The 70,865-nt window shown below is 50.5% G+C and overlaps 1 protein-coding gene across 13 annotated transcripts; it reads right to left on the reverse strand.

The window, feature by feature from the left end:
• Positions 1 to 4,614: 4,614 nt before the first annotated feature.
• Positions 4,615 to 47,372, reverse strand: LOC133227011 (uncharacterized). 13 transcript variants are annotated; one of them, XM_061381241.1, is made up of 7 exons: positions 26,203 to 26,476; positions 23,244 to 23,343; positions 22,626 to 22,737; positions 21,553 to 21,567; positions 13,934 to 14,095; positions 7,910 to 8,030; positions 4,615 to 6,139 (listed from the first exon to the last, which is right to left on the reverse strand). In XM_061381241.1, exons 1-6 carry the CDS (start codon positions 26,267 to 26,269, stop codon positions 7,977 to 7,979), a joined length of 510 nt encoding a protein of 169 aa, XP_061237225.1. In that variant the 5' UTR covers positions 26,270 to 26,476; the 3' UTR covers positions 4,615 to 6,139; positions 7,910 to 7,976. The 13 variants fall into 13 exon arrangements, 9 of the variants coding, with proteins under 9 accessions (XP_061237225.1, XP_061237224.1, XP_061237226.1 ...); XM_061381240.1 differs by lacking the exon at positions 7,910 to 8,030 and adding an exon at positions 14,824 to 14,974; XM_061381239.1 differs by lacking the exons at positions 4,615 to 6,139; positions 7,910 to 8,030 and adding exons at positions 13,366 to 13,513; positions 14,824 to 14,974.
• Positions 47,373 to 70,865: the final 23,493 nt, after the last annotated feature.

The following is a 70,865-nucleotide window of genomic DNA, read 5'->3' on the forward strand; positions in this document are numbered from 1 at the left end:
CAACTCAAGAGACGTGGGTTGGATCCCTGGGTCGGGAAGCTCCCTTGGAGGAGGAAAACAGCAACCCACTCCAGTATTCTCGCCTGAAAACTTTCACGGACAGAGGAGCCTGACAGGCTACAGTCCATGGAGTCGCAAAGAGTTGGACATGACTGAGCGCACACACATCTTCGCCTGGGTTCCCCTAAAGCAGAGCCCCAAACAAAAGCATGTGCAGGTAGTTCATTTGGGAAGCGGTCCCAGGTCCAATACTTTGGGCACCTGACGTGAGGAGCCGACCCATCGGAAAGGACCCTGATGCTGGGAAAGACTGAAGGCAAAGGAGAAGGGCTTACAGAGGGTGAGATGGTTGCATGGCACCATTGACTCAATGGACATGAATCTGAGCAAACTCCAGGAGAGAGAAAAAGACAGGGAAGCCTGGTGTGCTGCAGTCCGTGGGGTCACAAAGAAACTGAACAACCCAGGGGTCCAAAAATAGAACAGGAAGAATGAAATGGGAGTGAGAGAAAGTCAGTACAAGGATGCATCATGGAGATGACCCTCTGAGGGGCCTTATGAAATACATCTCAGAATTGTGCGAGGAGGCATCATCCATCAGTCTCCGACTCCCATCGATCCAGGGTGGCTCCACAGGCACGAGCTCCCCCACACTTGAAGCTGATCATTAATCAGAGGAATCCCGGAGGCCTCTCCAAAAGGAACAATGGAGAGGTCTCAGGACAGGAAGCAAGAGCCATGTGCCAAGGCTGGAGGGCGGTACTTTCTGATTATGCCTGCACAAAGCTAGACAAAGTCTGCATGAGACTGGTCACTGCACCCATGGCTAGAGTAAGAGGTGAGGTTAAGAGACTTTTATAGTCATATCCAGTTGGAGATCAATACTGGGCAGGGGCTGGAGGGGGGATGTATCTTAGTAGGGGAACACAGTGAAAAAAAAATCTTTGAGCCTTGGTAGTTACACTCTCAAAATGAGTCAGCAGTCTCATGCATTTGCCAACCAAGCCAATGGAAACTCAGCACAAGCCACAAAAATAAATACAGGCATGGGGACTTCCCTGGCAGTCCAACGGTTAAGCCATGGTTCCAATGTAGGACACGTGGGTTTGATCCCTGGCTGGGGAACTAAGAGCCCACATCCCATATGGTACAAACAAAATACCATAAATAATAGAACAGCCAGAGGAGAGAGACGTGGCGAGAAAGACATGGAGAAAATCGGTTCATCATGTCCTTGGCATGAGCATGGAACCCTGTTCCCTTATAGCTCAGTTGGTTAAGAATCTGCCTGCAGTGCAGGAGACCCAGGTTCGATTCCTGGGTTGGGAAGATCCCCCGGAGAAGGATATAGCAACCCACTCCAATATTCTTGCCTGGAGAATCCCATGGATGGAGGAGCCTGGCAGACTACAGTCCATGGGGTCGCAAGAGTTGGACACATCTTAGTGACTAATCCACCACCACCACCCTGCTCATAGTAGATTCTCAGTGAATAGTGACTGAATGGCAGAAGGAATGCATGGGTCAAAGGTAGATGGAGAATCCCAACAGATACAAGAGTGTCACCTGCTTAGGAGTCAGATAGGCCTGACTATCCTCTGGCTCTGCGACTTATTACTTGAAGTTTATTAGCAAGTGACCCCTCGGTTGCCATTTCCCGAACTCACGCTGACTGTGAGTGAGTGACTATGGACTCACTTCATGACTGTGTTCTCACCTGTCCTTCACAAAATGAAAAACAGACCTCCAACTTGTCAAGCTGGGCTTATCTCCACTTGGAGGAAGGGTATGCTTCTGTAACATGCAGGGTCATTGAATGGACGCCCATCATCAGTTCAAAAGGAGAAACAGGGTATATTATGGGCTAAGATCATTGGCTTTGGAACAGACAGATATGGATTCAGATCCTGACCCTACTAATCACTGGTTGTGTAACCTTCAACAAATTATTCATACTTCAATTCTCCGAGTTGTAGTTTGCTTATTTGTAACATGTGGCTCACAAGGGTGATGTCAGAGGTTGGTTGTGAGCAGGAAGTATGCTTTATGGGAAGCACCCTTAGCCTCTCATAGTTGGCGCTCAGCAGATGATGACTACTGCTCTCGATACTGCTGCTGTTCACCCTGAGCCCCATCACTCCATGTCAGCCCCGTCCATGGCAGTCTCTGTCCTTAATAACACAGCTCCCTGCTTCTCTGCCCCACCTTTCACTGATTCATGATTCTTCTCCCCATCCTTGGCCCAGGCTTGGTCGGGAGTTCCTGCCATGACAGACAGGCCTGATAGTAAATGCTCAGTAAATACTAGCTGTCTGAGTGGACGTGGATGGATGAAGGAAGGAAGCATCCATAAATGGATTGGCTGTGTCCAGGATCTTAGGGTCTCCTCACTCTCTGGCTCCAGCCCCAAAGACCTCAACCCCAGAAGCAGGTAACAGAAGTCACTACGTGATTATTGGGCAATTCAGACAGTGGCATGTGTTGGAAAAAGCAAGGACTTTTCCATCAGAGACCTGTGTTCAAATTCTATCTCAGTTGGGAGATGTCAGATGGACCAATTCCCTCTCCAGTTTCAGTCTCCCCATCTGGAAAATGACAATCATGACCGTACCAGTGATGGCTCCGCCTTCTTCTTCCTGGAAGTGTTGTGCAAATTGAGATATTTCATGTAACTGACTTGAAGCACAGGAGATGCCCTACAGGATTAGTTCTTTTCTGTATCTGCCCATGTCCTTCTCACTTAGGAACCCAGACTAATGGGGCAGCCATCATCTCCCATATTGCTGGTTGCAATGGCAGAGGGAAAAAATGTTCTGGAAGGCCTTAGATCTGCAACTAAATGCCCTAGCCTGGAGGTGACCCACATCACTTCAGCTCCCAATCCATTGGTCAGAATGGTCACATGACTTCAGCCAACAACAAGGGGTCCAGGAAGTACAACCCTACCATGTCCCCAGAAAACAGAGAGCTAGAAATATCTAGAAAATAGCACTAATGACCACATTTGTTCAACTCCCTCTTGATTTCTTCAACACCATGGTGGAATTCACTGCTTCAACTCTGTGAAAGTGAAAATGTTAGTCATTCAGTCATGTCTGACTCTGTGACCCTATGGACTGTAGCCCACCAGCTTACTCTGTCTATGGGATTCTCCAGGCAAGAATCCTGAAGTGGGTTGCCACTTCCTTCTCCAGGGGATCTTCCTGGAATTTGGGGTGATCACCAAGGCCTTGCAGGCTTCTAGAAGTTTGAACTCTCCTAGGGTCTCTGCGCACAAATCTGCTTTTCTAAAGCTTGCTGGGTCCTCAGAGCTGGGGCTTGGGGAGAGGACTGTGGGGTCCGTGCTGGGGGCCAGGAGACCTTGTTCTCCAGCCCTGAGCCCCAGGGGGCTGGCCCTGAACCTTCAAGCCATCCTCCTGTTGAGACGCAGCAGATATTAAAAATGAAGAAGATAGCCAAGCAGAGTTACAGAACTCATGGCCTATTGTAAATGCTTGCTTTTCACTAAGCTTTTGCCACCCAGCCACAGCCCAGTGACTGATGCATAAGCTCACTGGGAGATAACTCTAAAAGTCTAGACGTGATGTCTTCCATGTGCATGAGAACTGCTCTGCCAAGGGGGAGTAAAGAGGTGGGAAAGGGACCTCGGTGTTGAGACTACTTGGAGAGTTTTCTCTGTGGGCTCCAGTCTCGTCTTGCAGGAAGCTGGCAAGTTTTCAGTCTCATGGTTATGGGGTCAGTTCAGCCCTCGAGGCAACACTATTTCACATTTAAAGTCTGGGACTGTTCAATCTGGGCAGGGCACGCAGCTGGGACTGAATTCAGCCCTAAAGTCCCCCACAAGTCTCTCATCAGGCCTGTCCTTTCCCCCACTAGCAAGTCAGCCACTCATTTGGGACAACCCTCCCGGCTACTGGAGTACGGATGTGATGGAGAGGGGGAGACTGAGGCCTGCAGTGGCCCTGGAAGTCCTTGACACTTCAGGTAGAATTAGCTCTGCATAACAGCTTCTGACCACCCTGGAGGATCCAAAGCCAGGTGTGGAAGCGGCCTCACCCGGCCCCATCCTCAGTCTCCAGGGGTTCATCCTATCCTTTTATCTTCTGCTTCTCCCCTTTTCTGCTGACCCAACCTGTCCCCTCTCCTCAGGCTCTCACTGGTTCTCCTGACCTCACTCCATTCCAGCCACACATGGAAATGTCCCTCTTTCATTCATTCATTTGCTAATTCATTCAAAACTTACGGAACATCTATTGAGTGCTGACTACCCCGGGCACTGTGCTGTGCCTTGAAGCCCCAGCTGTAATCTTGATCAGAGCAGACATGGCCCCCACCCTCAGAGACCTTTCACTCTCATAGTAGAGAAAGATCTTAACATCATAACTACAGCAACCCAACTTAAAAAATAATAATAGTGGGTAAAACCCTTGAACAGACATCTCACCAAAGATATACGGATGTATACAGGCAAATGAAAAGATGCTCAACATCAGTAAATCATTAGGAAAATGAAAACTAAAATCACAGTGAGATACCACCACACCTTTATTTAAATGGCTACAACCAAAGGGACTGCCCATCCCAACTGAGGAAGCAGCTGGATTAAGACTCTCATTCGCTGCTGGCAGGAGTGTAAAATGGTACAGCCACTTCGGCAAAGAGTTTGGCAGCTGGGTAAAAAGTTACTGCTAAGTCACTTCAGTCGTGTCCGACTCTGTGCGACCCCATAGACAGCAGCCCACTAGGCTCCCCCGTCCTTGGGATTCTCCAGGCAAGAACACTGGAGTGGGTTGCCATTTCCTTCTCCAGTGCATGAAAGTGAAAAGTGAAAGTGAAGTCGCTCAGTCGTGTCCGACTCTTAGCGACCCCATGGACTGCAGCCCACCAGGCTCCTCCGTCCATGGGATTTTCCAGGCAAGAGTACTGGAGTGGGGTGCCATTGCCTTCTCCAAGGTAAAAACTTAAGCATATACCAATTATATGATCCAGCCATTGTACTCCTAGATACTTACTCAAGAGAAATTAAAGCTTATGTTCATATGAAGACCTATACACAAACTTAATTGAAGCTTTATTTGTAATAGGCCAAACTTGGAATTAACCCTGGCAACCATCAACAGATAAATGGATATACAAATGATGATACTTCCAGATAATGAAATACTTGTTGTTCAGTTGCTAAAAACCAGAATCACTGATACACTCAACAGTGTGGATGAATCTCAGAATCATTATGCTGAGTGAAAGTGTGTATACGACAGGATAAAACATGTCTATACTCTAGGATCATCCAGTTATTTTAGAAAATTCTAGAAAATACAAACCAGAAAGAAGATCCATTGTTGACCAGATGGGGGAAGGGTTGGGAGGGAGGAATCACAGAGGGTCATGAGGTAGCCTTTTAGGGACAACAGGTATGCTCATTATGTTGATTATAGCGTTGGTTTAATGAGCGAAAATGTATGTCAAAATGTATCAGGTTTTACACTTTAAACATAGGCAGACCAATAAAGCAATTTTAAAAATTTCAACTACATGATGAATCACTTAATTACAGGTGAAATAAAGAGCTATAAGGCAGGCATCTTGGAGACTTAGAATGTACAAACATTAGTCTGGGGGCTGAAAAGCACTAGGGGAGAGCAAGGTTTAGGTTGAGGTGGGAAAGGTGTGCTGGAAATGGTCGGGGTGGGGGCAGAGGGCTGAGGGTTAGGGGCCCAAGACCAATCCTGGCTGGGGAACCAAGCATGTCGGGGCCCCGGAGGCTTGGGAGGCAGCATGGTGAGAGGAGCTTGGGGCCTCAAGCCTGTGTGATCTCCAGATACCCAGCTGTCTTGGGCAACAGAGACCTCCCGTGAAGACCTTTACCCTCTTATTGTCGTGGCTGGTCCCAGAATCATAACATGGTGGGGTCCCCCATTCTAGCCTGCGAAAAGAGGTCTACACAGGCCTCACGCTGAGCCCTGAGCCCATCCGAGCCCTGGTGAGAGCCTCCAAGACACAGCTACCCTCACTCCAGGGCAGAGTCAGCAGCCCGACCGTCCATTCCTTCTCTGCTTGGAGCAGCCAGACACTCTTTGTTCTGGAATCTCAGTTAGAATCATCAGCTCTGCAACCTTCCGGGCCTCAGTTACCTCCTCTGTAAAACGAGGATGATAATAGCAGGGCTTCACTGGGTTGTTTTGGGGATTAAATGAGCTGACACTTATAAAGCATTTGGAAGAGTGCCTTATTCCTTCGGCAATATATGTAAAATGAAATGCTGTTCCACCCAATAAACACCAGGAACAACTCCCAAGAGGGGGGTGACGTGTCAGGGAGGAAGGGGCCTGTCAGGTGGCAGCAGCAGACTGGCCTTTCTGAGCTCGAGGGCATGGGCATCTCTTCCGTCAGACATACCAGGACACTTCAGTCCTGTGCCTTCAGGCAGTTTTGGCATCAAAAGTCTTCAGGGCTCCTCCTATCTGGCCATGAGGTCCCCACTGAGATTTCTATGGCTGGAGTGAACTTCTTGATCTCCCAGAATTTCCCCAGCCTTTGTAGTGTGTGTGTGTGTGTGTGTGTGTGTGTGTGTGTACACATGCACGCATCTCTGCTTGGGAATGCTGGGCCCACAAACAGATGGTTTCTTTCCCTGTCTTGCTTTCTGTTTTATTCTTTGTTCTTCACCAGCTCAAAAGAGAAGGCTTAAAATGTCTCTGCTTAGGGCTAGCTCTTCCATTCACGCCAAGCAAGTTAGCGTCCCCTGCTTTATAAATGGAAAACAGCCCATTCTTCTATCGGTGGGCTAACACTGTATAAAGTCCCCTTTGATCCTCAACACCCTGTGCACCTGCCAGAGCTGCAGATGAGGAAACTGAGGCTCAGAGAGCTAAAGGCACTCGCGCCTGGTGAGAGTACCTGCCGTGAGGAGTCACCACCAACCCCACGACATACTCCGCATGCACGGGCTGTGTATGTTACAGAAGACCTCCCCACGTGTGACCCCATGTAGGAGCCCCACCAAACCCTCACAGGAGGAAGAGGGCAGCTGTTATTGCTCCCAATTTGCAGATGGGAAAACAAAGGTTTGGGGGATTAGTGGTATTTCCCACATTCCATGGCAAGTCGACTCAGTTAAATTCAACAGACATTTCCTGATCTCCTCACATGTGTCAGGGCTTCCCTGGTGGCTCAGTTGGTAAAGAATCCACCTGCAGTGCAGGATCCTTGGGTTGGGAAGGTCCCCTGGAGGAGGGCATGGCTCCAGTGTTCTTGCCTGGAGAACCCCAAGGACAGAGGAGCCTGAAGCGCTACAGTCTGTGGAGTCGCAAAGAGTCAGACAGGGCTGACAGACTAAGCTCACAAGACGTGTCAGCCCCTGTTCTAGGTCTTGGGGAATAAAAAGGAACCAGACAAGGCTCCCCACCCTTGAGGAACCAATTTTGGGATAAGGTGGTAGGGGCTGTGAGGTGGGTGCTCAGAGGAAGAGGGGGTTCTGGAAGACGTGACATGTGAGTGTTAAAGAATGGAACAGCTCAGTAAAGGTGAGAAGAACATTTGAACATCAGGAACTGAAACAAGCTTGAGGGAAGCACGGGTGTGTGGTGTGTGATGTATGTGTGGTCTACATGGTGTGTGTGCATGTGGCAGGTCAAATGTTTAGCAGATCTCAGTGGTCAGAGTGTGGTCTCTGAAGTCAGAAAACGTAGGTTCAAATCCTGCCTCCGTTGCTTTCGGTTATTGGATCTTGGGGACATTACAGCACATCCCTGTGCTTCAGTTTTCCCATCTCTAAGTAGGGATAATGGTAAGGTCTATTTTGAGGCATTACTGTGAGGATTTTATTACAATACTTAAGAAGCTCCTCCTAATAGCATACGGCACAGAGTGAGCAAACAATGTGTAGTTGTTGTTATTGTGTACTCACTAAATCGTGTCTGACTCTTTTGTGACCCCATGGACTGCAGCCCACCAGGCTCCCCACTATTTTTTCGCTAACGCTGACAGAACTTTCCAGACCTTCCTCGAAGGACATCTGAGAACTTGAGCTGGAAAAGAACCACAAAGCCATTGGGTTCAGGTGTTGCCCATCATATTTGCCCTAGAAATAAACCAAGAGCAAGCTATGACTTCACACTGGAAAGTGACCTTGGAAGGAGGAAGGTACAGAGAGAGAGAGGGAGCAAAGCTTAGGTGGAAGGAAGGTGTATGCAGGGTGTTAAGGAAACAGAAAGTCTAGAGGTCTTTGTTTAAGGGAAAGACTCTTAGATAAAAGGAGACAAACTTACTCCATTTGACTCTGGCTCCAGAGGCCAGACAAGGGCAAAATAGACTAATGGAGAAAAGTTTCAACATTAGTCAGAGCGATGGAATGGGTTGCCTTAAAGGTAGTGAGCTTTCTGCCACTTGTCCTTTCTGTTTAGGGGCATTTCAAGCAGAAGCTGGGGACCATCTGCTCTATCCTGCATTGGGTAGCCAGGATCATCTCTGAAGTCCTAGTGAGCCACTGAGCTAGCTCATTTGGTAAGACCAGAAATGTACAAGATGGGGAGAGGAGAGGAGCCTGGAAAGGAGCACTGAACTGCCTCCCTTTGGCCATTAAGGCTCGTCCCTTTGAATTAGGGATTGGCTATTACAGAAATGAAAGAATGAGAGATTGTTCTATCAGTCATCTTCACTTTAGTATAAATTAGACACAATGATCATTTTCTGCATGACAGCTGACTGATGATAGAAGAGGATAGAAGATACCAAAAGAAGAGAGAAAAGAACATGAGAATAAAATGGGCTGGGCTCTGAAACAAACTGCATTAATCTCAATTTTGTCAAAAAACAGCCCTGACAGCAACCAAAAAGGAAAGAAAAATAAACATTCAGTGGTGAACTCCTACCATCATGTATTCATTTCAGCAACGAACTCTGGAGTACCGAGTACATACCTCACTGTGTGCAGGGCAGTGGGGACACTGAATGAACCAAACACAGCTCCAGCCCCCAGGCTACTGGGAGACCCACATGGAGCTCCCAGTCACAAGCCAGCATGGCCAGTGCGGGGATGGAAGGATGTGCTGAGCAGGGCATGATCTTTCCCGTCAACCGTGCCCCAGGCCTTTCTCTCAGAACCACCCCTTCCTCCTGGGAGGAACGGATACCCATTTCACAGACAGCTAAACAGAGGGCCAAAGAGCAACCTCTTTGGGAAGCAGCAGAGTCAGGACTAGAACAGCACTGACTCAAAAGCTAGGCCCCTTTTCCCAAACACACATTCCTTGGGGTCAGTTCCTGGAACATCCCCCAGCCCACGGGCCTTCCCACTCCATGGGTGGGCTTGCTCACCCCCTCCTTCCTTCCCGTGCTCCCTCTCCAGGGTAAGGAAGACAGACCACGGCTGGTGAATGCCTGTCTGGAGCTGAGCGGGTGGATAATTTGAATCTGAGTGAAGCCATCTGCTTCAGGCCCCTGGGGGTCTGCGGCGGCCAGGCCAGTGCAGCTGCTCCCGACCCGACCCTGCAGGCAGCTCTCTCTGTGGAGCCCCTACGTGCAAAGAGTTTAAACATCTCCAACCATAAGAAGGCCTGGCCGCCTTCCCAATCACAGGGACTTGAGTCAGGGCTGGGGGCGTGGTCAGGTTTTTATTTCCTGGGTGCTCTATTTTCTCAGGGGTCCTGAGCCAGAGCTGCAGGGATGGGGGCAGGAGGGTGGGGAGGGTAGGCAAAAGTTACCAAGGGCCGTCAGGAAATTGTAGAGATGGGCAGCATCTCAGCCATAAGACATGGGCCCTTCCTCCCTCCAGAAGGGCAAACTGAGACCCAGGGAAAAAGCAAGAGTGGGTAAGATCCCACTGTGAGACCCCATCTTCAAGGGTCACCTCACACGTTGCTGGGGGCAGGAGGGGCAGTTGAGGGTGGTAGAGACGGGGGGAGGTGATGATCAAGCCGGACAGCCAGGCTCACAAGGAAATCCTACCCCACTACACAAAGAACATTACCCACAGGACCTTGCCTTATCTTGCCAACCTCTAAAGTTGGTATAGTGGCTTCCCTGGTGGCTCAGACAGTAAAGCGTCTGCCTGCAGTGCGGGACACCCGGGTTCGATCCCTGGGTCGGGAAGATCCCCTGGAGAAGGAAATAGCAACTCACTCCCATGGATGGAGGAGCCTGGCAGGCTACAGTCCATGGGGTTGCAAAGAGTTGGACACGATGAGCAAAGGTTGGCATGTGGATGAGGATCCCAGGACACAGAGAGGTCATGTAACTTGCCCAAGATCACACAGCTGTGAATGCCTTTACCCACCTGAAGCAGTGCAGAGCAGAAGGAGCCCTGAGTTCAGGGCCGGACTGCTGCCTGGGTTCAAACCCAGCTCTGTCACTTACAGGCTGTGTGAACTTGGGGAACTTGCTTTTCTGAACCTCACTTAACCCCCTCTTTAAAATGGGGCTAACAGTACCCGCCTCGTGCTGCTGTGACGATTATATGAGCCGAAATGGGTAAAAGACTCAGTTGTGCCCTGATAACAAAGCAAGTTCTTGATGCATGTTAACTGCTGTTACTACCACGGTCTGTTCTCAGCACGATGGGCAGGGGAATCCTTTGAAAAGGTAAGTCTGATCATCTCACTTCACTGACTTTCCCTCCACCCAGAACAAAAGCTCAAGTCTTAACCATGACCTCTGACTGGCCTGCATCACCACCCTGGCCCCTCTTCCACTACTCCCCCCACCCCTGACACGGCAGTCTCCTGCCTCAGGGCCTTTGCACTGGTTTTTCCTTCTACCTGGAACGCTCGGCCCCCAGGGATTAGCACAGCTCCTCCTTCAAGCATCTGTTCCAATGCCATCTTCTCTGTGAGGTCTGTCTTGACACCTGCTTCAAAACTGTCACCACCACCCACTTCCCTGCTTGATTTTCTCTGTGGCATCCGTTGCCAGCAGACACTCCAAAAGACGGCTTGCTTAGTTAGTTATTATTGCGACTGTGTCATCTTTCTCCCCCACTGGAAAACAGTTCATGATGGCGGGATATCTGTGCTCTGTACTGTCTCCAGCCTAGAACATGCCTGGCACAAAAGCGGGGCCCTGGGAAATATTATTTGAATGAATGAATGAGTAACTGCATCCATCTGTCACTACACTTGAAAGTCAGGAGTTTAACACCAAAGAGATCAAGTTCCAAGGGTCAGAGGCAAGCCTGGAGGGGAGCAGAGCCAGGAGGTCGGGGCGAGGCAAGGACAGAGCTGAGGAAGGAAGAGTCTGAACCCCAGACTGAAATTCTTGTTGGGAGACTGGCAGGCAGGAGGGAGGAAGAGGTATTTACAAAACACCTACTAGGCACTAAAAAAAACCAACTAAGATATTCATTCATTCACAGACAAGTCATTAGACAGCCCTGTGCCAGACTGTTCTAGGGCCCCAGGAGCCTACATCCTGAAGAGAAACAGGGAGGTATGACGTTCATGATCCTTGCCCTCTCTGACATCACCGTCTTGTGAGAAGAAAGACACTAACCAGCTCTAAACATTGCATATTAACATCAGACCCATTTCACAGATGAGGGAGCAGAGGCTTGGGGCATTTAGGCATCCTGGCTGCTGGGTGGCAGAGCCAGGTCAAGAATCAGCTGGATCTGCCTGGTTCCCAACCCCCTTCTTCCTTCCAATTGAGTGTGGCTGCTGGCTGGTACTCAGGGGTGGGTGGGTGTGGTCATGGGGACCGGGGCAGTGGGAAGGCAGGAAGAATGGCCTGGGCAAAGGGGCAGAGAGGGAACATGGGGAGCCAGGTGCCAGCCAGGGAGAAGGCACGAAGAATGGCCTGGGCAAAGGGGCAGAGAGGGAACATGGGGAGCCAGGTGCCAGCCAGGGAGAAAGTCATTTGAAGGTGCAGCAGGAGAAAGTGAAATCAGAGACTGGGAGGAAACCAGCTACAGAGCCTGCAGACGGATGGCTTCGGTTTTCTGCTTCAGGAGCTAGGGAGGCAGGGAAGGTCTGTGAGCTCAGGGCTCTTGAAGAGCAGCCTGGCAGCTTGCATCAGACTAATGAGAATCCAGTGGCAAGAGGGAGGCCTGGTGGTCCAGTGGTGAGGAATCTGCCTGCCAGTTCAGGGGACACGGGTTCGATCCCTGGTCTGGGAACTAAGATCTCACGTGCCACTTGCGGTGGAGCAACTAAATCTGGGCTTCACAACGAGAAGCCTTTGCACCACAACTGGAGAAAGCCCTGTGCAGCAATGAAGACCCAGAGCAGCCACTAAATAAATAAAACTGTAATTTAAAATAAAGGGTGAGGGGGAAGGAGGCCTGGCCAGAAGCTGTCACCATGGGCAAGGAACGAGGTGATAAGTGTCATGGGTGGAGGAAGCCACTGGAAGGGGCAGGAGCAAGGCCATCTACGAGGAAGGACTGAAGGGTCTTGGAGGCCAACAGAGCCTGGGGGGTGAGGCCGAGCGACCTTAAGGTAATGCCTTAGATGGAAACCAGAAATCACCAAGTGTTTTCCCCCGGTCACTGAAACTGTCCTGAGTCAAAGACAGCTTTAAAGAAGGAAAAATGCAGAACTGACCATCACAAAGCCCCTGGGATGGGCCGAGAACTGGGCTGGACACGCTACCTCATGTGAGTTTCACCCCCACTGGGTGTAGAAGGTGATTTGCACAACTTTATGGAGGGATGTTTTACACATCCTATAATCTACCTATGCCAAGTTTACAATGAAATGATTTTTAGTAACCTTAGCTAAGTTTTAGAGCGTTTTCATCACCCATCGTACCCATTTATGTTAACCCTCGTTCTTCCCTCTCCCTGCGCCAGGCCTCCTTTCTGCCTCTATAGGTTGGTTGCTTTCCAGACAGTCTTTATAAGTAGAATCACACAATAGGTCTCTCGTTTGGTTTCTCCCAAATAACGTAATGGTGTTGAGGTTCATCTCTCCTCTCATACATATCAGTAGACTGCTTCAAGGCTGACCAGTATTCTGTTGTATGCATAGGCCACATTTTGCTTATCCGTCCATGAGCTGATGGACATGCATGTTTTCAGTTTTGGCTGCGATGAATAATGAATAATGCTGCCATGAACATTCATGCACAAATCTTTGTGTGACCTATGTTTTCAGTTCTTTTGGATGGAATGGAATTGCTGGGTCATATGGAAACTTTCACTGTTTAAGAAATGTGTACCAAAATAAATAAATAAATAAATGTGAACAGTCTTGGCCCACCATTAAGAGATGCTAGCAGCTAGAAATGCCTGGGGACCCTCACCTGGGCCCAGACTACTTGTGAGGAGCCCCAAAGGCATTTCCACAACTGGAACCAGTGTTGCAACTGGACGGGCCCTTGTGGTTCTTATTGTAATTGTGAGGTGCAGCTCAGAAACCACCATCAGGGAACTTTGGAAAAACCAAGGTTTACTACTTGCAACATGTTGAGGGCACATGTCACGCTCAGGGCCACAGGATAAGGTCACAGGAAGAGAGAGAGAGAGAGAGAGGACCTGGGGTTGAGGATGGATTTTGCAGGTTCGCTCTTTATTGGTGACCTGAAAACATAAGAATAGGAATTAACACATGGGAATGGAAAACCAGGGTCACCCCCGCAATCAATCTTCTGGGTCACCCAGGGCTTTTCCAAAGGGGAGCTTCATGCATGGCTCTGTATATCTAGCTGTTTAGCTGGCAATGTGTTTATCGAGATGGGTATCTTTGAAATGGATGCCTCTGCCATCGAAAGCTTAAGGTCAAGCACTTACAATGAAAAAAAAAAAAAACTCATTATCAGGCACTTATACTACAGTATTGTTATCATCGTTTTTCCTAGGAGGATACTGAAGTCCAGAGAGGTCAAGTGAACTGCCCTGTGACACCCGGTCATAGCCCAGTAAGGGAAGTAGATTGATTAAAATCATGGACTGAAGATGTCACTTAGCACTACTCGCTTTTGAAAAGGATCTCGCCCACACCTGTCCACTGTCCAATGCCAGAAGTCCACCATTACCACTCTTCCATTGTGTTAAGCACAGCATCTCTTCATTCTCAATTGCAAGCTGAATTCCCTGGCCATAAGAACATGTTAATTCCCAAAGATCTTTCTGTAAATGATCTCCAGCCAGCAAGCTTGAAGCCTACAAAAGGAGGAGAAAAAGGAGACTAGTAAAGTATAAAGAGGGCCTGGGCAAGAGGCAAAGATGTTTGCCTGGACTGGTCCTGACCCAGGGAGCGTTCAGTTCCCTTCAGTCCGTGTCCACTGCGTGTCTACCCTGGGCTAGGCCCTGCGCTGGGCACTTCAAGTGAGACAGAGCAAATCAGACCTGACTCTGCGCTTAGGAAGCTCACAGCCCATTGGGGCAAGTGGATTCACCATCACACACCAAAGACGTGTGATCTTGGGGTGGACACCAGGACTCTGAGAGCCAGAGCAGAGAGACCAACTCCTGTTGGGGGAGACAGGAAATTTTTCCTGGATGACGTAGCATTTGAATGGAGGCCGAGGAAGCGCTTTCCAGGCAGAGGACTCAGCACAAGCGGCAGGGAGATTCCAAGTGGACCCATGGGCATCTCCCATCACCTGGAGATTGAGGACTGAGGTTAGAAGACTGACCACTCAAATGCCTCAGGGGCTGAATAACCATCCAGACCAGTAAATCTGGCCTGACAAAGAGATGTCATGAGTTGGGGCAATAGTATCCTGTCTCCGAGCGTGGCTGCTCTTCAGTTTGAGTCAATTGTCTCCATGTGGGAATACCATCAGAACTGACATCTTCAATGTTTAAAAAAAAAAAAATCCAAATATTTTTGTGAAATATCCAGATTTGGCAGTGCCAGAAATACATTTTAAATTCTTTAAACTCACCTGTGGGGCAGACTTTGTCCAAGTGCCTCTGGTCTGCAACCGCTGGCCAGTTTGCTGGGTCCAGGTACTTATCCCTGGACTCCCTACCCTCTCTTGGTCTTTGAGAGCTGGTCTTCAGGCCTGAGGGTTCCTCCAGCTCAAAAGGGATTGGCTGGGGAGGGAGGTAGGAGGCGGGATCAGGGTGCGGGACACTTGTACACTCATGGCTGATTCATGTCAATGTATAGCAAAAACCACTACAATACTGTAATTCAGTTCAGTTCAGTTCAGTTCAGTTGCTCAGTCGTCTCCGACTCTTTGCGACCCCACGAACTGCAGCAGCCCAGGCCTCCCTGTCCATCACCAACTCCCGGAGTTCACTCAAACTCACTTCCATCGAGTTAGTGGTGCCATCCAGCCATCTTATCGTCTGTCGTCCCCTTCTCCTGCCCCCCACCCCTCCCAGCATCAGAGTCTTCTCCAATGAGTCAACTCTTTGCATGAGGTGGCCAAAGTACTGGAGTTTCAATATTGTAATTAGCCTCCAATTAAAATAAATTAATTTGAAAAAGAAAAAAAAAAGGGATTGGCTGTCACAGGAGCCAATCAGAACTCAGAAGAGAGAACGGGGGATGGGCACTCCAGACAAAAGAGAAAGGAGATGAGCAGTCGTCAAACCCCACCAGGAGCGAATGTAGGGGATTGACGGATTCTAATTACATCTCATTCTAATCCTTAACATTTATCTAAAAAGTGACGAGAGGCGGGCATGAGGGCAGTCACAAGCCTGCTCAGCCCTAGGGTTGCCATGTGTCTAATTAGAAGTTTTCTCCCTCTTGATCACCTAAAGTCAAATTCATTTACTCTGCTCGAATTGAGGGTTTAATTGGTTCTTGTTTATCCTCCTCCTGTCTTCTCCCCCATCACTTTTGCCTTCTTCCAGAGGGCCTCTCTGCGTGCCGGAAGCAGGCCACAGCCTCTCATCATGCAAGGGAATCTCTGTAAGGAGATCCGTTTGCGACTGTTCGTGCCAGCCTGCGGCCGCAATGACATTAACCCAGGGGCACAAGTATTATTGAGGCCACGGTGGAGAAGGGCCTTGTGATGACGTCTGATGGGAACTCAGGGTGCCCAGGACAAAGGGGGCACTTCTTGGTCTAGGCCCCCATCCCTCCCTGCTGGGTCAAAAGACGCCCTGTCCTCTCAACCTGTTGCATAACTGAGTGGGCTTCATATCCCAGTTCTGGAAGAAAAGTGGTGGGAAACACCAGTTAGGGACCAAGCCCCCTACATCCGAGGATGCGGTGAAGGCACTAAAACCACTGAATTCTTTTGCCAGCTAATGAAGTTTCTTCCCCTTTTTTTGTAGCCTCTTTCCTCCCTTGTCAATTAATAAACGTGGCAGCTTCTCTTTGTGGGTAGAGAAGGTGGGAGGCAGCTACTGACCCACAAGAAATCTCTCTTCCAAATCAGACCCTCTGGATGCCGGGGAGAGGAGGAAGAGGAGGTCCAAACACAGGCATGGAGTTCTGGGCTCGTCCTAGCTGTGCGGCGGCTGGAGGCAGCATGAGACAGCCTGGAGCCAGATTGGGACCCATCCCAGGCACGTACCAGCCCTGTGACCCCAGGAGTATCCCTCTTTGTGACAGAGCGTTCACATGAACTTGCTGTGAAGACTCAATGTACCTGCCACGTGGCAAGAACTCATCACACACCAGATGGCAGAGCAGTGTGTTATGTTGTTCTGAGCACTTAGCAAGGCATCTGGCACACAGTTAGTGCTCAATAAATAATTATCACTACTACTAACAGGTTAGCTAACCTGTCTGGGCCTCGGGCTTCCCCATCTGTGAACTGGGGGTAATCACTGCCCCCTCCCTGGCTCTTGGAGTTGTCATGAGAAGGAAATGTGTTCATTGATATTGAGGGAACAGCGTCTGGCACAGAGTTAGGGCTCTCTGTTATGTTAGCGATGATTATTCCAGTAGCTCTCTGAGGGTGGGCAAGTCACTTTACTCTGGACCTTAGTCTGCTCATGTGCAAAAAAAATAAATGAAAGATAAAAAATATAGCACCATCTGTCCCGGCTACCTCACAGGGTTGTTGTGATAATGAAATGAGATAGTGTTGATAAAAACATTCGGTGATCTGTAAGTGTTCTACAAGTGTTAGCTGTCAGCATCACTCCGTTAAAAGGTGATTAGTTGGTAAATAAAGGGAACGAATGAAGCATTTATCCTGCCTTTTCCATGCATATTGTGCCACTGGGTACCCAAATCGTAGATAAGGGACATTTCTCTTTTTAGAAGTATTCCTGCCTGCAGATGAAGAAAGGATGGTAGAAAGAGAATCTCACCATTCGCAACCCCTAATGGATAAATGGATCTAGATCTTGAACATCCACAGCTGCTAACATCCCCAGACTGGAGACGGCAGGCGCTGTGTGTCTCCCGACGGAAAAGCCGAATTTGTACCTGCTCAAGCCTCAAAAACGAATTGTCAATTTACCGGGACTACAGAAGACAGAGGGATGAGTTAGAGGACACCATGGGGATGAAACCAGTAAAGTCCACACAGGGAAAACACAGGACAAGCATCATTTTCTTTAAAAAATAAATAAATAAAAGGAGAGCGGTACATTTTGCCAGGAAGTTTGGCGGTTTCTTACACAACTAAACATACTCTTACCACTCAGTCCAGTAACTGTGCTCTTCGCATTTGCCCAAAGGGAGCTGAAAACCTATGTCCACGCCAAAACCTACACGCGGATACTTATAGCAGCTTTATTCGTAATTGCCAAAACTTGGAAGCAACCGAGATGTCCTCCAGGAGGTAGGTGGATAAACTCCATACCTTCAGACAGTGGCACATTCGGTACTAAAAACGAAACGAGTTATCAAGCCGTGCAAAGACCGGGGGCAAACTTAAATGCGTATCAGTAAGTGAGAGAAGCCGATCTGAAAAGGATACATATCACTTGAATCCCATCATATGACATGTTGGAAAACGCAAAACTATGGACACAGTAAAAAGATCAGTGGCTGCCAGGGCTTATGGGAGGCATGACTAGGCAGAAGACACAGACTTTCTAGGGCAGTGAAAATACTCTGTGTGATACTATAATGATGGATACGTGTCATTTTACATTTGTCCAAGCCCACAGCATGTACAACACCAAGAATAAACCCTCGTGCACACTGTGGACTCGGGGTGATTACGAAGTGTCAGTGTAGGATCGCTGACTGTAACAAATGCACCTCCCTGGTGGGGACGTTGAAAACGGGCTGACTGTGCCAGGCTGGAAACACGGGATGTACAGGAACTCTCTGCACCTTCCTCTCAATTTTGAACCTAAAACGGTTCCAAAAGACAAACTCTATTTTTAAAAATGAAAGAGAGGAATTGAGAAGGATTATAGATTAAAAGAGACAGATATATCAACCAACCTCCTTAGGCTCCTGATTCAAACCAACTATAAAATAAGCTTAAGAGGTGTGTAAGGCAACTGGAAATTTAAACATCACTGGATATTTGATGATATTAAGAATTTATTCTTAATTCTTTAGTGGAATAACTGTATTGTGGTTATGTAAAAAATTGTAGAAAAATGTAGCAAGCTGGATATGGGTAGAATATACAGTGCCTGGGGTATATTCACTTCAGAATGACACAGGGGAGTGAGTAGATGTAGACGTGAAACATGACTGGTCATTGTTGAAGCTCGATGACAGATGGAGGAGCTCTCAATGTAATAGTCTCTCTACATTTATATACATTTGAATTTTTTCACAATAAAACATCAAAGGGAAAAGTTAAATTAGCCAAAGACCAGCCTGGATTGGGAATTCTGAGATTACATTCACTGCAAATGCTTTAGGGCTCCTTTTGAGAAAGTCAGAAGGCCCGTGGCCAATCTTCCTAAGGCCATTGGACCACCCTATGAGTCCCTGATAAACTTGTTCCTTTGGGTGCCCATAATTATTCTCTGAGGTTATATAGGGGGTGGTTTTTATAGTCATTTTAAATGAACACTTAGGGGTTCTCACCTTCTGAGGCGAGTCTGGGAGAATCAGGGAAGGCTACCTGAAGGAGGTGACCTAAAAGAAGGAAAGTGGGATATTCTAGCAAAGCAAAGGCTCAAAGCAAAGGTCCACAGCTATCCTGGGACTGTAAGGGGAAAGGTTTGGTCAAAGCAAGGAAGGGGAACTGCAGGTGCTAAATTGAAAGCCAGACTGGAACTTTGAACGCCAGGTGAAGAAGTCTGATTTCCTTGTGTTTGCATAACTCAGTAGCTCCATAACGCCCACAGCAGAGTCAAGTGTTTTTCTATGATTTAAGGGGGCAGTAGTCTTATGCAAGCTGGATTAGCAGAGGAAAAAAATAGAGGCAAAGATGAAGGAGGCAGGAAGGGAGGGAAGCAGGAAGCCTCATATCTCAGATGGCTGTTGACATAGACCAGCATTTCTCAAAGGAACCTTGAGGAACCTTGGTCCTTCAAGATCCTCCACAAAAGAGGGGTACCGTGGACAGGAGTTTGAGAAATACTGCATTGGTTCCTCTTAGCATCACACGTCTTATTAACATATAAAGGTCCTGAGAAGTCCAATAACAAGTAAGTCATTTTAAGTTTGTTTAAGCATTTTGTCACAAAATACCCCCCCCTCTCCATTTTTAGGAAACTGTGGCCTAGACCACCAGGCAGTTGTGACAGAGTTTCCAGCCCTTCCTGTTCCAGGCCCACCTGCCAATCTCTTGTCCCAACCCCGACCCCCCTCCTTGCCTTTCGGCCCTGAAGCCGGGCTGACCCATTTTCCCAGCGTCTCTGCAGTGCGCTGAGGGGGCTTGGGGAAGCATTAGCGTCCCAGTGGGCCCGTCAGTCCAAGCCTCCCTGTCACAGGTTTTCAGTAAGGATAAAGCAATTACATCAGATGGGGAGAAATACAGGAGAGCAGCTGCCAAGCAGACCCTCCCCTCACTTCTGGAGCAGTGTGAGAGCTGTCGGCCTTGAAGACCCCAGACCTGTGACACTGGCTTGGACTTTGTGCAGAATTAAAAGCCTTTGCCCTTGATCCTGGGGGGCAGCAGGGAATGGGGTGGAGGGCAGAGACGAGACTTCTGTCCCTACTGCCCCAGCACTGCAGGAGGACTCCTGGTGGGCTCCAGGATGAGCTTGTGCCCAGTATAACCCAGGTTGCACCATCCCACCCACCTGCCAACACCCAGCCTGGGTGACCAGGTAGGGAGTGAAGAAGACCGCCCCCCTTGTCCCTTTGCTGGACTGGAGCTGCCGGTCTAAGGGTAGGAGGGTTCTGGGCCGGGTCGGGAGGGACTGCTCTCCTCCTCACCCCTCCCATCCCACTCATTCATGCTCTGAACTCATAAACCAGACTCACAAAGAGCCTGGCCCTTAAGGGGTGTCTTTTCCTGCAGGAGACTGGGGAGGGGGCATGCAGAAAGTTAACTTGAAACTTAATAAGGAAATAAGTCATATAGAATATTAGAAGGACACAGTGCTGAGGAAGACAAGGAAAGCTGGCAGGTAAAGAGGATGGAGTGTTGGGGTGGAGCACCTCCAATCCCACCTCCCTGCCTTACATTTCTTCATAGCACTTACCGAACTCTGATGAACTGTATCACTCACTCCCTTACCTGTTTGGTGTCTCTCTCCCTCCACAAAAGTGGATGCTCCATGGGGTCAGGAGCTTTGTCTGTGTGGTTCAGAGCTGTTCCCACATCGTAAATGCTCAGTAAATATTTGTCCAATGAATGAAGCAGTGTGTGTGCGCCTAGGCATCCATACCCGGCATCCCCTGCCCTCCCTCTGGAGAGGGAGTTTCCTTTGGCAGCTGACGCAGCCTGGCCCTGGCCATGCCAGGTGCCAGCCAGGAGCAAGACTGGCTCCCCATCAGCACCACCCCGCAGAAAGGCTGAGCGCAGGCCCATCCCTGTTAGGGATGGAGAACTAGGAGACGGCTCCAGGGGTGGGACCTAGAAGGCAGGCCAGTGTGGAGGGGGGTCCCGAGTGCTCAAATCTCATTCAGAATATATCCAGAATCTGACCTCTTCCTACCCCCACCCCCACCTGGGGGCCCAGCCGCCACCGTGTTTCCCCTGCATTCCTGAAGCAGCCATTACCGCATCACTCCCCTGCTCTGCCCAGCCAGGAGCATCCTGGTAAACATCAGTCAGGTCTTGTCATCCCTCCGCTTAAAGTCCTCTGAAGTCTCCCTTCTCACTCAGAACAAAAGCCAGTGCCTTAGCCCACAAAGCTGATGGCATCTTGCCCCTCACATCCCCTACCATCTCTTCCTAACCTAATTCCTCCTCCTTCCTCATCCTGAGGTACCATTGACATTCCTGCCCCAGGGCCTTTGCACGTTCTGTTCCCTCTGCTGGCGCTCTCTGCTTCTGAGATCCTGGGCCTGGGGCCTGTACCTTCTCAGTATTCAGCTGGGTGCTCAATACTATCTCCTCCTCTTCCACCACTTTCTCTGAGCATCCCACTCCAAAGATCACCCCCCAATCTCTATTTTTTCTGTATTTACTATTTCCTTAGGGCTTTTTTCACCACTTGACACTACACTATACATCATTCAACTGCCTGTTGTTTATGCCAAGAAACATAAGCTCCATGAGGACAACAGGGCTGCTATTTTGCTAACCACTGTGTTCCCAGCACCTAGAATGGTACCCGGCACATAGTAGGTGCTCAGTAAATTTTTGTTGAATGAATGAAAAAACCAGACTTACCAGTTTCGATGGGCACTGCAAGAAGACAAGTTCCTCAGGGAACACGGACAGTGGTTCTCTTCTTCCCAAGGAGGAAACACATTCAGAGAGAGCATGGACATTGTGTCAGGTCACGGCCCCAGCTTGGGGCGTGGCCAAGCTTATCCCCGCCTGCTACCTCCCCCACGCCCCCCCACACCCCCATCCCCAACTCTGACTCAAAGATTCTCTGTGTCCGGAAGGCCAGCCCCTCTGGGTAGCCTAGCCCACAGTAGCTCTGGGAACAGTGGAAACCCTATAGCTGAGAGTTGAGCCAGTGGTTCCTCTACCCACTCCTCATACTTGACTCACCTTTCAGGGCATGGGCAGGGGCAGGTAAGAGGAGGGGGCAGCAGCCCAGGGCATGTCTGGCTGTCAGAAAACCATGTCAGGTGCTGCGGGGCTCAAGGGGTGGGGCATCCCCTATGGCTCAGCGGTAAAAATTCTGCCTTCTATGCAGGAGCCTCAGGAGACTTGGGTTAGATCCCTGGGTTGGGAAGATCCCCTGGAGGAGGGCTTGGATCTCAGGAGCAGAGAGTGCCAGGCAGAGGGACTAGAAAGTGCAAAGGCCCTGGGGCAGGAGTGTCAGTGGTACCTCAGGATGAGGAAGGAGGAGGAGTTAGGTTAGGAAGAGATGGTAGGGGGTGTGAAGGGCCAGATCCCATCAGCTTTGTGGGTTAAGGCACCGGCTTTTGTTCTGAGTGAGAAGGCAGCCTTCAGAGGACTTTAAGCGGAGGGATGACAAGACCTGACTGATGTTTAACAGGATGCTCCTGGCTGGGCAGAGCAGGGAAGTGGCCGCTGCAGTAACGCAGTATTCTCTTTGTGACTCAGCTGGTAAAAGAATCTGACTGCAATGCGAGAGACCTGAATTCAATTCCTGGGTCGGGAAGATCTGCTGGAGAAGGGATAGGCTACCAACTCCAGTATTCTTGGGCTTCCCTTGTGGCTCAACTGGTAAAGAATCTGCCTGCAAAGCAGGAGACCTGGGTTGAATCCCTGGATAGGGAAGATCCCCTGGAGAAGGAAATGGCAGCCCACTTCAGTACTCTTGCCTGGAAAATCCCATGGATGGAGGAGCCTGGCAGACTACAGTCCATGGGGTCGCAAAGAGTCGGACCGAGCAGCAGCAGCAGCCAAGCCCAAAGAGCTTCAGTGACTAATATGCTTGTGTAAAAAAAACAAACTCAGATCAACATTTTCCTCCCCAAAACAAAAGGTGCATAGCCCAGCTGGTAGTCCAGGAGGGGTCCAGCAGCGGGGGAATTGGGTGGATTGGTTACTCTTGCCTCCAGGGTGAGGCCTAGCTGGTGGGCGGAGGAGTTGGCCCAGCCCCAGAAGACTCGAGGCTGCCCTAGGACTGTGCTCTGAGTCTCCAGGCAGTCAATGCTACACTTGCTCTGGGAATAGACTGGAGTCTTTTCCAACTCCTCAGCCTCTAGCCTGGGGACGGGGAGGTCCTCTCTGTTCCCAGATCCTCCAAACCTATTTCAGTAGAAAACAGGGAGGGGTCAGGGCAAGCACATGGCCCATCTCCAACACGCACCCCCACGTTCCTCCCATCACTCCACCTTCCCTCAGCCGAGGAAGCATCGTCTGGTCTGGGGACTTGGAGCATCCTGCATCTTCCAAATATTTGGTTCTTTCACCACCACCCCCGCTCCCACACATACACAGGCATCAGTGTTTGACACTCAGAAGACAAGAACCAACTTCTAACTTCTGGTGGGTCGTCTGTCCCCTGAGGCAGTGAATGTTCTGAGTCCAAATGCCCTATAAAAGGAGAGGAAATGCCAGGGAAGGAAGGAAGATTAATATTTCAAAAAGAAAACCATCTGGCCATATAATTTTACATTTATTCTTCTGATCAGTTAATCTCTGTCTCCCTTAGACCGTGAATTCTGTGAGGGCAGGACCCGCATCTGATGTGGCTCGCCGTCCTAGCTCCAGTGTCTGGGAGGGGGCCTGATACATGAGGGAGAATGAAGATTCAGTGAATGGATGGATGACCAGCCACCTCCCTGGGACTGCCTGGGTGAGCTCAGAAAGGATCCCTGGAACCAAAGAAGTGAGGGGGCTGTACCAGACCTGTGGTTGCCAAGCTGAGGTCTATGGAGGCACTGGTGTGAATCTTGTTTTCAAAGGTCTGATCAAAGGTTAGTCCTCCTCCCCTCCTTGTGGATGGCTTGCACTAGCTCACCAAGGTGGCAGCCTCTTGGATTTTTCCCAGAGCTGTAACAATCGCCCAGGAACACGGGCTGGCTCATAGTGACATCACAGAGGCCAACTCCAACTCCAGATCACATGCCCAGTACTGCCAGTTACCACGTTATACTCAGTGGACCTGTGAAGGTCATGCTGCTGCTGCTAAGTCGCTTCAGTCATGTCCAACTCTGTGCAACCCCATAGATGGCAGCCCACCAGGCTCCCCTGCCCCTGGGATTCTCCAGGCAAGAACACTGGAGTGGGTTGCCATTTCCTTCTCCAATGCATGAAAGCGAAAAGTGAAAGTCAAGCCGCTCAGTCGTCTGACTCTTTTCGACACCATGGACTGCAGCCTACCAGGCTCCTCTGTCCATGGGATTTTCCAGGCAAGAGTACTGGAGTGGGGTGCCATTGCCTTCTCTGGAAGGTCATGTAGTACCCTGCAAATGTGGGCTGTGGCAGACACAGTATTGCAGAGAGCATGACACATAGGGTTTCCTAACGATCCCCATGAGCTTCGACGGGGAGATTTAGGATTCTAGCTTAACAGCTGCTTAAAGTGAAAGTGTTAGTTGCTCAGTCATGTCTGACTCTTTGCAACCCCGGGGACTGTAGCCAGCCAGGCTCCTCTGTCCATGGAATTCTCCAGGCAAGAATACTGGAATGGGTTGCCATTTCCTTCTCCAGGGGATCTTCTTGACCCAGGCATCAAGCCCTGACAGGCCCTGACAAGCTGACAACTTTCTTCCTGATCCAGAAGTGCCTGAGCCCAGGAGGAGGGAGAGAAGCGGAGAAGCAAAGCCATTCTTTGGATCCTGGGGCAGACCTCAGGGCCAAATCCCCAGCGGGAGCTGCAGTGGGCACCCTTTTCCCTGCAGCCAGAGTATTAAGTGAAGAGAACCCCCCTCGCCATAGTACTGACTTTCCCTGGCACTGCCCATTTCCTCTGAGAGGAAAAGCAGGCCCACAGCTGTCCTTCAGGAATCTGTGCCATGGTCACTATCCCAGAGCCCACCACAGGATTTTGGCTGTCTCTCTCAAGGCTCCTGCTGATAACAAGGCTAACAGTTCACCTTGTGGATTGCTCATTCTCTCTCGGTACTGAAAAGATGTGTACATTTTGCATACATTTGCTCATTTCATTTTAGGCCTCCCAATGATCTCTTGAGGAAGATACAAGATTATATTCATTTCACAGAGGAAACTGAGGCCCAAGGATGCAGTGATAGATTGCTTCAGTGATGGCCCCCGATCTGCTCGTGGGATGCAGTTCGGTGTGCCCTCCCATCCTGGCTCAGGGCTGTGCCACTTGACTTGCTTTGGCCAATGAAGCAGAAGTTAGCCTGTTGCCAGCAGAGACCTGAAGCATGCTTGCACATTGAGGCTTGCTCTCTGGACACTTTTGAAGCTTTTTAATTCAAGAATTTGGGCTATAAATAAGCCCAAACTAGCATGATGGCATCTGAGAAACCACATGCAGTGAGGCCCAGAAGTTCTGTTCATCCCAAATGAGGCAAATTGATCAGCCAGTCCCAGGGGACCCACCAACTGAAGCAGACACACGAGCGAGCCCAGCCAAGATCAACCGAGCCCTCCCCAGACCTGGAGGACTGCTGAGCTGGCCCCAACCAAAACTGCTCACCCTCAAAACCATGAGCTAAATTAGTGGCTGTGGATTGAGCCACTGATTTGTGGGGTGTTCATTGCACAGTGAAAGCACCTGACACAGAGAAGTCATTTGGCTGAGTTCACATAGCAGAAAGTGAAAGTGAAAGTCGCTCAGTCATGTCTGACTCTTTGCGACCCCATGGACTGTAGAGTCCATGGAACTCTCCAGGCCAGAATACTGCAGTGGGTAACCTTTCCCTTCTCCAGGGGATCTTCCCAACCCAGGGATCGAACCCAGGTCTCCCGCATTGCAGGTGGATTCTTTACCAGCTGAGCCACCAGGGAAACCCAAGAATACTGGAGTGGGTGGCCTATCCCTTCTCCAGTGCATCCAAGGTCTCCTGCATCGCAGGCGGATTCTTTACCAGCTGAGCGATCAGGGAAGCCCAGGATTCAAACCCAACCTTTCTGACCCCAGAGCACATGCTCTTTGGCACTGAAGTTTCAGTGCTTACAACATATATTAAGTTTCACTGAGGCCCCTAATGAGTCCAGGGGCTTCCCTGCTGGCTCAGTCGTAAAGAATCCACCTTCAATGCAGGAGACCTGGGTTCGATCCCTGGGTTGGGAAGATCCCCTGGAGAAAGAAATGACAACCCACTCCAGTATGCTTATCTGTAAAAATCCCACGGACAGAAGAGCCTGATGGGCTACAGCCCATGGGGTTGCAAGAGTCAGACATGACTTAGTGACTAAAGCACTCCCAGTGAGTCCATGAACAGAGTCATAACAGAAGCTCGGAGATGTCAAGAAACCTACCTGAGTTCACACAGCTGGTCAGGCTGGAGGAAGGCATGCAACCCAGTTCTTCTGATTTTACACTCATACAGTTCCCAACTCTCAATAAAGGCTGGCTCAGCCAGAGCTTGGGGCACTGGTGTTTAAAGAAGCTTCTTTTTCAGTGCCTTTAAAGCCCCCTGCCACCACCACCATACCTCCTTGAATTTCACGAACAGCCCAGTCTGCTCCCTCCCACCATGAGATCCTCAGACAGAGCAGGTGGCTGCCTCAGCCGGGAAGCTCTGACTGTTGAACTGACCCTGTCTGCCGCACCTTTCTCTTCTCACTGCCTCATAGACAACTGCTGTCGGTTGTCTTGGATACAGCAGGAGATAAGAAAGGATGGCAGCTGAGGTCGCAACAGGAACTGGACAGGCTATGGACAGAGAGAAATGGCTTCCCAGACAGACTCATGCCCTTTCACCCAGCCTGGAGTGAGAGAGGAGTCCGTGTGGGAGAACTGAGGTCTCCATAAGATCACCTGGAGGAAGAGGGATGGGCTTGGAGTAGGGGGGAGGCAAGTCAACTGCCCAAGGCCTCCGTGTCTAATTATAAGGCTGAGAGGAGGAGGGCGTGTCACAGAGTCACCTGGAGTGTCAGGGGGGTGGGAATGGCCAGTGGAGAGGCCCCCTGAGGCCTGACCATGAGCATCTACAGGGCAAGGATCTAGAGCTAGGCTGGCTTCCCAGAGCTGGGACAGATGTGGCCCGTCTCTACTCCACCATAAAATTAAATTAACCAGGGCCTCCTGGTGGCTCAGGGGTAAAGAATCCACCTGTCAACGCGGGAGACACGGGTTCGATCCCTGATCCAAGACGATCCCATGCCGTAGAATAACTAAGCCACGACTGTTGAGCCTATGCTCCAGAATCAGAGCCCGGAAGTCACAGCCACTGAGCACACACATCACAGCTGTTGAAGTCCTAGAGCCCTAGAGCCCTAGAGCCCTAGAGCCCGCGTTCCGGAACGAATCCACTGCAAGGGGAAGCCTACGCACTGCAACCAGAGAGTAGCCCCCGCTCCCCACAACTAGAGAAAAGCCTGAGCGGCAATGAAGACCCAGCATGGCCAAAAATAAATGAATAGTAAAATTATTTTTAAAAAATCAGCAGGCAAGGAGGAGGCAGCTGTGGCATGAGAGAAGAAGATGCCTTGAGTCGTTCGGACTAGATCTGAACCCTCCTAGGTGTGCGACTTTGGGAAGCGTTCTTTCTCTCTCTGAGCCTCAGTTTCTCATCTGGAAAATGGGGATAACCATCACTTATCTCGCGGGTTGCCATAAGCCCTAAGTGAGAAGAGGTTGTGAGAGCTTCTCATAAACCACAAATGCCATGTAGGAGAGATGACACTACGGCCCACCTGTCCTTCTGGCTCCGCCAGCTCCACTACTCCTCCAAGTCCTGGATGAGACCCCCTAAGCACCACTCCCCAGAGTTCAAAGGGCCCATCGAAGCCATCTGGCCCAAATGGCCTGGCTTTGCAGTTGGGAAACTGAAGGCCCAGTGAGGAGGGCTTTGGCTGGAACTGGGTTTCCTAACTCGGGTTCTTTCTGCTCCATCATGTGTGTGGTCAAAGCCCACCCCTCCTGCACCCCATGCTCCCTGGCCTGAGCCCGGGGGGTAAGCCAGGTGAGCTGCTCCATGGCCCCGTATCTGCTAATCCAGTCCACCTTCTGAGCGAAGCGACGCTTCCACATCACATCAGGAGGTGAGGCTCCCGAGGAGACCCCTGCATGGTTTCTGTATGAAAAGGAATCTAAAATCCGAGGCTAGCCTCTGTGGAAGACATCTGAGATTTGGGCGTCTGACCCTGTCTGTGCCTGCTTAGCTTAGTTTTTTAATTGTTCTTTGATTTGTTCTTTTAAATAGGATGCACATATACTTGGTACAAAATTCAAAAGGCATAACAGGGTTAATATACAGGAAAGCAAGTTCCCTCCTTTCCTGTCTCCCAGTCACTTGGTTTTCCTCCCCAGGGGGCAGTATTGCTCCCAGATTCAAGTGACTGACTTTACACCTTTATAAGCAAAAGCACACACACATTTATACAGTCTTTTCTATATTGCATAAATAGTAGCATTCGATACACGTAGTTCTGGACCTTGCTTTTTTTCTCACCCAACCACCTGTCTTGGTGATCTTCTCTCATCAGGACATAGAGAGCTGCTCCTTTCTTTTTCATGCCTGCATAGTATTTCACTACCTGGATCATTTATTCGCCAGTCTCCTCTTCATGATCCCTTCTGCTCTTTCTCATCAAGCTATCATAGTGCTGCAATAAATTATCATGTTATATGTAGGATAAGTTCCAAGAAGCTGAATCCCTGGGTCAAGGAATACGTATGCTTACCATTTGATAGATAACAAGTTGTCCTCCATAGAGGTAGGACCAACATTACTGGAGAGTACCTATTGTTCCATACCAGTTCCGACTCAGTATATTATATTTTTTAACCTTGCTCAAGCTGATAGATAAAAATGGTATATCCGCTTATTTTTAATTTTCTCTTTTCCTATTATAGGAGAAAATGAGCAACCTTGCATATGCTTAAGATCCGTTTGTAATTCTTTTCCCAGAAACTGTCCATACCTAATCACTTTCCACATTTCTCACAGTTTTTTCTTATTGATCTGTGGAAGCTCTTTATATATTGAAGATTTCAGCCTCTGTCTGCGATAACAGCTTCGAGTATTTTCCCATGTTTTCATTTGTCTTTTGATTCTTACAGTGCTTATTTCCATGAAGGTCCTTTTGATATCATCAAATCTACTCATCTGGATGTTGTGGAATTTCTAAGGTTTGTATCACACTTAGAAATCCTCTAAATTGTAAACCTGGACCCACACTGACTTTCCGTGTTGGTGTCTGGCCTGACCTTTCCTTCCTGGTTTGACCCACTGTCAATGCTGGCACCTAATATCTATATCCAGCCTCTGCTGGGCAGCCCCACCCCTTCCCTCCTCGCTACTTACCTCTGTAGTTTGGCCCTTGACTTCCTGCCACTTTCCCAGCCACCAGCTTCTGTGCCCATCCAGCTGCTTCCCAGCCTGCTGCAATCCCTCTGGCCCCTACTCATCCTCCCACCCGCTCCAATTAAAGCAGTGCCTTAACGGCATTCTTCCTCATTCCCTACTTCTCCCCCATGGACCACGTTTATCCAGCCAGCCCAGCCTCCCTGCTCCTTTTGGAACACAACTACACACAGAGACTTGACTTTGAACCTCGGACTCCTTGGTGAAACTGGAGTGGTAGGGGGTCCATGGATGATATGGTGGGTAAGTTGGGGTTGGGGGAGCAGAAAGGAGGAAGAGAGGAGTCTTCCCAAACCTTTGCTAGCAAATCCCAATGTGGCATCCTCCTTCCCAGCAACTTAGCTGAATTTCTATCTTTATTAATCAAATAACAAATTTAATTAATTACCTTAAATTGCTCTAATTGAATCTAGAACAAGAGCACGGACAAAATCCTGGTAAGTAATGAACTCAGACATTTCCAGCATCCAGAATTGAAATGATCTTTAATTTCAATTTGGGAGCAAAACTAACGTGACTGCGTTCAAACCCTCCCCTCCAGCCTGCTCCCTGACAGCCTCGCTACCGCCCACTATGCCAAAAAGACCTCCAAATTCTGTTCTCCCTTTTTGGCAGTGATGATCTTTCTGCCTCAACTTATCCCAACCAAGAAATGGGTCCAATCCCCACCTGCAAGCGCTCTCTGAGTGCTGGAGTCCACCGGGTGCCTGGAGAGTGTACAATAACAGCCCTGGTAGAAGCACAAATAACGAGGCAGCAGCCAAGTCAGGCGCTCGACCCATCCTTGCCTCCATGTCGCTCCTCCTGCTGTGCCTTCTGGCAGGAGTGCCTCTTCCCTGCTAGTTTCCCGCTCTCACATCCCCGCTTTCAAGGCCAGTTCACATGTGTCCTTCAAAGGAAGCCACCCACCCTCTACAGAAAGGACTCAGCTAGACCAAGATGTTTTCTGTGCAATTGGCCTCCCAGGGGTAGCCCCGGGCCAGGGGCAGGAGGAATGGAACAGAGCTTGTTTGGTGTGGGAGGATGGCAACGCATTCTCTGGATATTAGAGGTGAGGAAACAGGCTCAGAGGAGTCAAGTACTTTTTTTCCATGATCACACAGCTGGATAGTAGCTAAAGCCACACACGTAACCCTAGCTGACATGGCTGCCTTTCTGGCTTTGCCTGCATATTAGTAGAGAAAGCCACACCTCAAAAATCTCCCTTAAAGCCCACCTTTCCGTCATATCTTTTCCCTAAGCCACCAGATCCCATCAGTGCCTTGTCTCCCTGCTCCCCTTACATGCTTTCCCTTCCCTGACTCTCTCTATCCTGCGCATGGCTTTGTTCCAGAATGACTTCCAGGTGATCTGTCTGATTAAGAAAAAAGGATGCAAGGACAGCCAAAACACTCTTTAATTTTTTGTTCTTATTGTTATGGAGTTTTTTGTATCATTATTTTCTTATTATTCTTCCCTTCAGCTGCCAAGTCTCTGCAACATGCCTTCCATCGTGCCATGCTCCTGCCCTAACACCTACAGTGGCTCCCTATTACCTCTTCCTCAAGTCAGAGCTCAGTCATTCACTGAACAGTGAAAAATATCATAACAGGTAGTATGCACTATTATTACAACAGTGAGAGGCAGCCATTCCTTTCATTTCTACTTGATCAATTAGGGTGCAGAGAGGATCACAGAGCTGGGGTTCAAATCCTGGTCTCTCCCGCTCCAAAAGGCTCCAGAGCCAGCTCCAGCCCCACAGCGTGGTACAGCCCCATCAGGTGCTGGATGCAAGCGCCTGCTCCAGTAGGACCCTAAGGGCCATGCTTCTGGGACAGAACTAAAGAACCATCTGTGGTCCCTGCCCTCAAGATGCTTCCAGTCTCAGAGAGGACATAAGCCCAGGTGACCAGCTCTGGAAGAGGCAAACAGATGCCACTCCATGTTCAGGGAGGGAGACCAGCTTCAGCCCTCCAAGGGAAACTGCCCTCTCCCCTCCAGAAGCTGGATGTGGAAGGGAGAGGGACAAGGGAGCCGCCACCGTGAGCAGAGCATCACCCCTCACCTGCAGTCACATCCCTGAGCTGGTCCATGTGGGACACAGGCAGGCAGAGAGGTGGGGCTGGTGGGGCTCATCGGGGAGCTGATGGGGCTTTTAATGCTCCTCCAGCCAGAGTGATGAGACTTGGAGGGGGGGTGAGTGTGGTTGAGTGCTGGCCACCCTGGCAGAGGGAGCAGATGTCTCAGCCTCTCCCTGTTCCCCCGCAGGCCTCATCTTTTATAAATAGTTGTACTCGTTGGAGCCAGAGTGAGTTAAGGCTTCGGCGTTTCTGAATGACAGCCGGGCAGAGCCAGGCCCATCTGCCTGGGGCTAGGCACGCTCACAAAAAACACCCCCTCCCCACCAGCAGCCCGTCTGCCACAAGGGTGTCATTGCACCCAGGACATGCGGCATCCTGGCATGTGCTGGCTCCACGTGGCTGCTGGCATGTGGGCTGTGTGGGCTCCTGAGCAAAGTAGCCAAGTAAAATCAAAAGGACTTCGGAACAGACTGATTCCTGGGGGAGCTCGGCGACTGCATGATGAGCATGCAGCAGCCAAGCTTTAAGCTCTGAAGCATGATCGGGGAACGGGGAAGAAGGCTGGGCCAGGTGACTGCAAAGTTCTTTGGTACAATATACATCTGGGGTGACAGGGGCTGGGAGCTCTCAGGGCCCTCGTGGCTTCGTAAGACCATGGTCTCCCTCCCCAGCTCTCACTTGCCGAGAAGCTCATCCGTGTGGGTTCCCAGAACCTTGCCACTCCTGTGTGAGCCCAACACCTTCTCTGGATGCAGGAGACAGCCAGGAGAGGCTCTGCCCACAGCCTGGAACGCATGACTGCAGAGCTGTGTGCTCCCACAGGATGCTGCGCTGAGGTTGCCAGCTCCCCAGGCTTTCCATGAAGCCCAGGTATTGAGACAGCTCTGCTGATCAGGGGAAGCCCTGTTAGAGTGGGAACCCCGTGAGCCTCCCCAACCTTAGAAACTCTCCACTTCCTAAAGCAAGGACATCATGAAATCCTTGACCTTTGGGATCAAAAGTAGGTATTTCAAGCAATAAGCTCCATGGAGGCAGGGACCAGGTCTGTCTTATTCCCTCCTCCTCTTGTCCATGGTGGCATTTAAATGATTATGGATCAAGAGAATAGCTGACTGAGTGAATAAATGATGTCAAGGCCACCTTACCCACCTCCTTGCACGAAACCGAGGTCAGCTGTGAATTCTCTCTGTCCTCTCTCTGTGGAGGTAGGGGACAAGCATGACCAGCCTGGAGCACATTATCTCTGGGGTCCTGCCTCTACTTGAATCCTGGCTCTACCTCTTATCAGATGTGTGATCTCAAGTGGGTTTCTCAACCACTCCGCTTCACTAGCTGGAAAACAGAAAGGTGCCAGAATACTCTGAGATGATATTCTTAGCTTGCATATAGTAGGATTCCATAAATGATGCTGCAGTAGTCAACAGTGCTGCTCTTTGAATGTCTGTGGTTCTCTTTCCAAGCCTGTGGTAGGCTCCTACTCCTCCCTCCTTGAAATTGGATGTGGTCATATGAGTTGTTTTGGCCAATGCATTGAGACCAGAAGCAGCGCATCACTCCTTGATGGAGACTTTAAGAGCCCTCGTGCAATTTACCACACTCTGTTTTTCCTACTTAGTAATCATGGCAGCAATAAGATAGAGCCGCAACCAGCCTGGGCCCTGGAATGAGGAAGACATGAGCCAGATCCTCCACCTCCCATCCCCAAACCATCGCCTCTGCTGACACTCGATGGAGCAGAATGTAGTAAATTGTAAATATGGCTGCAGTACTCCTCCCACTCCTATAGGGACTCCCCCTTGGCAACGTTACTTTGCAACTTCCCATACCCCTTGAGCCTGCTCAGCCATGTGACTTGCTTTGGCCAATGGGATGTTAGAAAATGCTATGCAAACAAAGACTTGTAAAGCCATGGCACATTGGAGTTTGCCCTCTTTCGTGGCTGGAAACTCTTCTGCCACCATGTGAATGGACAAAGAGGGGCCACATAATGAAAGGTCCAGTTTGTCCCAGTTGAAACCCCAAACATGTAAGTGAGGCTACCATAAACCATCTAGCCCCATCTGAACTGGCACAGACCAGAACCACCCAGCCAACCCACCGAACTGGGAGAAATATTAAATGCAGGTTTGCTACTTTAGCCAAGGCTAACTAATACAATGAGAAATAAATGAATGAAAAATAAGCCTCAGAGGATTAAGCCACTGGTCTTTGGGGATGTTTGTTACCGCAGTGTCACCTAGCCCATTCTGACTGATACATTTCCTTCCCCTTTCCCTCAGGGAAAGGAAGTACATCCCAGTTAAGCTGTGAGGGGCTTTATCCATTACAGGTTCCCTTTTGTTCAACCATTCCCTTCCACTCACCCCACTCTCCTGTCTCTTGGTTCAGATAGGATCTTCTGCTGTTATCCAAGCCCCTGTCCCTTGGGCTCATCATGGAGCCTTCTCCTCACCCAGGGCGAGGAGACTGGATCAGACTTTCCAGGGTCAACAGTGCCTTAGAGACAAGTTGTGAGAGGTGCCGGTGTGACCCTGGTCTGCCCAATGGACCAGTGGAGGCAGCCTGGTCTCTGCTCATGCTTGGTATTCCCTCACCCCCTTCACGCTCCTGTATATTATCTGGCTGCAACATGTGGTTTAAAAAGGCACTGGACTCAGCATCAGACCTACCTGGATTCAAATCCCAGCCCTGCCTCTTGCCTTTTCATCCTGGTTCTGCCACTCCTTAGCATGTGACTTCGGGAGAATTCTTCAACCTCATTGAGCTCCAGTTTCCTCCTCTGTAAGCTAGTGGTTAAAAAAAAAAAAAAATCCTTGTTCACATGGCTATATGAGTTATAAATCCATTAAGTGTCTAGAGAAGTACCTGATATGAGTAAACACTGAATAAATAGCAACATGAGGAGCATCTGGAGCCAGATTGGCATTGACTGGCGATGTGTCTTTGGAGAAGTCAGACATCCCAGAAATTTAGCTTCCTCCTCTGTAAAATGGGAGTGAAATGGGCTTTGTGTCAGGATTTTTTTAAAAAGAGTATATAATAAAGTGCCTGGCATGTTTCAAGTTCTGGAAAGTGTCAGTTCTTTCTCCTTGTCTAGTTTACAAATTTATTTGAGTACAGAAGTCTTGTTTTATCTCCCTACCCCTCCCCTACTCTCACACATACACTCTCCAGTCCAGGGACGTCTCTGTGCCTGCTCACCTCCAAGGAATACTTCTCAGGCCAGAGAGCCTGGTTCTATCATATGTCAACTAAACAGAAAGAATTCACTGACCTGAAGTGGTGGGGAGACCTGTGAGCATCTCACACCGACGTCCTCCTCACCCTTCCCGCCCCTCCCCTCCCTCGCCTTACCCTCTCCCACAGGCATGCTCCACGACTGTTCAAGAGCAGTTTCCATGGTGATAGCATTTTAAAGTTTTCTAGGAGCAGAACAAGAATAATTTTCTACCTTCTCCTCCTCCTCCGTGGCAATCTGGGAAAAGGGAGCTTATTACAGATAAAGCGTGGGGTGAGGGGTGAGGAGGGGAGATGCAGCTTTCTTTCATCGCTTGATTGGATAAGATGGTCATGCTGAAACTCCTCATTCCCAGCTTCCCCCACCCCCAGCCCTCACCATCATTCCTTGGGGTCCTTGGTCACCTGTTCCTCACCTGCCTCTGCTTCGGTGAAGAGATGGGTGAAGGTAAGGTAAGAAAGGAAGAGATAAAGGAAAAAGAAAGGGAGAAAGGCTGGGCTGACATATGCCCAATTGTAAGCATGCACACACTCAGAGTGGTTACAGAAAATTTCCACTAATTCCACTTTGGGAAGTGACATACATGGAGATGAGCTGATTTAGAAGCAAAGATATTTGTGTAACCTCGTTGGGACCCATGATTGAGGGTCAATCTATATGTTACAATCACCTTGCACATATCTTCAGAATCTACCAGCCCCAAAGAGGGTCCACACACTACTGAGAAAGAGCGTTGTGGTTATGACAACCTCTGATGACAGAAAACACCATTCTGATTTCTATTTGCTTCCTCGGCATTCTGTCTCTCAACCCTCAGCTGTTTCTCATGTTCATTCTCCAGTCTTTGAAGGGAGCTTTGGTCTGGATTGTGGGTCCCCATACAGTTTGCATCCTTGGAGGAGGAAATGGCAACTCACTCCAATATTCTTGCCTGGAAAAATTCCATGGACAGAGAAGTCTGGTGGGCTACAGTCCATGGGGTCACAAAGGGTCGGACACGACCGAGCACACATTAGCATGTACAAGGTACATCAGGGTAAGAAGACCAAAAAACCAGATACAATCCTGATTCTACCACCCCGTAGCTGGATGACCCTAAGAAAATCACTCAATCTTTCTGAATCTCTTCTGCTTCATCTCTAATTTCTATTCTTTCTGTCTTGCTCAAAAGGTTACTTTAAAAGTAAAAGCAAAATCACCTTGAAAATGAGCTAATATCATGTTTGTAAGATATTTCATTCTATTACTTTAACAGGGTCAATATTCAAGACAAACTTAAAGCCTGGTCTCAAACAACATTTGTGGTGAACCAAAGAGACAAGAAAAGTTGAAATGTCAATCTAGAAATGCACAGTCCCCAGGCAACAGTGTGTGATAACTCCAATGGCACAGAGATCTGCCGTGTGGCCTTGCCCTCTCAGAGCCTTGTCTCTCTCCATCACTGACTCAGTGGACATGAGTGTGAGCAAACTCTGGGAGATAGTGAAGGACAGGGAAGCCTGGTGTGCTGCAGGTCCTGGGGTCACAGAGTAAGACACGATTTAGTGGCTGAACAACAGCAACAACAATAGTCAGACTGTCTCCTGATTCTGAGGCAGGAATCCAAACTAGATAAGAAGTCAAGGTAGAGATTGTGGATATGGGGTTGGTACCACAGACAGCTCCCTTGAGCCTGGGATGCCACCAGAACTCTTGAGCTACTGGAGACCCAGGTTCAAATTCTAACTCTGCCCCAAACATAATGCTACCTTAAGCTGGGCCACTCTGATCTCAGTGTCCCCTTCTGGACATTCAGTCCCATGGGCTTACTGGGATGAGCACTTGCCCACATCGCAAGAGAAATCCAGAGCACCAGCAAGAAGCAGGTGGCTGATTCCCTAAGGTCCTCATGTTCCTCCTCCTCTAAGGCTCAGGACTTGGGGTTTGTCATCCAAGTTCTTGCCTCACTAGGGGGGAACTCTCCTACATTCATGATTTTCCTAAAAGAACAATTTGGTGCAATATATGTTGGAATCTGGGAATCAAACAGCATTGAATGTGAATCCAGGCTCTGGTGCCTATGTTTTAGAGCAAAGGAATTCCTCTCTCTGAGCCTAAGTTTTTCTCCTCTGTAATATGAGAATTAAATAATACCCACCTCACACTACTCACATGAAATTTAAGTGACATTTAAATTTAAATGCATGTAAAGCCTTTAATGCACGCCTGTCCATAAGAAGTACCCAACTAAAGCTAATTCCTCAGTCATCCCTTCCTTCCTAAATTATGGTCTTTCTTGCTTTAGGAAACACCTCCAGCTGAAATATCCCTGGCTTGGTCACTTAGCAAAAGAAATACAGTGGGCAGGAGTCCAGGCATCATTTAGCCATATGTTGTTTTTAAAGGGAAATGGCTTGTTCAAGCCCATAAATTTGGTGGCTGATGAAGACTTCTCTGAAAGGGTCTTAGGTTGAACTCTCAAGCCTGGAACCCTGGGCTGGTCAGGCAGTGCAATGCTAAATAATAGAGGTCACAGGAGGGAGACTAGAATCCAGAGATAGGGTCTCTATCCTACACACCTCTCAGCATTGACTCAAGAGGTGGGGGAGGTGCCCACAGGGTTTATAAAGATCCACTTTAGTTCCAACTTTGCAACCAATGTGTTGTGGAACTTTAGCCAGCTCCCTCCCCTCTCTGGACTGCAGTCTCCACTCTGGAAAATGAGGATCTTTTGCCCTCTGGGATTGCTAATAATCTACGTGCCTCCCCCTTAGGCTTGTGCTGTGACTACCATGGAGACTCAGGATACCACTCACTCCTGTCTGCTCTCAGCCCAGGCTGCAGCCCGTTAGGCCCTTACCTGGACTCATCCTGAATTCCATCTGGGCTGTCACCACCACCCCCGCTCCAGATACCCAGGCTTCCCCCAGAGCCCTCTGCCAGGGCATTGGGAAGGTGATCCAGGAGCCTCTGGGGCTCTGTAGCCCAAATACCAGGGTCTTAGAGACTTCTCCAAAGGGGTGCAGCATTTCTCCATGGGCTCCACCTGGACCACAGGAGGGCCAGCATTTTGATTTCCAGCCTGATTTCCCCAGGGCTCAGGAGAGCAAAGCTGCTTCATGGGCAGTTAGACAAAAGGAAGTCAGTACATGAGGTGGGAGAAATCCACCAGCCTGGAGCCCAGAGGCTCCTTCACCCAGACATCTCCCCAGGACTGGGGAGGGATGGGGAACAATACAGTCAGTGACTCATGGGTCTGATGCCTTCTTTGTGAATAAGACATCCTTATAGAGCTGAGTCTTTATTATAATAATCACTCATATCTTTCTAGAGAGACAGAACGGCTGGATGGTCATGAACACAGAGACTGGAAATCAGCCTGCCTTGTCAACTCCATCTCAGACAAACTACTCAACCTTTTTGTGCCTCTGTTTTCTCCTCTATAAAATGAAAATAATATTTCTGGCCTCATAACAACACTGTGCAAACCTAGAGTATCACATTCGTGGCAGGAAGCAACTCGGATATCACTGTATCCAACCACTTTTAGGTGGGATTTATAGGTGGGAAAGCCTAAGAACTCTCAACTTACACTGCATTATCAGGCTCTTTTGCCCTATGGAGAAGGGACAAGAAGAGGTGTGATGGTCACCCTGTCTGGACAAGGTGAGTGTGGAGAGACCCAGAGACACAGATTAAGGGAAGGGAGAGCAGGAAGAAAGGAGCTGGTATGTACTAAACACCCGTGATGTGCCGGGCACCAGGCTCATCACTGTTCCAGACGATGTCTTTTGGGTATCTCCATTTTCTTATTGTTGTTTAGTCGCCAAGTTGTGTCCGACTCTTCACAACCCCCTGGACTGCAGCATGAGGCTTCCCTGTCCCTCACCATCCCCATTTTACAGATGCAAAAACAGGATCCAGAGGGATTAAGTGACTTACCCAGGGTCACACAACCGGGATATGGACCCAGGTCTTCTTAGAACCCAAACCTTGGACCCTTTCCATTGAAGGGGGGCCATAGTGGGTTCCTCTGTCAAACAATGAAAGTCTGAACTCAGATTCACTCTTTCCCTACTTTTCCTGACTTGTTCCCTGGGATCCAGTTCTCATTTGCCCTGCACTGTCTAATTGAAGAAAAGAGTCTTCCTGGGACCAATCTGCTCTATGTTGGCTTTGAGGTTTCACTTTCCCGTAGGTGACAGGTTCGCTTTCTGCCTTTTGGGGTTTCTGATAATCTGCTGGTTGGACTTCCCTGGTGGCCCTAGTGCTAAAGAAGCTCCTGCCAATGCAAAAGACGTAAGAGATTCAGGTGCAATCCCCGGGTCAGGAAGATCCCCTGTAGAAGGGAATGGCAATCCACTCCAGGATTCTTGCCTGGAGAATCCCATGGACAGAAGGAGCCTGGAGGGTTACAGTGTATGGGGTTGCAAAGAGTCAGACACGACTGGAGTGACTTAGCACACACACACAAAATGACCCAATCAATATCCTTACTTGAAGATGCCATGTAAACCCCAGATACATCCAAAAAGGTTCCAGGACACATGGGCCAGTCACCAGAGGGAGATGAAATTCTTAGTGAGAATTTCAAAGACAAACATTTTCACACTGCAGATATAAGGGGCACTGGAGGGCTTGCTCCTCCTATAAAGCACTCGCCACTTGTCCTGGCCATTGTGGGGATGGAGGGTGAGAAACACCCACCCAGTGGGAGAAGGAATTTTTGACTCACAAAAGCTTAAATCTAAACTTTAGATTCTGAAGAAATTCCTCTGCCTTTAGATGTGCAACACTCTTGGCCTGATCCCAAGATGGTGACAGCATCCTGGTGTCAATCAATTTTCTACAGATGCCATGAGCTGAATCAGTCTCTATCTACACTTCATTGCCTCAGGATCCCAAATAATCAGTTACCAAAGGTGGGGGAAACAGCAGGTGTTCGTTGCACCTTCCATTATGCTTCATGTTGTGTGGGGACCACCTCCTGTCAAGCTTAAACGTCCCCCATCAGGCCCTAGGTGGCTCTAGTGGTACAGAACCAGCCTGCCAGTGCAGGAGACACAGGAGACATGAGTTCAGTCCCTGGGCTTGGATCCTCTGGATCCTCTGGAGAAGGGCATGGCAGCCCACTCCAGTATTCTTGCCTGGAGAATCCCACGGACCAAGGAGCCTGGGAGCTACAGTCCACAGGATCGCAAAGAGTTGAATACAACCGAAGTGACCTAGCATGCACGCACACACCAGGCCATACAGGGTGCTTGAAATTCCATATGGGTAAGTGGCTATTGTTGGGGCAGAATTACGCCCCCTAAACTCATATGTTGAAGTCCTAATCCCGGTGCTTCAAAATGTGACTGTGTTTGGAGGTACAGTCTTTAAAGACTTAATTGAATTAAAATAAGATCATTAGGGTGAACCCTAATCCTACATGACTGGTGTCCTTTTAAGAGGAAGTTTGGACACAGACCCGTCCAGAGGGAAGGCCATGTGAGGACATAGCAAGAAGGCATCCATCTGCAAGCCAAGGAGAGAGGCCTCAGGAGAAACCCCCCTCGACCTTAGGGTTCTAGCCTCCGGAAAATAAATTTCTGTTGTTTAAGCCACCCTGTCTGTGGTCTTTGTTAAGACAGCCCCAGCAAATGAACACAGAGGCCATCTCCTTTTCTTCTGTCCAACACACCCAGCTGTCTCCTTCCTCCTTTCCCACCCCTCCTTCCCTTGGGCTATTTACTAGCATTCCAAAGTGAGTTATGGGGTGAAGAGGTTGGGAGTGTCTTAATATTTCTAGAGCTGAGGTCGGGAAGACTGAGGGCAGAAAGGGCCTTTTTATCTTCCTCTAAGCTGAGCCGATGCTAAAGGCATTTTGAGGTTACAAGAAGCCAAATTGATAAGCCATGTCCACCTCGGTCAGTGAATAAGCCAGGTTGCTGGGACCCAGCATGCATTTTCCAGAGAAACAAAATTTGTAAAGTCAGGCTGGCTCCCAGGCTAGTCCACAAAAGCCTGTTCAGTCCGTCACAGAACTCCGATTCTCTCTCTCTCTACCCTGGAGAAAGCAGGGTGCAATACTGCCTCCAGACTAATCTTTCAACCCTATAGGAAAACAGGGCCATCCAGCAGGAAGTGAGCGGGCCAGGACGCGCAACTGAAGGGCAGGCTTAGAGGGAAGCAGACGGTGTTACTGGTGGCCAAGGAGGTAAACGGGCCCTTGCTGGCGATCCTGAAGGGGGCTTCTGGGACCTCTCAAGGGCTTTTGAGGCTGAACACTCTTGTTCTTTATTATGTCTAATTTCACTTGAGAACGCAGGTCCCCATTGTATCCTTGCCAGACGGCTGAGCTGATCAGCCGTGATTAGGGCCATTTGTGGGGAAAGAGAGAGCAGGAGTTGGGGAGGGGGGTGATTGCGAACAAGATAGCGGCAGGAAAAGGGCTCCAGGAGGGTAAGTATTGAGAGAGAGGGATTGGTTGATGAATCAGAACTTGGCCTGTGAGCTCAGATTTCCTGCTCCATCCTAGCCAGGGCCCAGGGCCCAGGGCCCAGGGCAGGGCTCCAGAGTCACGTGTTCTGGCATGGATCTTGGTTCTGGCTCTCACTAGCTGGGTGACTTTGAATGAGTGACATTACCTGAGTTTCGGTCACCTCCTCCATGAAAGGGAATTATGATAGTGGCCAGTTTACTGGATTGTTGTGAAGATTCAATATTCACGCAAAGTTCTTGGAAAACGCCTGGTCTCAAGCGCCCTGTAAGGGTTAGTTGTGATGGTAGTTGGTAGGTGGTTGTCCCAACTTTACCATCAGCTTTGGAAGAAGAAGGGGTGTTGAGAAGGAGAGGCAGAGGGGAGGAGAGTGGAAAAGATAGGCTGGGCCAGGAGAGATGCCTCCGTCTCTGTCAGAAAAGGCCACTAGGACTTCCCTGGTGGTGCAGTGGTTAAGAGTCCGCCTTCCAATGCAGGAAACGGGGGTCGAGCCCTGGTTGGGAGCTAAGATTCCACATGCCAAGGAGCAACACATGCAGAGGGGAACCTAAGCCTGTACTAGGCAATTACTGAGTCCACGCGCTGCAACTAAGACCCAACACAGTCAAATAAATAAATTAAATTAACATGGAAAAATGAAGGAAAAGAAAAGGCCACCAAATGCCTGTGCCTCTTGTCTCTGCAGAATGGTTCAGGCCGACTGTGCCTGCACCACCACCCCTGGCTCCCTCTCCTGACCTTGACCCGCCAGTGGCCACCCTATGCCCCATGGAGGAAGGCCTCCATGCCATGGCCTCTCCAAAGTGGGGACAAGGTCAGAGATGTCCCTCTGCAGCTGAAATGCTGAAATCATTCTTGGGGAGCTTGAAGGGGCAGGAGACACGGGACCTGGAAGAAGAGAATTGTGAATTCTCCAAGAGAAGCAGTTCAGAGCCGGAGCCGGTGTTTTCATTCCCATTAATTATTCTTTTAGAGCAGTTTGGGGCTGCTGGAGAGCAAGAAAGAAGGATTCATTTACATTAAAATCAGCCCAGTCCTCCCCCCAAGATTCTTAGCCCGCCTGTAGATGCAGTGGGTGTGAACTGGGGAAGAGGTAGGGGGACAGGGAGCAGGGAGCTGATGCCCAAGCCCCCCGCAAAGGTAGAGCCCTCTCCCCGGGACTGCTCAGAGCCTGCTTCTCACTGAGAGACCTCTACCCAGCAGATGCTGATACATTAAAGGCTGCTGATGGGGACCTGGACTCCAGCTTAATGAGCTTGGCAAAAATGGTTTCTTCCTGGAGAAGCTACTCAAAGAGTCTGGTGGCTTGTCTTCACGCACTGCCTCACTGAGCCCAGGTCCAGCCTGAGCCTGCCTCCTGTCCCCTGCCCCCAAACCCCCGATCTCCCCTGCAAAGTCACACTTCATTTCACATGTATTTTCTGAGGATCACTCTGATCCAACCCAGTGCTTGATGGTCAAGGAAGACTTGGGAGGAGGTGAGAAGCCAAATCCTAGGATTGGAGAGGTCCTGTGAGAAGATCCCTGCAATACTCTAAGTGATGCCCTCGCAGGGGTAGGGAGAAGTCACCAGACGTGGGATCTGGGTACAGCCACCAAGATTTCCTGAGGGACTGGATGCGGAGTGTGGAAGGAAGGGCAGAGCCAAGGGGAGGTGCATGTTTTTGACTTGAACAACCGGAAGGGTAGACTTGCAGTCATGTGGGATGCGGACCACTACAGGAAAAACAGGTTTGGAGTGCGGGAATAATGAGGGGTTTGTTTTTGGACAAGTTGGGTTTCAGATGCCTGAAAGGAGGTCCCTGGAACCCTTGCCTCCAAGCTTGGGAGCCAGGTCAGCCACTTCTATCTCTGCTCACTTCCCAAGGCCTTCAGGGTGTTGGGTGTCAAGGCAGCCAGGGATTACACAGCAGAATCAGGTTTTCTGACTCCTTGTTGAATGCTCCCCCCTCTTCTTCCCTGCCTGGCTTCTCCAAAGAGCCAGGTGTGAGGTGTGGGACCAATGGTTTTCAGTGCCCTTTTCCTTCAGGCTCTCATTCTCCCTCTCCATCATCCCTTCCCAAACCTCCGCTCACGACTACCCTATGGGAAAATGTTCTGTTCCATAAGTCACACTAAAGTGAAGACGGCTGCTAAGAAGGGAACAGCGTTAAGAGGCTACTAAAAGGGGACAATCAATAATAACGATACTAGTAATACTGAGAAAACCATGCTAACAGTCCTAATCCTTACATATCACCTACTGTGTGCCAGGAACTATGATAAGCACTTATATATGTATTTTATGACTTAATCTTGCTCATAACTCTTTGAGGAAACCATCCTTTTTTTTTTTTTTTTTTTGCAGATGAGGAAACTGAGGCACATATCCAGGGTTACACAGAAATAGCAGAGTCAGGATAGCAATGCAAGCAGTTTGGCTCTAGAGCCCTCACTCTGAGCCACCACTGTCTAGCACCTGTCTGCACTATCTTGTCAGTCCTGACGACAGCTCCGCAAGGGCGGCGCTTCATCTCCACTCTACTGGACAGAACACAGATCAGGAGAAAGGCATTCTGCCCAGGGTCACACATCTGGTGCTAGCGGGGCTTCCATAAGGCTGCCAGATAAAATACAGGATGCCAGTTGAATTTTAATATCAGATAAACAAAGAATTTTTTTAGTGCATCGAGCTCAATATTGGCAATCTATTTATATTTTTAAAGTGTTTGTTCTTTATCCCAAATGCAAATTGAACTGGGCATTCTATGCTTTTATTTGCTAAACCTGGCTGCCAGAGCGCCCCAGGAGAATCTGCCTCAGCCAGGATCCACTTTTCCAGTCCCCAGAATGAGCCCCACTCCCCAGACCTCCGAGTCCCGGAAGGATGAAGGAGTTGAGGTGTCCCCCTGGCTGCTCTCAACCGTGACATCCCATCTCCCAGCAGCCCGTAGGCCTCCCGGTGCTCAGCCATCACCAGAAAATCCCTGGGATTACGTTTCAACTGTCTATCCCAGAGCCCATGGATGAGGTGCAGGGCCTCTCTGGGCCCACAGCATCGAAGCCCTAAGCATCAGGCTTAGGAGCTTGCAGCCTGCAGCCCCCAAATGAGAGCGCCTGTTTATCACAGGCAGACGGAAATCGAAACTCGTTTCTCAAGCCAATGCACTGGTGCGGGATCAGGCGCCTGATCTGGGCTGAGTGGCTTTGTGCATTGGACATTTGTCAGCCGTGCTCCCACGCTCAGATAGACACTGTGCATGTGCTGAGGCTGAGAGGAAGGCTTCCCAAATTCCCACTTCAGGGTGAAATAGCACCAAGTTCTCAGCCATTGCTAGCCGCCCACCCCAGCCCCTTGGGCAATAACCAGCTGTGATTTAGAGCACCTACTATATGCAAGAGTTGTGCCAGGCTGTAGGCCATACAAACAAATCCAATAGTCACTCTTTTAACCAAAAGAATCATTGCTCCCATCTCTAGAGTGGGCATGTACTACCTCCCTTGCAAAGAGAAGAACTTTCCATGCATTAAGCTCATTTAACTTACAAACTAAGCTGCAAAGTAAACAGTGTTATCCCCATTGTGCAGATGAGAAAACCAAGGCACAGGAAAGTTAAAGAACATACTTAAGGTCACACGGTTAGAAGTTACTGTCCAGGGACTGAAACCAAGGGCTCTGACTCCAGGTTCAGGATCTCTCCCTACCGTCCTTGACCTCAGTCACAAAACTCTGGGTCTGAGCTACAGGCTCTGCACCCCCAGCGCTCCTGTCCAATGAGCTGGTGGGGCATCGGGAGGTCACTGCGTCCAGACCCCTGCTTCTGCATGAAATGCTACCGCTTAAGGTACTGGGGCAGACGGTGGGGTTAGAAACCATCACCTCATGGGAAGGTCTGGTGGGGGTTTGGGGAGAAACTTGATTTCTGTTTGGGGAGGGAAGGAGGGTCTGCTGAGAGACCCTACTGCATCCCAGCGCTACATATAGTAAGTGCCCTGGAGACCTGTGTTCTCATCTCAGATTCGCTGGTGCCTTTCGGTGTAACCCTGGGAAAGACCTTTCCCTTCTCTGAGCTTCAGCGTGCCCTGTGTAACAGATCTTGGAACTGGCTTGGTCGTTCATGGGTGGCCCCTTCACAACTGGAGCCAGCCCTCCGTCCTGACCTCAGGGTTCCACCACTCTGGGCTTCCCCAGACCAGAGAGAGAGCCTGGTGTGGTTAAAGGGACAGGAGAAAGGCTGGCTGAAGCAAGCTCTCTCCTCCAGGGTCATCTCTAAGACTCAATGACATCTCAGACCTCTTCCTACCCTGAGGATGCAAGCCCCCATCAATAATCCGCATCCGGAATGGATTAGCTAGGCCATGCATCGAGTCCTCGGAGGAGCTCCTATTGCCTTCAGGGAGTCTCCTGGTGTACCCGCCTTGACTCAAGAGGAGTTGAGGTGTCTGCAGGCCTTGTCAGAGGTCCTGCAGACCTGCAGGGTCCGGGTGCATGACCTGCGGAGGTGAGCACCTGTGAGCAGCTGTGGGGGTGTCCTATGTACCCAAGGGCGTGTGCATCTGTGCACACCCGGACCTACGTGTCCACGGTGTGCACACTGGCAGAGGAGCATATGCCACGGATGAGTTTTAAAAGAGCACATTCCCTGCTCCTCGGCCTCCGCTCAGGTCAGCCCGCGCCCCTGGACTCCTCCGGAGATACACCTGGGAACCCGCTTCCCCATTCTGATGGCTCGAGTGTTTCTTGAACCCATGCACGCACACACAGACGCATCTATCCACACGCAGACACAGTTTCCTCCACTCCCTGGCACTGTTTATTTGAATACCGCCTCACATCCTCCATCCTGAGGGCAGAGCTCAAGCAAGGCCACCTCCAGACTCCGCATCCCAAGTCCGCCCAGCACTTAGCACAGCATCTGAACCAGGGCACGCTCAGGTTTGTCCAATGCTCTTGAATTTGACAAACGTGTGTGGGAACGTCCACACGCATGTGCACTAGGGGCGTGGCTGTGCATATGTGAGTCTCCGTGTGCACTCTGGCCCGGGTCCATGGACTCATGGGTTCACACCTGTGTGCTCCTGTCTTTGTGTACCTGTTTGTGGGCTAGTGTCTGCGGCAGGTGTGTGTAGGATGGACATTGGTGCACGCCCACAGAGGCGCATGCGTGTGTATCCACTGGTGTAAATCTATCCATCACCCCCTTAGCCGTCATCAGGCGGATGTTTAGCTAGCACTTTCTATGCACCAGTTACTGTTGCAGCAATGGGAACACAGCAGTGAACAAAGCACAGCCCTCGCCTCTCTCCACGCAGACCACGGTCTGGTGGTCACATGTACACACGGGTGAGTGGGCACGTGCGTTGTCCTAACACACACGCACATGGTAGTGTGTGTATGTGCCTTACCCAGAGGAGGTGGGCATCCTCCCCTGACCTGGTGAGAAAGAAAGAGAACCTTCTCTCCTAGCCCCACTCCATGCCTGGACCAGCTCACCTGTAGGGGGAGGAGACACCAGGTACCAGATGACCTCATAGTCCCCCCTCCCAGCCTGGACCTTGTCCCATCTTGGAGCCACCAGCCCAGGTCAGCCAAGGTGACTCTTCCTTGCTTCTTGGGCTGAGGGGAAGGCCGAGAGATAAACAGGCCCCATGGTGGCCTCCTGAGCTCTTGAAGAAAATGAGGGCAAGGGCAGAGTCACTGCCCTCTCCTGTGTACTCTGATGTCACCATGAGGAGGAGGCGTTAGGAGGAGCTGTTGGCAAAGATGCCGTTTCTCTAGCAAGCTTGATCATGCAGGGGAAGGGAAGAAGGGGCAGGGGGCTGGCCAGCTGAACTTAGCCTGTCTCCAGACCCCGGCTTAGGGCAGATCTGGCTGGCAGCAGAAAGAGAATACAGAATACAAGGAGCCTGGCCTCTAACCTTGGCCATGGCTGTGGCCTTGCTTGCTGTGAGCCTCAGCAGGGCCCCAGCCCACTCTGAGCTGAGCAAGACAGGAGGGCTGGGTGACTTGGAAGGCTGACTTTCAGGGCATCCCCCCTGGATGATTCACACGACCCCAGGATTTGGGCCACAAGGGGTGGGGTGAGGCTGAGTCCAGGCCCTGATGGACACAAACACCCAGAAGGAACAAGAAACTAGGTCAGAAGTTTCAGAAATCCGGCATCTGTCCCAGGGCCTGGCCCAAAGACAAAGCGTCGCCGAGCCTCCGCTCCCGCCAGGCCCCCGCCTGCGTCTCCTCTCCACCCCCAGCTGCATTCAATAATTGATGAAAAGCATTCACACTTACTAGTGGAGAACGCGGAATAGCAAATCTCATAATTGGTAAGGTCCTGATTCTGTGTGTCTCCAGCCAGCCCCACCTCTCCCCTCGCAGAACCACACCCATCAAGGCCGTCCCAAGTCTTAGCCACTCTAAGCGTCAGATCAAAGAGGGCAGGGACTGGCTTGTTCTCACACACCATTCCCGGAGCCCTGAATAAGGGCCTGGCTGACGGGAGGCTCAAGAAACACTGTTGAACAAATAGATGCACGGAACAGCCAACCCTGGATATTCAGGGTAGGGAAATTTCAGATCACTTTAATTTACTTCTTTATACTTTTAAGTCATTTTCATGTTTTCTAAAATGGGCAAGCATGGATTTCATAACCAGAAGCTTCCTCCTTCACCCTACCCCCACCCCCAAGAAAAGCTCCTAGAAACAGAACACAGAATGTCATCATCTCAAGGGCCTGCTCCCCAGACCCCCTCAGCGAGAGGCTGTCTTCCCTTGGGCTTCCTCAGCACCTGGCCAGGTAAGCAGTCCAGGTCACCTGACAAGTTAGGGGCCCAGAGCGTGTTCTCCTGACCCCAGCCCAGGAGGCCTTTCACAGCTCCATCATCACATCTGTCTCAGCTGTTTGCATTTTGTTTTGCTTTAAATGCTTCAGTCCCCACTCACTGGATCTGAGCTCTTGGGTGAATAACTCAAAAATCTCAGTGCCTCAGTTTTCTCATCTTTAAAATGGGAATAATGCCAGTACCTAACCCAGGGAGTGGGTGTGAGAAATAAGCACACAGGGTTAGCACTTAGCAAATTGTTTGTTTGTTTGTTTTAAATTTTTTTTCTTAAGCCCTTCTCACAAGCCAGGCTAAGCACTCTACATGTAAGCACTTAGTCCTTACAGCAACACTCTCCGTGCAGACTTAAGATTGTACCCATTTTACAGATGAGGAACTGGAGGCTCAGACAGCCAAGTCACTTTACCCAAAGTCCTACAGCAAGGAAGCCACAGAAGTGAGATTTGACCCTCAGTCTGGCTCCTGACCTATTGCTCCTAAAGTTTGAAATTCTGATGGATTTTCTAGGACAAGAGGTTTGAGCATGTTTGGGACAAGATGCTATGCCCAGAAGGGAACTGGCAAGAGCAAAAGTCAAGCCTGAGTTCCTTCCCCATCCACAGATTTACCAGTAACAGCAGCTGTGGGATTCCCTGGACTTGAGTTTCTCTTTTCCTCATCAAGACCAGAGTTCAGATCCCCGCATGGATCCTTCCATCCTTCTCTCCATTCATCCCTTCATTCACTTTGATCCCACTGTTATATGGTGAGCAACTACTGCGTACCAGAAAACATTCTAGACACTAGAGATACCGCAACAAACAAGACAGACAAGAAGCCCAGCTCTCTTAGCGTTTGCGTTCCAGTCAGGGAACATAGACAATAACCGTGTTAATGAGTCACTAGACAGGTCAGATGGTGAAGAGATGCTATATTCATGGGCTAAGTAAGGGGTCAGGAAACCCCGGGGTGAGTGTTCTGTTTCCTATCTGCAGTCAGGAAAGACCTCCTGGGTAGGCGACTTCTGGGCAGAGATCTGTAGGAAGTGGGGAGCGAGTCGTGTGCCTGTCTGGGGAAGAGGGTTCCAGGCACGGGGGAAGCCCCCAGTGACCCCTGTTTGCCCATCCTCCACCCCTTTTCCACCCTCCCATTCCCTTGAGAACTCCCCTGAGCCCCAGCTCTGGGAGAGGTCCAAAATGGGGACCTGAGCTCTGGGGCCAGACAGCCCCCAGCTTCCCCACCAGCCACAGGACCCAGGGCTTAACCCCCTGCACCCGCATTCTCAGTTCTATAAAACAAAGAAGTTTGAGAAGTGAAGAAAAGATTAGTAACATACAAAAAAGGGAGGCAAAGAAGTTTCTGATGTAAGCAGGCACCTCTTAGGCTTTGCAGAGCACCTCCAGCCCCAGGTTCCCTGTGCTCACATGGGAGGTATGTGGAGCAGGAATCCTTACCCCTTCAAATGGGGAAACTGAGGCTCAGCCCAAGCATACATTCATGTGAAGTTGGAGACTTCCTCCTAGAGCGAGAGGAAATTTTGCTTCCATGTCATGGACTGAGATTCTGGCTTTCCCGGGCAAGGCCCAGGAGAGCTCAAGGACCCATCCCAGACTTGGGGTTACAAGGAGAAGAGGTTTGGAGCCAGCCTGGCCCTTGTGGGAAGGTCTATGGTACCCAGGGATGGGCTGGATCACAGTCCTTGGTCCACAGGGCCACGAAGGAGCCTTGGATCCTTCCTGTATCCCTCTCTACTCATCACAGCAAGACCACCACATGAATGATGTCTCAGCCTGAGTGTCACCTCCGCAGGGAGGCCTCCTGTGATCTTCCTCTCTGCTGTGAGTTCCTCTAGCTCACCGTGCAACTTCATGCACTTTTCACAGTTTGTAATAATATATTTATTTGGATGGCAACTGGGTTAACAACTGTCTCTCCCACTAGACAGCAAATTCCAAGACCAGACACTGAAGGTTTTAATCTACCAGACCTCCAGCGCCAGGTACATAGGTTTGTTGAATGAGTTGTGGACGGATGCATGAACTGATGGCATCACTGGGATCCTTGGCAAACACATGCAGGGAAAGAGAAGGAAGTGGCTGCCTGCTGTGATGGGAAGTGACCCTGAAGGGCTCCAAGCACAAAAGAGGGGACCAGTCACCAGGAGATACTGATGACACTGTGCATGTGGGGAGAGCCTTAACAGCTTACAAAGTGCTTTCATTGGCATCGTCTCATTTCCTCCTCAACACAGCCTTATAATGTCAATGTTATTATCTCCAGTTTACAGATGAAGACACTAAAGGATGAGAGAGGTAAAGTGAGTTGTCTAAGGTCACACAGCCCGTAAATCTTGTAACTTAACCCTAGCTCTATCTGGCTTCATAAACAATAGCTGTTATCTTCCCAACATAGACTAGCTAAATGTCTACTGCTACCTACATATATTATCTCTAATTCTCGCAACATTCCTTTGCTGCAAGAATAATTTCCCTTTCAAACCTGAGAAACAGAGGTTCAGAGAGGCCATGTGGCTTTTCTGAGGCCACCAGATGAGCAGCCCGGCCCTGCACCAGAGCTCCTTGCCTGCCCCACTGCCTCATCAGCCTCTAAGGAAGGCCCCATCTGGCCCAGGAGGTCTGTGATCCCGGGACCTGTGCTGAGAGGACAGAGTCAGGACTCGGAGGCAGTAGGGCAGCTGATACAAGGGGAGATTCTGGAGTCAGATTGCCTGGATTTACATCCCAGCTCTACCGAGTTCTAGCTGTGCCGTCCACCTTTCTGTCTCCATTCCCTTCTCTGATAAATGAGGGTGACGATGGCACTCCATCTACAGTGGCTGTAAGAATAGCTAGCCCACGTAAAGACTTGAGGGCAGAGCTGATAAATGATGTAAGTGTTAGCAGCAGTGAGTTCAGGTTGGGGCTGGCAGAGTGCTGAGATCAGCACCCCCGGGACTTGGGGGCTGGACAGCGACAAGTTTTCTGCGTCAGCCCAGGACTCTGACCCACACTGAGCCCTCTGTCTCAGGAGAACTCTGATACCCTCCTGTCCTTGGCTGACCAGAGGGGAGGGGCCTGGCCATAGAGTTAGGACAGAATCCCTGACGGCTAAAGCCCAGCGTGGGAAGGCGAAGGGCAGCGTGGACCTTTGTAGCTAACCAAGCTCAGTGTTGTTTAGAGGCCAGGAAAGACTGGGCCCCTCCCAGCTCTGGGGAGTGAATCACAATTGATCTAAGCCAGTCCTGGTAACCCCAGTCACCCTGCTTTGTGACATGTGGTGTAATTCTAGCCAGCAAGTCAATTTGCCAGGGAATTTGAGGAAAAGTCTCCTTGCTCTTAAGAAAAAATGAACAACAGGTCTTCTGCCTCTGGTTGCAGCTGTGTGAAGCTGTGATGCTTGGAGCATTTGCAGCTACTGTATGACCATGAGGGAATGGCCCACTCTGAGGATGGCAGAACCAGGAAAGCGAAAAAAGAATCGTGCCCGCAGGTGGGTGATATTGTTGAGTCACAGAATTAAGCAACCTGCCTCTGGACTTGATAGCACATCTTTTATCTGTTTATGCTTGCATTTGTTGGACACAGCCTATCTCACGAGATAACACATTTTTTATTTGCTTGTACCTGCAGTAGTTGGTTCTTCCTCTGCCAGCTAAGTAAAGCATCTTAACTGACAGCATCTTGGCCTGACCTTCTCTCCTGCCCAGGTCAGTGTGGGTCAGGAACGGAGCCGGATCAGAACAGTGGCCCCTCCTCCACGTCTGAGGGCTTCAGGCAGATGGGAAACCACCCCTCCCCCACTCTCCAAGGTCCTGGACCCAGGAATGAGAGTCCAGGAAAGACACTCCCATGTTGGAGAGGGACTATAGACGTGTTTTTTGTCCAGCTGCCTAGAAGATTCTGATTCTCACCCTTGACTCTCTGGGGACTTGAGGCTCAGAAACCAACCTACTCCAGCCTCCCTGGTCAAGATAAGCTTGAACTGACCGTATCCTGGTGCATGGGGACCAAACAGATGGGAGGGGAGTAGGGGTCACAGTCTGAGCTCAGCATCGTCTGCTGTGGAGAAAGACAAAGCAGGGAGCTGGCCTTGGCCTTGGTCAGAGGGGTGGGCCTGAGAGCCTCAGGCTGCTTCTACTACACTGTAAGAGTAGCTGGCACTCAACAGGGTCCTTTGTAAACTGTAAAGTGCTCACATGTCAAGAGTTCATGGTGACATGACCCTGGTTCCTGACATATGGTGAGTACGTAACAGAGGGTTGTTGGTTCAGTGAGTGAATGAATGAGTGGATGGATGGATAGATGGATGGATAGATGAGGACTAAGGTCATGAATGGATGAATCAATCAGCGAGTCCAGTTGTTATTACCGTTATGGGATGTATTAGTAATTATCCTAAAACTTAGCAGCTTAACCCTCATTTGACAGTTCACAGGTTTTACAGTCCTGGAGCCCAGGCACCACTTACTTGGGTCTCCAGCTCAGGGTCTCTTCTCTTGCCAGCTACAATGGAGGCACATCCGCTGGGCTGCAGTCTTCTCAAGGGAGACCCTGGCCCTGCCTGCTCAGAGGCAGGCCTGGGGAGAACAAAAGGAGAGGGTCTCTACAGGGAAGGGTCGGCACGATGGGCTTGTGCTCACCCCTGCACCATCGCTTCCTTCCCCAGCCTTCTCAGCTCTGCACCCCCAAACTACCCACTGTTCCTGCATCCACCAGCCCCGCACAGAATCCACCGCTGCAGGTCTGGCCTCCACATGAAGCCAGCCCAGTCCCCAGGCATCAGGTGGTGGCAGGGACCTCTCACCGCTCTTCACGTCTTCTAACTAGAGCCAGCTTCATACGCAGATGGCCCATGCAATCATCGGGGCCAGGCTTGGTTTCATGCTCTGCTGCCAGTGTCTTGAAGTTCTTTGATAATTTTTGTTTGGCGCACCATGCGGCCTGTGGGACCTCAGTTCCCTGACCAGGAACCGAACCCTGGCCACGCAGTGAGAGCACTGAGTAATTAGCACCAGCCCTGGGAGGCCCCAGTCATCTCTTACCGAGAGGCTTGTGCTTTCCTTCTGCACCAGGTCCTGAGAAATGCGTCACCATCACTCCCGGGGTGCTCATAGCCATCCTTTGAGATCGTAAGAGTAGAGCCTATAAGGCCCGTTTGCAAGTGAGGAAACTGAGGCCCAAGATGTGATGGCAGAAGAAAGCCAGGATCACACCCCAGTCTCCCCTTCAACCCTTGACTATACTGCAGGCCACGACCTCAGGCCCCAGCTCTGAGCCATGGACATGCTTATCTCGGGAGTCCCTCCGAACTTCCACAGGAGTGCAGGAGAGACACTCCTGGGTGCCTTGACCCCCAGAGCTCCTCTCAGGGCTGGCTCTTTCATCTCTTCTGTTCTGAGGCTAACGAGACTGATGGGGGGAGACCCTAATTCTGAGGGCCCCCGGGGGTGGCCCTGGGGGATAATGGCTCTCAGAGGCTGCCCCCCTTACCACCCACCATCCCCACTACACACCCTCACCCTGCCCCACTGAGTCTCTGCTCTGGTGTCTTTTCCCAGCAGAAAATGTCCCAAACCTGCTCCCTTCTAACCTCTGGGTCCAGGGATGGACCAGAGTCTGCGAGCAACGAGCGAGGGCTGGGAAGGGCCCCTTGGCAGGTGTTGGTGTCTTCCCTGGGACTACATGTAAGAAAAAAATTAGGATTGAGAGTCAGGCAATACTGGATGGAGTTGAATGCTGGCTCTGCCACTAGTCAACTGTGTGACCTTATGCATGTTTTATAACCCCTAGGGGCCTCAATCTCCACATCTATAAAATGGGGGCAATTAAACCTGGTTCTCAGGGTTGTGAAGACAAGCGCAGGGAACACTGGAGAAGAGAGTTCTTTGTAAGTTGCCTTACAAGTTGGAAGAATGATTCAGAACTTCTCCTGCCCACATCAGCTGGGCTGCACCCTCCTCAATGTGCCCAGGGCAGCCAGGGCACCCAGGACACGGCTCTATCCCTGTCCTGAGCAGGTTGGCTGGTTCTGAGTCCACTTCTCCCGTCAGCCTGAGAACATCTGAAGGGCGGGGAGGGTGGCCCCTCGTGCCTGGAGCCCCAGTGCCTGGCCCGAGATTCGGCTCTGAGTTGGCAGTGTGGCACAAGGCTAAGAGGCCACCTTCGAAGCGGATGACCCAAGTGAGCCTCCAACTGGGCTTCTGGCTACCTGCAAGTTGATCTTCACGGGGCGTTAACCTCTCTGAGTGTGCTTCCTTGGTGAATCAGGATGCGCACCCGATTTGCTCCACTGGAGAGTCAAGGAGATGAGATGAGGTGGATGAGGCATGGAAGGGCCTGAGACACTTTCAGGCTCCAGCATGCAGTGCTCATCAGGGTGCCAGATGGGAGCTGGTTAGACAGTTAAGGAACAAGCTTAGGGAGGATGCCTGGAGAAGCACCGGCTGCCAGGTTTACAAAAGCACACGTGTGTGTGCACATGCACACACACACTGGTCCTTACAAAGAGTAGCCCCTTCTTGGGCCTGCACCCCGCCAACAATGTTCCCCACTCCTACCCAGATCAAACCCAACTCTCACCAACAGCTGCTTCCGCACTCCAAGGCCTCTACTCAGCCTCAGGAGAACATGTGAAATATTCTGCCCGTGTGTGCCGCCGGTGGTGGGGCTGTTACTGAGCACCCTCCCACCGATTCCTGGCTGGCAGGGGTGGGGGGAGAGTGCTCAGAACTCCCTGGCTTCCTCAGAAGTCTGTCTGTGTCTGCTGAAGCCCTCGTTCCCTCATGGATGGTGCTCCAAGAGCTGCACTCCCCCCTCCGTGCTCCGGCTGAAGCCCCCGTTCCCTCATGGATGGTGCTCCAAGAGCTGCACTCTCCCCTCCGTGCTCCGCCTCTGCTCCTCCCTTTGCCCCTCTGTCCACCCTCATTCCCGAGCCCTTTCCCTCCTCTCTCATTCCATTTGAGCCCACAGAATCCACTCAGCCTGCTCTCACTTTGAAGGCAGGGAAACTGAGGCACGGGGAAAGGATTCATCATAGCACCTGCCTCAACAGATGGATGTGAGGGTCCGTGGGATGATGGGCAGAAAGAGCACTGGTCTGGCACCTGGCATGGGGCAGTTGGGACAGCTCCTATCCTCCTTCCTGCCACCTCTCCTTCCTTTTTTTCTCCCTCATTCTTCCCCGGGTCTCTCTGTACTCTGTCCCCACCCCCCTCCCACATCCCCGTCTCGCCACCTTGAGGAGCTCCTGGAAGCCCTTCTCAGGATCTCTCACCCCCTTTCTGCCTCATGGTTGCAGAGACCCCCCAGTGCCCACCCAAAACCTGACGCTCCCCAGCGCCATGACTCAGGCCTGGCAGTGGGCAAGGATGAGGTCGGTGACGGGTGGGAGCGTGGACAGTGAGCAGAGAAGCCACCCCGGGGAGGGGGAACTGGCAGCCAGCCCCTCCCGGCCTCCAACCTCTGCGTTCCGAGGCCCGGGACACAGTCAGCCACAGCGCCTCCCATATGAGTAACAGCGCTTTAATTAGGATATTATAGGAAGTGGGGCCCACGGCGGCTTCTGGCGAGAAGTGCCAGCAGCAATTCTGGAGCCGCACGAAGATGGATGGATCGTGTATTACACCCTGCACCGCTGTCTCCCCGCACAGAGCGCACCTCCAAATGAGATTTCGTTCTCCCTGAAGAAAATAATTTGATCTTACTCTCTTTTCTTTTCTTTTCTGTCTCCTGATTGTCAGGGACTGAAAACACTTAACTGGGGTTGGTTCATTGTTTTCAGATTCAATTGGGCCCAAGGAAAAGCGGGGTGGAGGGGGGCGGGGGGCAGGCCTCCAGCAGCCAAGCTGGCCCTTGCTGGCAGGACTCTGCATGCAGATCCGCCTCTGTCATGACCACAGTATTGACACTAGCCAACATTTCTCAAACACTTATATGTATTCATTCACCCATTTGATTCTCACACAACTCTCAGAGTAGTTGTATTAATACCCCATTGTGACAATTGCTCCTTGGCTGGAACGCTATGACAAACTTAGTGTGTTAAAAAGCAAAGACATTCGTTTGCCAACAAAGGTCCATATAGTCAAGGCTATGGTCTTTCCAGTGGTCATGTACGGATGTGAGAGGGGGACAGTAAAGAAGGCACAGCACCAAAGAACTGATGCTTTCAAACTGTGGTGTTGGAGAAGACTCCTGACAGTCCCTTGGAAAGTAAGGAGATCAAATCAGTCAATCTGAAAGGAAATCATTCCTGAATATTCATTGGAAGGACTGATGCTGAAGCTGAAGCTCCAATACTTTGGCCACTTGATGGGAACAGTTGACTCATTGGAAAAGACCCTGATGCTGGGAAAGATTGAAGGCAGAAGAAGAAGAGGGCAACAGAGGATGAGATGGTTGGATGGCATTACCGATTCAATGGACATGAGCTTGTACGAACTCCAGGAGATGGTGAGGGACAGGGAAGCCTGGCGTGCTGCAGTCCAAGGGGTCACGAAGAGTCAGACAGGACTTGGCGCCTGAACACCAACAGCATCATGCAGATAAGGAAATTGAGACCCAGAGAGGTTGGTAACATTCCACAGGTCACACAGCTGCTGACCGGGGAAGCCAGGATGAAACCCAGGGAGTCTGGGCTTATTCATCTATTACTCAACACTGTTTGAGTTCTCAGAAAATGGTCAGTGTATTCTGAGCAGAGATGAGGCCTGGGACCTCGGTTTCCTCATCTTTAAAATGAAAATAATAACATCTGGCTATCGCAAGAGTTCCCAGGAGAGAAAAGAAGTGGAAAATAATCCCACAGGGAATGTGAACTGGATGTCAGGAAAGTTGTCAGCCGCAAAGGAAAGAGAAATACAGCCTGGCTGTAGAAGGAAGAAGCCAGAGGTGGCCCCATGCCTCATGCCCCCCAAACACTAGGCATATACCTTGTGTGAGCCACATACCCCTCAGGCAAGAGAGGGACAGAGAGCTGGGCAGAGCTGGGGCTGTGGTCCCACCCACCCACCCCTCAATCCCACAGGGACTTTTTCCTGCCAGCCAGCAGCAGATCTCCTCTTCCTCAGGCCCCTCTAGCCCACACTGACTGTGCCCACCAGGCCCCCACCCTGCGGTCTCTCTCACTCCCACTTCCTGTGCCCTGCGCTCCACCTGGCTAAGTCTCTGCCTGCTCTTGGCCCACACGTGCCTTTCACACCTCTGCTGCTAATTCAAGCTGTCCCTCGCCTGGTGTTCCCTCCCCACCAGCTTCTTCAAAGTCCCCAGATTCAAGGCCACCTTTTTCCTAACACAAGAGGGAGAGATGATTTGGAGGGAGTTAAGGGGAGGTGGCCCCAACCAGGAGCTGGAAATCCTGGCTTCTCACCACTGACTTGCCAGGAGGCCTGGGGCCAGCCCTGCTTCTCTCTGAGCCTCAGTTTCCTCATCTGTATATTGGAGTCTGTGAGGCTTGTGCCATCTAAGCCCCCTCCTTGGATTTGGAGTCTCACTGCAGCCTCCATCCCTGACCTGGGCTCAGGTCCTGTAAACAGACCCTCTGAGGGTTGGAAATGAAGATCTTGTTGCCCTCTGTGGAGTAAGGGTATTGAGGAGGCAGATAGGCCAGTGGTCATGGTGGGAGGAGCCTGGGTTCCAGTCTTGGTTCTGCCTTTGACTTGCTGTGTGACCTTATGCAAACCCCTCACCCTCTCTGGAGCCTCAGGGCTCCAGTGGCATCATGAGGCATCTCTGTGGTCTTTTCCTGCTCTAGAATTCTAAGATCCTGGACTTTTAGCTCTAACCTCTGCCTAGTTACGAGTGGGAAGCTGGGAGTGGGGAGAGATCCAGAAATCTGAGAGGAGGGGGTCCAGAATCCCCTCCCCAAACCCCTCCAGAGCCTGACCCATCTAATCCAGAGGGCAGCATTGGCTAGTCTCAAACCAGGACTGCTAGTTTTGGGGAGGAGCAGCCTCATCACAGGCTCAACACAGTGGCCGATCTCTGGGAGCCAAGCAGCTTCTGGACTCACCATCCTTGTGTCGATGCAGATGTGGTGACACACTCTTTGAAATAGAAAGAAACCCAGCAGGGACCCCCCCCTCCCCCGCCCAAGCCTCACCTTGGCTCCAGGATTTATCGCTTTCATTTTAATAGGTTGATTACTTAGGCAGGTGTTTGAGGCTTCCTTCTCAGCACAGGGTGACCACGGGGTGACCAGACTCCCCCAGGCAACCTTCTGGTGAGCACAGGAGGTTTGGGGTGGGGGGGTGGGGGGTGGTGCAGAGCCAAGCCAGCTTTAATTATATGGCAGCGTGTGCATTAATATCTCAACAATGCTTCTCTCAGAGCAGAGAGCTTTGTTGGGGCTGTGAAAATACAGATCATCTCTGGGCAGCCAGGCAGGATTTATAGCAGACAAGCTACACTCACCTCTCCTGCTCTATTTGCATTCTCTGCCTTATTATTTACCAGTGGGGCATATCTCCTCCTGGAAGGCAAAGCTGTGCTGATGCCGGAGGCTCCTCCCATTCGTTCGTTCAACCGGTGTTCACTGAGCACCTACTAGATGGCAGGCACGGTGCTCAGCACTGAGGTTAAGCAGCAACCAAAGCAGATCCAATCCCTGCCCGTCCGGAGCTTCCTTTCCAGCCAGGGAGACAGAGGATAAAAGAAATATGTAGCTTGTCTTCGTTTTCTGCTGCTGCTGCTTAGTCACTTCAGTCGTGTCCGATGCTGTGCAACCCAATAGACTGTAGCCCACCAGACTCCTCTGTCCATGGGATTCTCCAGGCAAGCATACTGGAGTGGGTTGCCATGCCCTCCTCCAGGGGACCTTCCCAACCCAGGGATCGAACCCGGGTCTCCTGCATTGCAGGCAGATTCTTTACCACTGAGCTACTAGGGAAACCCATATTAGTTTGGCTACTGATGTGAAGCAAATGACCACACACTTGGTGGCTTCAAACGGTATGCATGAATGACCACAATTTCCATGATCAGCGAGTCCAAGCAGGGAATCTCATGTGGCGGAAATCAAGATGGTAGCCAGGCTGCCTTCTGTGCTAGAGCTTGGGGCCTCTTTCAAGTCCATGTGGCTATTGAAGGAATTGTGCTCCTCGCTGGCAGCTGGTGGGGGTTACTCTTAGCTCTTAGAGATGGCTCTCAGGTTCTAACCATGTGGCCCCTCCATCTGCAAAGCCAGCAATGGAGAACTTCTTACACGTGTAAGATGAACCCCCTCAAGCTTTGAATCTCTATCGCCAGGGGAGCCCGGTCCCTTTGAAGGGTTCACCTAATCAGGTTAGACCCCTGGAGGATAATTTCCCTTTGTTAAAGTCAGCTAATGATTTGAGACCTTAATTCCACCTGCAAAATCCCTTCACAGCAGCATCTAGGTCCACATTTGATTGAATGGGAGAAAGTGTGTGTACACCAGGGGCTAGAGTCTGTGGGCATCTGGAACTCTGCCCGCCATAGTGTGTTAGAAGGTGTGAGGTGGTACAAAGAGAAATTGAGCAGGAAAGGGGACACAGAGTGATGGGGTGTGATTCTCAGTAGGTGTTAGAGAAAGTACCACTGAGAAGAGGCACTGGGGCAAAGACTGAAAAGTGCAGGAGTTAGCCATATGGCCCTCTGGGGAGTGGGCACCAGGCTGAGGAACAGTAAGTGCAAAGGCCCTGAGGCAGCTTGCTGGAGTAATGGGGGTCACAGGGGATGGCCGGTCAGGCAGTGCCCTGGTGAGGACCTAAGCTTTTCACGGAGTGAAATGGAGGGTCATCCCAGGATTTTGAGCAGAGGAATGATGTAATCTGACTTACACGTTTTTAAAAAATCGGGCTATGGAGTTGATAATAGATTGCAGGCATCAAGGGCAGAGCAAGGAGATCAATTTGGAGGCCTTTGCAATTACCCAAGGGGAGAGCAGCCGCGGTGCCTAAGCCCTGGGTCTGCTCTGAAGGTGGAGAAGAGTCATGGTCCCACCCCAAGGCTCCAAGCCCAATGTCAGTCCCCAGACACCCTCAAGAGGCTTCTCTGAACAGGACTATATGGAAAACAATAGGTACCTTCTAAACTGTCTTTTCATATGAGAAGACGGAAGGCCTCCATGGGAAGGAATTGATCCAACCTTTCAACAATACCCCAGTGTCCTAATTAAATTCTCCCAGTTGCGCACATCAGAATCAGTGCCTCACTCACGTCCCTGTCGGGGGCAGCCTTAGTGGGGCAGGAGGTCTAGATTTCAGGCTTCTAAGTCCTGCTTGGCATCCCCAACCCATTCACACTGCTGCAGGAAGGCCTGCCCCAAAACACAAGTTACAATTTGTCCCTCACTTCTTCAAAAGAGGCTCCTGCAAGTCACAGCTGTGTAGCTTCCAGTCTAAGACATTGTGGATTGTAAGAAGCCCTATTAAAAAACCCTATCAAATAACCCACTTTCTGGGACATTAAAGAAACCTGAAACCCTGTGTTACATGTACATGTAAATTGTAATACAATCCCCTATCTCAGAAATATGGAAATATTCGTCTTTACAACTGTCACTGTTGTGAGAAAAAACGGATTTTGTCAACACTTAGTTAACCCAACTGCCACTGCAGGACTTGTCAGAGCCTTGAAATGATCACATGTACTGTGCCTCTCCCAGAGGGTCTTAGAGAATCCATCTTTTCCCAAGCTTCTTTAGCCTCTGATCTACTTGGTCTTTTCCTTTGCAGAGTATCTTGCAGGACTTTGGAAATAACTGGCTCACAGACTGAAGAGCAAACGTCTCATGGTCTGGCCTTAGCCCACTTTTCCTAATCTGGCTGCTGCTCTAGACTTATGAACCCTTCGTCCACTACACACTGCCTGCTCAGGCCCTGAACTTCTGCTTCTGTTATAATTTCAGGCAGAATCGCCCAACCTCAACCCACTCCTCACCTATTTTTCACTCCATCAGTCAAATAATATTTGTTGAACTTCTAGAATGTACCAGGAACTCTTCTAGGCATAAGAGATAGCAGGATGAGCAAGACAGGTGTGGCTTAGGCTAATGGAGTGTGCATTCATCTACACACACACACATACATTCACGTACACACAGATGCACACACCTAACTACAAATCGGGTTAGTGCATGAAGAGTAAAAGCAAATGCTATGGCAAAGTGTAATAGAGACTAATCTCATTTAAAGCAGGCCTCTTTGAGCTGAGATCTGAAAGGTGAGTCGAAACTCATAGTAGAGAGCTGAGACAGGTTTCCAGGCAGAGGTTACAGTATATGAAAGGCTCTGAACTGGAAAAAATTTTTAAAAAAGAGAGCTGGCATATTTGAACAACTGAAGACTTTAGCATGGCTGGATTGTAATGAATGAGACTGAGAAAGACTCTGGGTCCAAATCATGCTGGGCTTCAAGGGCCATGTTAAGGATTTGGGGGTTTTATCCTTAGGGCAATGGACAGTGACTTTACAGTCTACAGTGTGAAAAACATTGGGGAGATGAGAAAGCAGGAGAGAGTGTGGGGAGATTCTGAAATACTACATCATTCTTTTGATTGCACATGTCAGAAAACCCAACCCAAAGTGGCTCATGTAAAAACGGAATTTATTAATAAGTGTAGCTGAAAGTCCGGATATAAGGAAGGGATTCAGGTAAGGCTTGATCAAGTTTGAACAATGTTGCCATGACCCTGTTTCTTTCTCTCCAACTCTTGTCTCATCTTCCCCTAGGTGGCTCTATTTCCCCCCAGGACCATGCTAGGGGGTGGGGGTGGGGGAACAATATGGCTGGCATAGCTTCAGCCCAACTTCTCCTCTCATCTAGGCACAGCCAGGAAAGCGTTGAGTCCACTTCACTCATAAGACAATCAAGTTCGGGAGTTGAGTCTCATTGGCTCTGCTTGGTGTGACCTCAGTCTTGTGCCCATCCCTGAACCAATCGCTGGCCAGAGGCATGGAAGGAGCCATCAGCCTGGCCTTGGTCATGTGCTCTAACCCTAGCTTCCTCGAAATTACATTCCTAGAAGGTGGAGAGGCACATCTCCCAGATGAAAACCAGGATCTGCTACAGAAAATACAGTGAGAGGAGGCTGGGTGGCCCTCCACGGCCACTATCTACTAGAGAAGATACTGCAGCGTCCAGGCAAGAGGGCAGTGCCAGTGGAGAGCAGGCGACAGATCTGACATACATTTTGATGGTAGGATCAACAGGACTTGGGGATGAGTCTCTCGGGTTTCTGGCCTATACACCCCAGGTGGCAGAGTCACTGAGTTAAGATGAGGAAGATGGAAGGTGACGCAGGTTTGCAGCCCCAGGGGGGACATCAGTTAAAGCCTTTTCATCCTTTAAGGCCTTGCTCATACGTCATGTCTTCTGCAGTACCTCCCAGACACTCCCCGGCAGAATCCATTTCTCTTTTGTGTACACCACCAGCACCCCTGTGACTTTCTTTGCCCTCTGCCTTGTCCAACATTATCATTCATTGTTCCACAGCTCACCTCCCCCTCCAGACAGTGGGCCAAGTGAAACAGGGATGGTTTTCCTCTTCATCTCAATGCCTCGTGGAGGCCTGGCACACAGGAAATGTCCCCTGTGTCTGGCTTAACAGATTTGCATTAGCCAACAGATAACTGCTGAACTAAATAAAAATAGACCCTCAAGAGGAAGGGGACCCCCTCAGACACCCCCTGAGGTCTCAGATCCAGAAGAATTTCTTAGAAAAACCCTCCTAATTACCTGTGTGGTCCAACAGGTTATCCAGCCGTCTGCTTTCTCCCCCATCAGAAAGGGGAGAGCCTTCCCCGAGAGCCCATGTCAATATATAAAGACCTGGCTGGTGCCTCCGCAATTCTGCCTTTACTAGCTTCTCTGCTTTAATGGGCTGTGCAGTTGTTTAAAGGAAGACACCAAGGCCCACAATAAAATCTATATTGTATTTCCAAACTATAAACAGGGATAGAATTTGTTGAGCCTCCTAATGTCTCCAGCAGTGGAAATCACTCTCACCTTCCAATAAAATGCCAACACGCTAATTAAACTCTCCGAGGCTGAGGTCTCCCGGCCTAGCCTCCCTCCTCAGAGCAGCCTCTTTCCCCAGTCGGGGCTGGGAGACACGAGGTGCCGCCACCTTAAGTCACGCACGCTGAGGACCCTGGAGAGAAGCCGTGCACCCTCGTCCAGTTTGGTCCCCGTGTGGGCCCTGCAGGATTGCCTACCCGTGTTCAGGTGCCATTCTTCCAAAGGGGGGGTCCAACCTAAGCCTAATTCTGGTTTTTCATGGATTTATTTTTCACAGTTGCTGCTGTCCTAGAGTTTATAAAGCAGAGGCTGGCATGGGGGAGAATGGGGAATTTCATAACATATCCGGCCCAGGGTGGGAGGGACTTGGCCCTTCCCCTGCAAAGGACAGCAAACAGCAGAGTGAGCGTCAAGCGAGAGTTTTCATAAACGGAAAATGTCAGAGTGAAAATAGCAGGGCTGCCAGTCTCACCTCCTGCCTGCTTTATGGTGACTTGCTCGGGCCCAGATGGATGGCGGTGGTGGGAAGAAGAGGAGGTTGGGTCCTCGGAGCTGTGGGACACCCGTCAGAGTGGCCCAGTGAGGAAGAATGCATGGGCGAGAGGGGGAAGGATGCAGTGTTGAGAGCTCTTGGCCGGAGGACTGTCGTCTCGACTCAAGAGCAGTCCAAGCATTGAACCCCAGGCCTATGCTGTCCATCCCGTCTCGGGTAGCAGATCTGACAACAGCAACAATGAGGTATGATGGAGGGAGGGAGAGCTGGAGTGAGCAAAAGTGTGGCTCAGGAATGAGGGACACCCTAGGGTTTTTAATCTACGCCAAGTATGAATAGAGTCAACGGGATTGGGCAGCTACCAAAAAGCCTATGTGTCCTCAGGTGGCATCAACAGAAGTATGAGGTTTGAAGGAGGCAAGGGGATTGTCTCCTCCTGTTCCCATCAGAATAAACCTAGCAGAGAGTGTCCAGGTCTGACCCCTCCTGCTTTCCCTATCACAAAAGGTATCAGTCACCTGTCAGCCAAATACAGACACAAGAAGACGTGCACACACACTGGTGTCGATCCTGATGAAGGTGCAGATTGTCTGTTCTCTAACTTAACTCCTGGTCACCACCACCCCTTCCCAGCCTCTTCTTGGCAGCTCTCCTGTAGTTTGTGAGTTACTCAACCACATGCTAGGGGCAGGAAGATGGGGATTGGAGGAGAAACTCTGAAGTCCTGGGTGACAGCTGGAGAGAAGAAAGGGAGGGATGGAAGATTTCATCCATGTGACCTGGCGCCATCGAAAGTCAGGGGAATCTTTCCTGCTGTCATCTTGCTGAAAGAGCATTTCCATCCTCTTCTGCCGTGAGCGCAGCGCTGCTCTAGCTCCAGGATGTGCCAGCCCGGGGAGCAGAGAGAGGGGTCAGGAGAGGGGTCAGGAGAGAGGTCAGGAGAGAGGTCAGGAGAGGGGTCAGGAGGAAGGCCTGATCCAGCCCAGCCCGGAGCTCTTGGTGGACAAGGGATGCAAACCCTGTCAGGTGGAGACAGCAGGACCTAAGGCTGTTCTGGCTAGAGGCTGACAGAGGACAGGGCAGTGAGGGGCGTGATCACCGTCTGCAGGCAGCCGTCAGTCTATTGGGATAACCTGTGTGGACTCAGGAGATGGTGCTGACTCCATGGTGGGAGAGACAAAAGGATGACTGTGGGTCAGCAGAAGGAAGAGTTTTGTAAGAGGCCAAGCTATCCCAGAAAGAGGCAGCCCAGGAAGTCATCCCTTTCATGGGAGGCATACAAGACACAGAATAGATGACCATAGCGGGTTCAAAAGTGGGGAGTGAGGGCTAGACTTGGCTTTGTCTCCTTGCAAACAGATTCTGGGACCTGTTCATTAAGCCATTAGCTCACAGTGACCTTAGGCAAGTGCCCTGCCCATCTAGGCCTGTTTCCCAAGAAGCACAACAGAGGGGTCACTTCTACCTCAGAGAGTGTGTCATCCTGACCCAGAGGCTGCCCAGAGGGGCTCTCTGGAGGATTCTGCAGGCATCTGCTCTGCAGGCTCAGCACCCAGCCCGGGAACAGAGCAGGCAGTGTGTGTACTCGGGGATGAGAGTGCAGACACAGGCTGCCTGCGCCTGGCCCAGCTGTGTGACCTGCGGCAGGCCACTTCACCTCTCTGGCCCTCAGCAAAACAGAGCTACCCATGACAGTGACCTCACAGCCTAAATGAGGTGTTGTGGAAAGTGCTGAGGGAAGTCCAAGCACTCAGCACGTGCTCCATAAGTGTGAGATATTATGATTACACGAGCATCCAGTCTGCCCCCTCACAGTAGAACCCTGTATCTGATGCCCCCTGGAGCCCAAGAGAAGCCTGGGAGGCAGGCTGGGGGTCCTACTTCACCAGGAGGAAACTGAGGCTCAGGAAGGTGGAGAGACTCAGCTGCAAGGGGGTCCCCTCAGATAGTCACCCTGCCACCTCTAGAGTCACAAACCACCACAGGGAGCCCCCAGGGACCTGAGCAAGTTAGGTACCATCCATCCTGAGCTGGGCATCGCCGGTGGGTGGGCCACCTCCAGGGAGTCTGCATAGGTCTGTGGGGTTACTGAGAGGAAGGTGGAGCATGGCCAGGGTTCACCGTAAATCTCTGGGACTTTCACTGCTGACCCACCCAGAGGCTCTGGTGACTTGGCCAAGGCATTGGGGACAAGTGCCTCGATGCCCACCACCTCTGCCTCCAGGTGGCCCACCCACCTGCGATGCCCAGCTGAGGATGGAGGGCACCTAACTTGCTCAGGTCCCTGGGGGCTCCCTGTGCTGGTTTGTGATGCTAGAGGTGGCAGGGTGCCTATCTGAGGGCACCGCCTTGCAGCCAAGTCCCTCCGTCTTCCCAAGCACACTCCTGGCCTCAGTGAACTGCCCGCTGCCTTTTCTACATGCTCCAGCATCCTTTCCCAGGACTTCGCTGAAACTGTTCCCTCGCTGGAATGACCTCCCAATCCCTACACCTCCAGATCTTACACCTCCCACTGGCAGGGCCTCACTGAGCCCAGGGTCCTCTCTGGGTCTCTACCTCCTCATCTGGGTAAAGGGAGTCTTTGACTTGCTGATCTGTATCATCTCTTGGTATGGGCCTAACAGAAGCAGAAGATATTAAGAAGAGATGGCAAGAATACACAGAAGAACTGTACAAAAAGATCTTCACAACCCAGATAATCACAATGGTGTGATCACTGACCTAGAGCCAGACATCCTGGAATGTGAAGTCAAGTGGGCCTTAGAAAGCATCACTACGAACAAAGCTAGTGGAGGTGATGGAATTCCAGTTGAGCTATTTCAAATCCTGAAAGATGATGCTGTGAAAGTGCTGCACTCAATATGCCAGCAAATTTGGAAAACTCAGCAGTGGCCACAGGACTGGAAAAGGTCAGTTTTCATTCCAATCCCAAAGAAAGGCAATGCCAAAGAATGCTCAAACTACCGCACAATTGCACTCATCTCACACGCTAGTAAAGTAATGCTCAAAATTCTCCAAGCCAGGCTTCAGCAATATGTGAACCGTGAACTTCCTGATGTTCAAGCTGGTTTTAGAAAAGGCAGAGGAACCAGAGATCAAATTGCCAACATCCGCTGGATCATGGAAAAAGCAAGAGAGTTCCAGAAAAACATCTATTTCTGCTTTATTGACTATGCCAAAGCCTTTGACTGTGTGGATCACAGTAAACTGTAGAAAATTCTGAAAGAGATGGGAATACCAGACCACCTGATCTGCCTCTTGAGAAATTTGTATGCAGGTCAGGAAGCAACAGTTAGAACTGGACATGGAACAACAGACTGGTTCCAAATGGGAAAAGGAGTTCGTCAACGCTGTATATTGTCACCCTATTTATTTAACTTCTATGCAGAGTACATCATGAGAAACGCTGGACTGGAAGAAACACAAGCTGGAATCAAGATTGCCGGGAGAAATATCAATAACCTGAGATATGCAGATGACACCACCCTTATGACAGAAAGTGAAGAGGAACTAAAAAGCCTCTTGATGAAAGTGAAAGTGGAGAGTGAAAAAGTTGGCTTAAAGCTCCACATTCAGAAAACGAAGATCATGGCATCAGGTCCCATCACTTCATGGCAAATAGATGGGGAAACAGTGGAAACAGTGTCAGACTCTATTTTTCTGGGCTCCAAAATCACTGCAGATGGTGACTGCAGCCATGAAATTAAAAGACGCTTACTCCTTGGAAGGAAAGTTATGACCAACCTAGATAGCATATTCAAAAGCAGAGACATTACTTTGCCAACAAAGGTTCGTCTAGTCAAGGCTATGGTTTTTCCTGTGGTTATGTATGGATGTGAGAGTTGGACTGTGAAGAAGGCTGAGCGCCGAAGAATTGATGCTTTTGAACTGTGGTGTTGGAGAAGACTCTTGAGAGTCCCTTGGACTGCAAGGAGATCCAACCAGTCCATTCTGAAGGAGATCAGCCCTGGGATTTCTTTGGAAGGAATGATGATAAAGCTGAAACTCCAGTACTTTGGCCACCTCATGTGAAGAGTTGACTCATTGGGAAAGACTCTGATGCTGGGAGGGGTTGGGGGCAGGAGGAGAAGGGGACGACAGAGGATGAGATGGCTGGATGGCATCACTGACTCGATGGACGTGAGTCTGAGTGAACTCCGGGAGTTGGTGATGGACAGGGAGGCCTGGCTTGCTGCGATTCATGGGGTCCGAAAAGAGTCGGACACGACTGAACGACTGATCTGATCTGATCTGATCATCTCTTCTGGGGCCTAATCTCACCCAACGAATGGAGGCAGTCACCCTGTCCTCTGAAACCCCACAGTGCTCCCCATGAACCTTCTTACAGCCCAGACTGCTGACCACCACGATGCAGGGTCACCCGGATTGACACCTGTTCTTCCCTCCTACCTGCCAGGTTTCTGGAGGACAGGTGGGTTCCACTTCGTATTCATTTCTGCTTCCCTTCAGCGGGTGGTGGACGGACAGGTCGATGGACTGATGGACAAGTGGAAATCAGCAGCCTCCCAGGGGCATTTGTGTCTTCAAACAGATTCCCAGAGGCCAGAAGAAGATTCATCCGCAAGGAACGAAATGCTGATGGTTGGGCTACAACATCCTTGGGCTGAGGGTGAGATGCTGGGGCAGAAGAGAAAGAGAGGGTCCAAAGTCAAACCACCCAGGTAGGGTCCTCCTCACCCTCTGCGCATTTCCCAGGGACCTTGGGCCCTCCTCCCCCAGGCTCTTCCTCCCGTCCCACCCCGCTCCCAGCTCAGCATCTTCTCAGGCCCCACCGCCTCTTCACCTCCCAGCAAGGCCCCTCTGCTTTGACTCCACCTACAAGATCCCTGAGGGCGCACAGTTTGACACCACTGGTGAGCCCAGCAGACTCGGGCCTGCGCATGCTCCTCTCACTCTCTCCGCAGCCCATCAGCGTCCCTCCGGGCGCAGTTTGACACCACTGGTGAGCCCAGCAGACTCGGGCCTGCGCATGCTCCTCTCACTCTCTCCGCAGCCCATCAGCGTCCCTCCGGGCGCAGTTTGACACCACTGGTGAGCCCAGCAGACTCGGGCCTGCGCATGCTCCTCTCACTCTCTCCGAAGCCCATCAGAGTCCCTCCGGGTCCCCCCGGGCCACCCCAATTCTTGCATCACCAACAATTTGTTGATTCAGAGGCGAGAATGTCCAGCCAGACGTGGTGAGCTAAACCTTCTCCTCACCCCTGACCTCCACCAAAACCCTGTCCCCCACCCCTCCCCAGAGTCAGCTGGCTCTGAGTCTTCGATCTGGAGCCCCAAGGGAGAGATCTGCTGTGACTTGGCTGTTTCAATTCTCCTTCCCTGCATCTGGCCCCCGGCTCGCCTTTTCCCGAGCAAAGCCACTAAATCACTTTCAAAAGATTTGAGGTTGTTTCTACCCAGCAAGTTTCCTACCAGTACAAAATGTCTTCCAGGAGCTGGGGAAGACAGGTTGGCTTGAATGGCTGTTCATTAGAGGAAGATTAATGGGGCCACTGATCCCATTAATGTGTTATTGACCCTTCCCTTTATATAACTGGCCGAACAGCTCAACCTCCAGCTCAAGGCGGAGTTTACTCAGGACTCAGGTCCGTTCGTGGGGCAATCCATTGGATCAGTCCCTCCTGCACTGCTTGGACGGTACCAGATGAGCCGGTGTCCCGTCTAGGAGGGTGGGAACCCTCACCTTTGACCTCACTGGCCAACAGTATAACAACTAACAGTGAGTCAGCGCTACCTATACGCTAGGTGCTCAATCAAGCACTTCACAGGCATAATTTTGTTTAATCCCATTAGTTCCATTTTACAGACAGGAAATAGTTCCATTTTACAGACAGGAAAACTAAGGTTTGGAGAGTTAAATAACCTTCACACGATCCTACAAGAAGTTGTAAACTCAGTACTTGAACCCAGCAACTGATGATGACTGCAGAGATGGACCTCGTACTTACTAAATCCCTAGCACTGCTCTATGTCAGCACTGGCCAAGAGACATGTAATGGAAGCCACCGATATAACCTTCAGTTTGCTAGTAACCACTCTCACTTTAAAGAAAGTGAAAAGAAGCAGTGCAATTAATTTTAATAATGTTTTATATTATCCAATATATCCAAAATACTATCACTTCAACATGTAATCAATGTAAAAAAAATTATTAGAAAGATATTTTAGTATTTCTTTGTGCTAAGCTTTCTAAATCTGGTGGTAATTGTCCTTCCCAGCACATCTGAGTTTGGATTAGCCACATTTCAAGTGCTCAGTACCCACGGGTACCAAGCGGTTGCCGTCTCAGTGCAGCTCAGATACTCCATGTTTATCCAATCATCTGTGCTCACATCCTATGGGGTGGCTTGAATTATTATCACCATCTCCATTTTAAGCATAAATTATCTGAGATCGGAAAGGTGAGGATATTGACCTAAGGTCACACCGCAGGTCAGAGGCAAGACGGGATTCAAACCCAGCAGGCTGGCTGCAAAGCCTGTTACTTGCCCACTATGGAGCACTGTCACGGCCTGTCGGGCAGGCACTGGGACGTGTAAAGTCTCCCTGCTCGGGGGTACCAGGCCCTGGGGGGCCTTGAAGACACGGGGCTTTGGCTGCAGTCCCAGCAGAGCCCCAGAAACAGCCTCCATGAAAGAGCTGTGCCTCCCTCAGTAGAATGACGTGGACAGTACCCACCACTGCTTACTAGAGGTTCACGATCGTTAGGGCCAGTGCCAGACATTTCACACTGGCTGTTTCACTGATGCCCTGTGGCAACCCTGTGCGGATGTATGTGAGGGGGGTGTTACCCCATTACACCCCACAAAGACACTGAGGTTCAGAGAGGTTAGGTAACTTATCAAAGTCACACAGTCGATGGCAGAGCTGGGAGTGGAACCCATGGCTGCAAAACTCTAAACCCCAGGCTTGGCCCTTTCAATGGCTAAGGTGAAAGTGAGTCTCTCAGTCATGGGACTCTTGCCAACCCGTGGACTGCAGCCCTCCAGGCTCCTCCGTCCAAGAAATTCTCCAGGCAAGAATACGGGAGTGGGTAGCTATTCCCTTCTCCAGGGGATCTTCTGGACCCAGAGAGAGAACCCAGGTCTCCCGCACTGCAGGCAGATTCTTCACTGCCAGAGCCACCCGGGGAGCAACCCCCAACTTATGGGAGAGCTCCCGGAACCCAGCCCCGCTCTCCTGGGCTTTGATCCCAGTTTCTAGCCGGGACGGTGGCACTTGGTGCGCCTTCCAGCACCTTCTGCAGAGACCACGTTCATCCCCCTTATCTACCGTCAGTGTCCCGCCTGCATGGCCTCACCTCCCCTCTCTCCTCGCCCTCTGCTCCACTACGCCTGAAATTCTTCACTTCGTCCATGCCTGAAGTCCTGCTATTAGCCCTTTCCTAAACAAAACAAAACAAACGCCCCCGAAAGAAGCGATCAGTCAAACACTTGATGAGAATTTGGCTGTCCAATCTCTGTCCCTCCCAGAGGCCTACTTGCAGGAACGAGATGTTTAATAGGGAAGAGAATAAAGAATTCTCTTCAGTCGGAGTCAGATGAGCCCACAGAGATCAGCCCGTC

The sequence above is a fragment of the Bos javanicus genome, chromosome 15 (genome assembly GCF_032452875.1).
Source record: "Bos javanicus breed banteng chromosome 15, ARS-OSU_banteng_1.0, whole genome shotgun sequence".
NCBI classification, from domain to species: domain Eukaryota; kingdom Metazoa; phylum Chordata; class Mammalia; order Artiodactyla; family Bovidae; genus Bos; species Bos javanicus.

What these genes read in the sequence shown, in the direction of transcription:
- LOC133227011 (XM_061381234.1), bottom strand. Translation starts at nt 26,269, where the DNA reads ATGAGTGTAAAATCAGAAGAACTGGGTTGCATGCCTTCCTCCAGCCTG. An exon ending in GACCAGCTGTGTGAACTCAG is followed by an intron (nt 23,344 to 26,202) that starts GTAGGTTTCTTG and finishes CTCCTTTTATAG; the next exon opens with GGCATTTGGACTCAGAACAT. An exon ending in TGGCATTGGACAGTGGACAG is followed by an intron (nt 13,514 to 13,933) that starts GTGTGGGCGAGA and finishes TTATGTTTTCAG; the next exon opens with GTCACCAATAAAGAGCGAAC.